Source organism: Melospiza georgiana, chromosome 4, assembly GCF_028018845.1.
Source record: "Melospiza georgiana isolate bMelGeo1 chromosome 4, bMelGeo1.pri, whole genome shotgun sequence".
Lineage (NCBI taxonomy): Eukaryota > Metazoa > Chordata > Aves > Passeriformes > Passerellidae > Melospiza > Melospiza georgiana.
In genome coordinates this window covers 63,127,675-63,199,763 of record NC_080433.1, presented here as the reverse complement: position 1 = coordinate 63,199,763, position 72,089 = coordinate 63,127,675, and positions in this window count along the sequence as shown.

Here is a 72,089-nt window from a genome sequence, read left to right as displayed (position 1 = left end):
GAATCATATATAAACCTATTAAATACACTGTCTAGTGAGTATGCTGCCCTGTCTTAGATAAAATGGGCTGATTCAAGAAAGGTAAGAAAAGTATAATGATTTTCTCAAATGTTTTTTTTTCCTCAAATTACAATGGAAAATAAAATTAAAATTATTAAAGGTAATTTCTGATTGCTGTAACTGCATTACAGCATCTGATTGACCTTAGGGAAACCACAGGGTTGAGATTGTACTCCTTGAGCATAAAAATTGCTGTTCATCTTAAAGAACTGGAAAAAATTGATTACAAACTCTATATTCATATCTCTTCATAGTTATTTTCTTTAATGTGAGAAGCCAAATATCAAATTTGATAGGTTGTTCAGTAGTTTCTGGACAAAAGGGTTAAAAAGCCTCTAGGATCCATCTTCTCCTAAAATATGTCTTCCCTTCTAGCCAAATATTTTATATTTATATGTGCCTTTGGTAATTTTTCTCTTGTATTGTTTTATTTCTTCTGGCAAAAACCAAAAAATATAAAAAAAACAAAAACCCAAACAAAATCAACCAACCAACCCACCAAACAAACAAAAAACATAGAGGGAAGTTTTCAAATTTTCATGTTGCTTCCTGACATTAGAAAATCCATGAAACCATATATTGAACAGTAATTTCTGTGTAAATAATGCACCTACTGAAGGAAAGCTCACACTAAAATAGTTTGCCTCTGAGGTTTTATCATTAGTTTTTGTTGCACTGAACTAAGTTTAAGAAGCTTCTCAACAATATAAAATCAGAATTTCCTTGTAGTAGATGTATGAATTCAGTTACAATTTACATACTTCTCTCCTGCACATGCTCCTCATATCTTCTTTTATATGATGATCTGCTGATGCCCAGTTGATTCATAAGTATCTTGGTCCAAATTCTTTTCCAAGAGGACTCAAAATAGTAATGCAAAAACTGGATCATGGTATTACCAGTTAATTAATAAAAGCATTTAAAATAAATTTTCCCCATATCTTTCTATTAAAACTGTGTGATTTAGTTTTACCTTTTTCTGTGCAGATTAAATATTTGGGTTGACATTCACATATTTTGGCTTTGTCAACGGCACGATTTAGCTTTGTAAGATTGAGCAAAAATTATGTTGATCTTTCTATCTATGCACGTAATAGATCTGTGACCTTTTTCGCGTACATTTTGCCCATTAATTTATCATTCTGCAAACAATTTCTAACACTGCAAACCTCTAAGCACCTTCAAAACATCTTATGAAAGAATCAGTTTGCTACAAACCACCTATTTTCTTTATAATAATAGTTTTTCTTACAAGTAGAAAAATAAAACTAAATAACGTACTGTGCCAAGTATAAACCAAGCTGACCAAAAGTTTTCTATTTGCCTTGATTGAACAAAAGTAGGATGACCTGATGCTACATAGGAAATAATCAGGGCAGGCTGCATAGTTTCTGCACAGTCTGAAGAACAAAGTGAGTTGTCATGTCTTCCTGGAACAGAGGATTATGCAGGAAATCTTAGTGAGAATGGCCAGGAGAGTGGAACATATTATTCATTTTGATTTTTAAAATTTTAGAAAACATTTTAAAAAATCTTTTATTTTTAAAATTATTGTTTAGAACTTCCCAATTCCCTTGTTTCTGATTGACATCTACTTCAGAAATGCTATTCAGATAACTTTCATGGAATCCACCTGTAGGGGACTTGGCTTCTCATTCTGTAAATTTGCTTCTCTGTGTTCCTTCTTTGGTTTGGTTTTCCTTCAAGTCCCTAACGCAGCACCTGGATCTGTGTTGGCAAACCCACTCACGAGCAAAGTCCCACAAATGTGCAGAGTTTGTAGGGGTTGGGCAGCACACCTCCACTAACTCCATACAGACCTGAGCACAACTCCTCTGATGGCTGGGGACATACTGAGGTACTACTGGAGTAATGGTCAGAATTCTCGCTAGTTTCAAGGACATAAAATTTCCTTTATGATTTCTCTCAGGGGACCCCTTGGTAGTAAGCCATCCACCCCAATGAGAGTTAGAACAGAATAACGACAGGAAGTTATGACTTAGCAATGATTTTAACACTTCCCTTGATAAAAAACTAAATATTTTCTCAAACTTAAAATGTGCTTCCATGTCGAAGGAAGGAGACCAGGACACCAGATGGTTCATCACAGGTCCAGTTTATTGAAGAAAGCATCAAACACTTATACAGCAAATAATAAGCTTATGAATATTCTGTAAGCCAAGCAATCTATTGGTTAAACTATACCATCGACTATTCCTCATTCCTTTGGGACTACGTTCTTTACTTCTCACGTCTCGCTGTCCATTTCTTTATCCTACTACAGCTAGGCCCAAGGACACGCTATCTTGCAGGTGCAGGACTTGGAATTAGCCACAGCTTTGTACTTTTCCAGTCTCTAGTCAGCTAAATTCCCAACACTTCCAAAATAAAATGCTCCTTTTGCTGGTTTTTGCTTGAGTATGGTAGATAAGGTCTGTACCAACGATCTCTCTTACAAGCGCAAGTAATAACCATAGGTGTCATGGTTCAGAGTATTTAATTCAGAGCATCTCTTCAGAAAATCTTTTTCTTTTCCTTTATCTTTGCCTTTTGCTGATAGAAATATCTTTAGAGTGGACAGGAATGGACAAACAGGAGATAGGAAAGAGAATATCTTTTTCACTATCATCATATTAACCTTGAAAAGCGCTTCCAAATATGTTTTTGTAAACTGTGAATTTTTGCTGCATTGAATGCTATTTTTTCACCTAAGTGCACAGAAAGCAAAGAAGATATTCATGGAACATTTAGCAAAGGCCACAACTGGAATATATTCTGATATGAGCACTCTTTATGGTCTTTATATATACATAACTGACAAACCTGCAAGCCATTTGAAAATAAAACCTTTGTTTTACAGGAAGGAAGTTAACACAGGCCTCTGGCAGACTTAGAAACACCCTCTTGTGCTTGAGATTCCTGCCCTGATGCACAGAAGGTCAGAACACAGGGGTAACTAGTGATGCGGGTCCCTGATGGACAGGCAAAAGGAGCAGTCACTCTCAGTCCCTGTTGTCCCCACTTGTGTCCTCTCCCTGGGTGCTGCTTGCAGGATCATCTCATTGGCAAGGTAATGAAAATAAAATTCCTTTTTGCATTACAGCTGGGGTTTTGGGTTTATTGCTGAGTGCTGCCTGTGCTAGCACACACAAGTACATGCATTTAAAAAAAATCTGCTCTCTTGAAAGTGCTCCTTTAGTAAACTAGTGGTAAAGAAAAACATTTGAGTTGCAGAGAGACAAAAAAACCCTGGGTTTTTTTTCGCCCTAAACCATGACAGTTGTAAAAGTATATTAAATGAAATAACAAAGCAAACAACAACAAAAAAAATGTTGCATGGGGAAAAGAAAAAAAAGATTAGCAGTATTGACTTATTGTGTCATATATCTCAATGTCAGGTAAAATTTCCTGTGTATATACTGTATTCTACAGATATAAGGGAGATCCCAATCAGATCCCAAAGCCTTGCATCCCTGATGCTGTCACTGATCAGTAATGGTAGCTCACCTGCATCTCTTTTCAGGAGAGCTTTTATAACAGTACTGTGAGCATGTTTTGGGCTTTTTAAGGCTTTCCAGCATGAAGATGAAGTCAGCCATCTTTTGCAATTCCAGCTTTCTCCTGGAACACTAGACTAGTAAGGTTTTCAGGGAGACCTATTAATTTCATAGCTTTGACTTTGTCTATAGGTGTTAATTTTAAGAAGACCTGATCTCTTCCCCAGGAAAAGTACCTAAAATAGATTTACAAGCGCCTGTGTTAGGGATCTACATTAGAAACACAAAATAAGGGCCTGGGCCATTACCAAGGATACATTTTTTCCTCCCTGATGATGCTTGTTCAACGGGAATTTTCTCTGCCTACTTATTTTGGCTCTCTTGTGAGATTTAGAAGGATTATGTCTTCCAGTAATTGTGTGTATGAGATTTCTTTTTTTCCTAACTCAGCCAGGAGCTAAGACAGGGGCTCTATGGGCGAATTAAGAGACATTTGAAGCTATGACACCTATGAGTACTAGTTTGGGGGAGAATGTATTTTAAATAATGAAACATGGTCCTTAAAAATAATTATTGTTTAGGAAATGCAACTAATAATAATCTTTACAATTTATAGAAGGACTTCCTCCAGGAGCATTAATGTTCAGCTGAGGTCTGTCTTTTATGTCATCTACAGCATTTTCCTACTCATCATCAAATTGTAGAATTTGTTTAGTACAGTATTTCTCTTCTTCTTTGTTAGTAATTAGAATTAAAATTTCTAAGAGATACAAGTCTTCTTGTCCACTTCATTTATTAATGGACAGTTGTCCAAATGAACAGTAAACTATTATAAGAAATTTAATACACCTTAATTTTGGTATTAAGTGTTAGTTTGTGACAACAAACTAAAGCATAAATAATATAGCACATGAATTTAAGGATATATTCACTATCAACTTTGCAAAAGGAATCCCAACCCTGCTTCAAATTTATCGTTCCATGAATATAGAAGTCATTTTGAAATGCTAGCAAATCTGATCAGCGAAGGGGAAATTTAATATATTTAATTATTACATTTATTTCTTAACTATATTTAACAGAAGAAAAGCAAACAAACAGGAAAAAATACCTTTTATTAGATATTTTAGAGCAGTGCACATTGCAACCATGTTTTAAAAAATCAAAAAAATCCCCAGATAGTGTGAAAAGAGAAAAAAAAAGACTGCAAAGGAAGGACATAAACAGCAATAGACAAATATAGCCAGTTTTCTGTAGTTAATGTCATGGTTTGAGTTTGGTTTTTTTAGAGCGTATATAGTGACTGTTTTAGTGGGACTTTTACCACAAGGTTTGCATATGTGAAACCCACATACAGATTTCAATAACCATTCACAACTTCAGCTGTGACTTGAAAAATAACATTATAACAACAACTGCAGTAAATTGGAACCATGCTAATGAGGGAAGTGCATATAAATAGCAAGGTAATGTGCCAGGAATGGGTGACAACATATGAACATATGAAAATTATTTAAATAAAATGAATTCTGTAATAAACTGTGTTTTGATTTATTTTTTAAAATAAAGAGCCAACAGTCAGTAAAGAATTGCGATATTGTGTCTCAGTCTGGAATTCACCTTTACTAACTTTTGCAGCACCAAGGGCTGTAGGTAGTGCTAAATTCCAGCATGCTGTTCTCCTTTGGAATGCATCCGTATCTGATATCTGCAAGTGAAACTGCTGAATTTCTCGTACTGTCAATTTACATTAGCCACAGATCTGATAGCAGCTCTAGCATGGTCATACTGCACAAGTTTGGAAGGAGACAATTCCACTGCCTTCTTATCTCTGTTTACCCACAGCATCAAGCTGAGTCTGAGCCTGAATACGTTTAAACTGTGAAATTCTGTGGTTTCCATCCTCTGTGTCATCCATAATGAACCATAACCGACTCACCTGATTCCCTTTCCTATTAGAATTCAAAGGAAAGAAAGAGCTGTAGTATTCATGTGATCACACACAGTCTCACAGCAGACTTACACACAACTCTAGCAGGGAAGTGACGAGAAGGTTTCATCATAATAGATCCCAATAAGGTCATTAGCTACCATTATTGGTGAATTTTACAAGTGGAACTGAGCATTAATCACAGCTGTCTTTCTAAGAACCTGTGAGATTTTCTGAAAGATTTTACACAATTCACAGCTGTATTTTAGGCTTTCGTTTTTCCAGTAATCTTTGCAAATTCTTTCTCTTGATCTAACAAATAAAATTAATAAGAACATGACAACTCAGTGCTGCCAAGATTGAGAAAGATCACAGAGATTCCGAAGAGAATGCACCTTGGCTGTCATGTAAAATAAAGTTCTGAATTGAGTTTATAATTAAAATTAAATGTAAATGTAAGCATGATGCAAAGTCTCACTTTGGAAATCTGTGATTTATGGTGAAATCTGGGCTTTTGATTGAAATTTGTTTGCAGATAATTTTCATGATTTTGCTTCTACAATAATTGATTCTGATTAATATTTTTGAGGGGAAAAGCAAAAGGAAAACCAATGAAGTGTTAAGTCATATTTTCTTCTATTCTCTTTGGTTTAAAATCTACTTAAATGCATTAATATGATTACAGAATTGTGTATGTTGGAAGGGACCTCTCAAGGTCATCAGCAGCAGCCCTCCTGCTCGGGACAGGGTTAGCTAGCACAAGTTGTGTAGGATTGCATCCAGATGGGTTTTGAATATCTTCAGAGAGATATATTCAGACACCTATCTATATATAAGCAATTATAGTATATATTTTATATCTATAATAGATATATAATATATGCAATGATAAAAATCTCTATATTGGTAAGTATGTAGGAAATACTCTCTTCTGTTCTTACGTTTGTGCAAAGAATTTGAACTATTTTGAATTAACAAGATTCACTCAAAAGGCAGAATTGTGTAAGAATGAACTTTGCATGGTGTCTAAATTTCTCACACATATTTCACCTTGAGGAGATTTATATAATTGGACTGCTAGATCTTCCAGTCTGCAAATTTTGGTTTCTTAACACATGCATTTATGCTAGAAATAAAGTATCATGAAACCACTTTTATAGAGTTTTACATAAATCAGGGATTTTTAACATTTGTGTCTGGCAATGTTTAGCACTTCGGCCTCCCTCACCAGTTGCAGTCCACCTTGTAGCACTGCAGAGGGATGGAACATCGCAGCCATTTTTTGCTACTTTATTATTAAATTCATAGAGTTTGGAGATGCCTGCCCTAACCACACTGGGATAGGCATGTGCCTGGAGTGCAGTGGCAAGTGCTGGCTCAAGTTGCTGTAGCCAGAGCTGAGTGAACAAGCCAATGCCTGCTGTGGCACGTGCTGCCTGTCACCTGGCTGGCACTGAGCACGGTGGTCCCAGGAGAGTCTGGACCGTGCTGCCCTGCACTCTGCAGCAAGACACGCTCCCACTCCGCTCTAGTGCATGAGCTGTGTGATGCACACTGGACTGGCATCCCGCACAGATCCCCCTTCCCTTCCTTCTGAAGCCATCTCATTTCTGCAGCTGTGAGAACTCCGGTAAGGGTGGGGCACAAAAAAAATCCTCTCAGACACCTGCCATTGATTGCATTGTTGTTTTGTGTAGGACCAATTGCATGCTTAATATTATACCAGCATTTCTTCCAATTTAGTGTTACACTGCTTTTCTTCCATTATATTTAACATTGCAAAAAGATTCAATCTGGATTACCATAAGCATTTTGCTCTGAGTGAGCACAGTTTTATTAGAATAAAATAAATTTCTCATTCTTTTCATTCACTACAGGCAATCAGTAGGATTCATCTGACAAAACACAAGCATTTATAATACAGATTTATGCTTTTAAAATAAGTGTCTAGCTTTCTTTCACAGCTGGTAGGGAGACACAGGCCCTTTTGAGGATCAATCTATTTTATCCTAAAATAGCTATCTATAACTAAGTCAGATGAGCTAAATCATGAGTGTACCTCTTTTTCTCCACTAAAAGCTCAAAAGCAGATAACCACATTGCAGATGCCTAGTCAGAAGAGCATAATCACATCATTTCTCTCCATACCTTTCCCATGTCTCTTTTGCAAGTTCTCCTTCCTCAAAGGAGCACTACTCTCCCTTACGTGTGCAGTACGACAAGTAAAGAAACAGACACAACATGCACAACAAATAAAACTATTTATAGCAAATCTCAGTGGTTAAAACTTAGGAAAATGTTCTAAACAGATATTTGAAATTCCTTCTTTAATACTGCAGTCTTCACAGTGGCTCCCTGTTCCACACACATTGAACACTTGAACACTTAACATTGAACACACATGAGATCAGATGTCAGACCCACAAATTCCACTTCTATTTCTGACTGCCACAGTAACTGCAGCTGTTATACTCCTTAACAAGGAATCTTTTTAATGATGCCCTTGACTGAAACAATTTTGTCTATTTCAATAAAGAGAAGTAAATGTTGTTTTTTTTTCTTTTACACATACTAATTCACTTCATCAGATGAACCAGTTCTCAAGAAAATTGTACACATAAATGTCCCTCATTATACAGACAGATTTGTGAAAAAAACAACAATAAACAAGTAATGAACTTTCAGTAGAGGCATGTTAACACAACATTCTTTTTCTCATTGTAATGACTGTACTCAAACCTTCTAATTTCTTCAATATTAAGGGACAATTTCAATTCTTAAACACTTGAAAAATCAATATATGGCTTTCAATATAAGTACCTGAATTTTAGTACAAGGTGTGTATTTGAACTGGAAGGACTTTTCCTCTACGGACAGTGTCATGATATTTTTAATATAATGTCTATAAAACCTGAAGTATGTATCTGGCTCACCAAACAAATGAAATAATAGACTCATCAGAAACAACATCCTCGTTCAGGAACTAATGTATTTTTATTTTATGAGTTTTATAATGATGTAAGTAACAGACCAACATCAAAGACTATTTCTTAAAGCATAATCACTGTGTTTGATAACCAAAAAATCATCCACGAGAAATCATTGCAGCTAGAACTTTCACAGAGATAGAAAGAAAAAAAACAAGATATAGATCCTTCTGACATTTTCAAAGCATGGTTGCCTCATGTTTGGAATGATAAACATTAAGACATATGATTTGTGTTGTAAAGTTTTTGAAGTAAAGCTTTTGAATCTGTGTGCCAAAGATACTGCATTGACCTATGTCATGTCTAGTATTGATTAAAGGTTGTACAAATAGACTCTGAATCTAACAGCAAGGTATGTATTGACATTTTCTAATAAGGATAGCAGCGCTGCCAGCTCTGGCTGTTACATCTCACAAGCTGATGAAAGGTCAGTGCTGGAGGAGTGTTCCACCTTTGCATGCAGCGGCACAAATGATGCAGCAGCTGACACCTCAGGAAGACTCAGCCCTGAATCAGACCCCTGCACACCCCTAAACTGAACTTGCCAATGTGGAACACCAATTACAGATGTAAAGCTGGGGTCGTTTTAGTCAGCTGAAAATCACACAGAACTTTCCACAAGTTTTTTAGGGACTGGTGTGAATAACAGAACCATAAAGAAGCATGTGCACGCTCCTCTCTAGGGGAATATCCAGGACAGTGAAATATATTCCCTTAGAGCTACCACAGGATCTCTTTTTACCTATGTGCTAATCCTAAAGGATTTGATATGCTTACTGACTTGTGACATAGCTTCCTTTTAGGTTAGATGCTGTTCTGACAAGAGAAGGAGATTGTGTGCAGTCCCCATTCATAGACATGAGAAGACAGACGTTGTGATATTCCATTGGGGAATCTTCTTACCACCTTTACTCACATGCAATGAAGCATATGAAACACTAATTTACAGCTACATCATAAATCCCTTGTTGGCATCACTGATGATTGTTCACACATGTTCACTTCTGACAGTAATCCTTTGCTTGGATTACCCATATGGTTGCTACAACAAAACAAGAACTTTCGAAGCACAGTAATTTTCATATCTTCAAATTTTTTAAACTCTTTATTAGTAGGATTTAAATTAATTGTATTTAGCCTCAGCCTCAGCATAATCCTACATTTTTGGATGCAGAAAAAACTATTGTTGTACTTTGAATTTAGGAAAGAGTGAAAAAAATGTTTAGTAATTTCCAACATGATAGATTCACCTGGATATGTTTGGATCAAAGAAATTTTTACATGAAGTAGACTTTTTATTTATTAATAATGGCCACAGAACCTGTTGTGTTGTTCAAGTTCTCTGTTGACTGTTGTTGAAATGTTTTCAGGTCTAACTTTCAGAGAACTATTAGAACTTCCCAGTAACTTCTACTTTATAAACTGTAGATATTGATATATTCCTTGTCCTATCCTCTGCTAATATCTTCAAATTTGTATATTGGCATTTAGCCTAGTGGGAACCTGATCTTAATTGAGGTGTCTAGGTTCTAATGTAGCACAGTAACATCTTCAGTATTAATAATAATCAGAACTATAAAATATTTTATAATATTTTATAATCAGAATTATAAAATAAACACAGAAATTGCAATACAATCATAAGTTTCTGGAAATGGGTAAAATCTGTATTTTCCACTTCTCCTTTGTTAAATACCCTTTCTCACACTTCTGCTGATATCCTCAAACACCTATGGAGGCTAAAGGATTCTCTGCAAAGTTACAATGCTGTACAGATCAATGGATCTTGTGCTTTTCCCTCTTTTTGCTCCTATACTGCTAGTCTTCTCCTATAATAATCAATAAAATTATGCCAAAAGAAGAAAAGAAAAAATAGAAATGATATCATAATAATTTCTCCCCTGTATTAAGTCTTTTTGTGTACACACCTAAGCCTTCTTTTTTTGCTATTGTGGGAAGAGTAAATCTGTATTTGACTTCAGACCTTTCTGAAAATTGAGCTGACCTGGAATCATAGGTAGGTAAAGCACAGTAATAATAGAAGTTGAAAATCAATACACTCCTTTACAGGGTCATGCTGAAGTCATTTTTGTTTCAATGATAAAATGATATTTGGATTTTGTAAGATTTCTTTCTATTGCCAATTAACTTCATAGTATCCTTGTGTCACAGTAGAAAAAGATCCTGAGAGTGACTTTTAAAATCTGAGACAACATAGCAGTTATCAAAAAACTTTCTAATATCAACTTATGCTGCATAACTGTGCATATTTTATGCATTTATACCCAGTTGTAGCAGACTGAGAATGAAAAAAACAACTTAGAAGAAGAATATATGCACTACAATACATGTTGTTTACTTTTAAAACCTTTTGCTGTCTTCTGCATGTGAATATTTTGGAATAGCTTGCTGAAGAGAATATCTGGAAAATAAAACAATTTCTCGACTAAAACCACAGCAAGTTGAAAATACCCCCAAAAACAGGGAATACTATCCCTACTGTGTGTCACATGTGAGTAAACTTGGAAGAGGAGAAGTGTGGTAATGTCTTGCCCTTAAATATCTATCTAACAGGACTCTATCAAACACATTCACAGGCACACTGAAGTGTTCTAGCATGATACAAACTCCAAGGATTTCCACTCAGTCAATCTGGGTAACTTCTGGGCTTTACAAAGGCTTCCAGCCTCCCCATTTTCAGTGTTACAGACAGAATTACTGAAGTGGTAGGGGCCCGTAAAGACATCTTCCATTCTAGTTATAATAGCCCAAAATTTTTGAAATATTTCTTCCTACTGCACGTAAAGCAGGTCTCTTCTTGCCTTTGTCCCCTTCTAAATATGCAAAGATCATAATGAGGTAAATTTTCCCACTTATTCAGTATATCTAAATTTATATTTAATAGAGTTATAAATACAAGCAAGATAAGGCACATGGGCCAGTGTTCTACCAAGAGTGAAAGGGATTTGGGTTTTTTATTGGTGTTCGACATTATTTTTTTGGTGTTTCTTGCTAAGGGCAGAAGTTAAGAATTAAATTAAAACCACAGTATATCACATCATTGAAAAAATTCAGGCTATGATTAAGATCCAGCACTACCAGGACTAAAATCTGTTTATTAGGATGATTAATTAATAAAGACATTCAGCCAAGAAAAGCGGCCAATAAAAATTATTTTCATTGTCATACTTGGATTTTCCTTTCAAGCCAAAGAGAAGTCAGTTAAAAATATCCACAAAGAAACATGTCTTTTCTCTATTTCAGTTTTCAGCAATTCACCTGTGAAATTGCAAGATAATAATCAAAATACTTCAGCCTGGTCTCAGCAACCAGATAAGCATTACTCACAGGTGTTTTATACACAATTTTAATGTTGGTATCATTTTTGCCTTCATTAACCATCCCGCTTCATTAAGCATAAACAGTCAATTCTAAACCAACAACTTATGGCCTTTTTTCTATCACCATTAATTTCCTTCGGTTTGAACTGACAGCAGAATTTGTAACTGATGATGAAAGGAAATATCTTGCATTTTTTCTGTCATAAACTCTAGTTTTCCATAGTAGTAGCACTTTAAAATATGCACTTTTTAAGCTTTAATTTGTAGGAAAATGTGCTGCGACCTTCAAATTTATTTTGTCTGTGCTAATAACTGGTTCAGGACTGGGCTTGCTGAAACGTGAAAAAATAGACCCAAATCCCACATACTACTGTCATTTTATCCCAATCACATTCATCATCTCTGTAGGCAGTAAGGACTTAAGGAACTCTAAAGAAATATCAGCAATGGAAAGAAATAAATGAGAAACAAGTAGAAATGGTTTTGAAAGAGTCTGTACTACAGTGTAGTGCAATGGCTTTGGTAAAAGTTTTATGGTTTAGGTTTTTTGGGGGTTTGTGTGGGTTTTGGGGGGTTTTGATGTCTTTTGTTTGATTTAGTGTGTTTTGGTTCAGTTTGGTTTGTTTGGTTTTTTTTTGTTCTTAGTTTGGAACAGTCAAAACTGCTTCCATTCCTCCCTGGGACTGTGTAATTTTGACATACACCATTACCACGGGTTGAATAAGCTGCAATTCTGAGCACTCAGTGTACCTACTTTAAAAAGAACTGGGTTTTTATATGTTGGGGTCGATAATTCTTCATTGTCTCCAAACATTGAGCTTCAATCAAATTGATGTGCTTTGCTTCACCTCTGAACAGCTCTCAACATTTTCTACCAATATTATAAGTGTTACTCTAATATCTGAGGTAAATCAGTTTCACAAAAAGCCGTACAAAAGCCAATGTGGGTTTTAAATCCCCTTTTGACCTTCCTCAGTATTTTCTTTCATAGCTTCCAGCAACCATATTTTTCTTTTCATTCTTTTTCTTTTAGAATGTGATAGAAATTTTGTTTCCTACATTATGATCCTAAAAGTTTGTCAAGCTGGCTGCATGCAGTGCATGTTTAGTGGTACCTATAATCACAAATAAGAAATCTGTTAGTAAATCAGTCAGTCTTGTATTATATAAAACTTTTCCATATTAGCTGTTATAAGCTGAATCTTCAGTCTAGTGGTACATAGATTTCTATTTCATAAAAGAGAAATAAATAAATCAATTATTTGAACATTAAAATTTTCAGACAAATATTGAGTCTGCCATCTATGTCTTGAAAATACAGGTTAATATGTTCTGTGTTTACTTGCTTTCACAGAATTGTTTTATTGAATCAAAATCTCATATGCCATTTGGTATGTATTGCAGCGTATAATGGTTTTATTGTTCTGTAACTTATTGTCCATATGAAATTCAAATGTCAGGTCTATGAATTTGGAGATGCAGTCAGCTGTAAAAGCCATTACTCCTGATCTTATCTGAACAGGGGGAAAATACAGTTTACTTTCTCATCTTGACTTACAAGGAAACTATGAATCTGTTTCGCCCACACACTGGTCCACAACACTAGAGTAAAAAAATGTATTGGTCTCCTTATATTCCATTTCATAAAAAACAGTACTTCATCATTCATAACTTGCATTCAGCCTCTTAACTACTTATTTTAATAGTAAAAGTGATTTTGACATTTTTTAAATCAGGTGAATCCATTATGTCTCTCTCATTCAGATTATAAAATATGAGTTGCATTTTTTTGACTAGGGCTTATCTTGAGGCATCATAAGACATTAATATTTCTGTCATTGCTTCAGGACAAGCTGTTAAGAGCAAGTGATCTTATTTCCTATTTTGAAAGGATTGTTTATTTAGTACAGGGGAAAAGGCGCATTAGAAATCTCACTAAAGGCAAAATATGAAAATTGTGAAGTTGCATAGGTAATGCCATGGGCATAAACTCAGATTTGTTGACAATGGTTGTATAAACAAGAAGCATCTTGGGTTCACTGTCAAACCATACACAAATAAATAGAACAGGCAATTAGTGAACTATGCACTTTACTTTTAAAGAGAGTCTTTTTGATGTGGATGATATCAAGCTTCAGTAAACATGGAAGAAGCTCTGATGTTTGCATAAACTAAATCCTCAAAGCAAAACTGCAGTCTGAGAGCTGATCTTGAGGTAATTTTCCTGATTTCTCTTCACCATTTGTGAAGGATTTCTATAAATATGGTTATGTAAGGGGAAAAAACCCACAGATTCTGAACTAATCATTGCCACTTACAAAGATGAATGCAACTGTCTAAAACTTAAAAAAAGTCAAAATATTTAAACTCCCTCTTTCAAATGTGTGTGTTCAAAATGACATTGATTCCCCTGCAAGAACTGGGCACACTTTTCTGCCTCTTAGCACTTCTTCCACATGAATTCATGGGATTTTCACAAGCAGTAAAGACCCTGAGAGAACCTCTTCAAAATCCATGAATAAGATAGCAAAGCAACTAAATTTTAATATTAAATGAACTATTGGTATAGACTGGCCAGGTCAGTAAGTTCCAAATAATTAGATCTATTGCCCTAACTACAAAATAGTGTTCCATATTGTCCTTGCCACATGACATAAATCAATAACCTGTGGCAAATGTAGCTACAGTGTATTTCATCCCTGAAAATACGAGATTCTCTGTGAAAGTTTAGTCCATCAAATAAAGGGTGTTTAAGAGAAATTAGGACAAGGTGACATCTTTAATGAATTACACTTGCTAGCAGATAAAAGATCATAGAAATCTGTTTTGTCTGAAGCAAAATGGTGAATCATTTTTTCAAGTGAGTGGCAGCCCAATTATATATTGCTACAAAATATTGAAATAATCAAACAACTTACCTTTTTGCTTCACATACCATAAATGCACATCAATTTTCATCTAACATGTGAACAAGAAATTATTATGTTTACAAGAAAATGACAGTTTGTGGGACATGTAGAGATATATAGGAAAATATCATTGGGTTTTAAGGAATTTCTGGATTGAGCAGCAATTTTGCTTTTCCATCATGGCTGGCTAAAGCAGGAAGTACATTTTCTACCCTATTTTCAGGAAACTTGAAAATGACATTTGAAAATGTCCTTTTTTCTATCTTATGGAAAACCCAAAAAATTAATGTAAAATATCCATGTAACATCGTACAGTTCACACAATTACAATAGGAATATGTCACACTCTAAATTACTTTATATCACCAAAGAGCAATAGCTCTGAAATAAAAAATTCTAGAATCCTGCTTGTTTGTTCCCAATAAAACTTGACTTTTCATTTACATTTAAAAAGATCATAATCTTCTACAATTGTTAAACTTTTTCATCTGGTTGAAACTATCCAATAAATTTTAGTCACTTGATTTCCCCCTGAGTTTACTACTGGTGAAAGACATTCCATTCTTCTATGCTTTTCATGTCGAGTACTATTAAAACAAAGAGGGAAGAGTATTTTATGAATCAGGATGAGCAGTATTCATCTTTCAGACTGTCAACTTGAACAATGGAAAATCAGTGCTTTTCCATTTCGACAGCTGCAAAGAAAGCTGTGGAGATTATGCACATTAGCTAAATAACTAAGATTACCATGGAAAGCTCAGTTGTGGGGTTTTTTTACCTTAACAAGGATTAGGTGGAAATAATGAAGAAAAATATGACTTCTGGTCATTTGCTCAAAGCCTGAAAGCCAGACCAAAGCTGTATAATGACTGGCATTATATCCAAAACTGATACGTAATGTTTTGGTTATATTTGACAACTCCCCACAGAACTTTTGACAACATAATGAAGCTGAGTGGGAAATAATCATGGAATTTGTACTCTTTATCAGCTGATAAAACAGAGTTTAAGATAATGAAAAACTTGAATTCAGATATAAACTGGGAACACAGAATCATAGACTCATAGAATGGTTTGTGGAACACTTTTAACTAGACAAGGTTCCTGAGAATTCCATCTAACCTGGCTTTGAACTGTTCCATGGATGGGGTATCAAGATCTCTGAGCAATCTGTTTCACTCTCACCACCCTCACAGTCAGCAATATCTACCTAATATCCAATCTAAATCTTCTCTCAGTTTATAATCTAAAATTCATAGACTGAAATTTTTTATGTAAATAAAAATGCGTCTTAATCATATGTCTATTTTGCGCTAATTGCATATCTAGAGTAACACTACTGCCTGTGTCTTTTAAATATCACTTAGTATGCACTGTAAAATGCTTGAATTTTATGCATTGAAGTACTTGTGGAATTTTCTTTCAATAGCTAGTTTCAAAATTCATCTTAAGTGAGAAATGTAAAGTTCTGAATTTCTTCTTTGAAGTAATAATTGAAATAAGGGCAATGTTTCCCTAAAAGTTATTATGCATTGGATTTATTAAATTTAAAAAAAAGTTAAATTATCCAACAGAAACTAATTACACTGTGCTTCACAGAGACCCAAAATATCATGATTTTAGTGAAAGGACAGAGAGGTGAAAATATTATTGGTAATTATTCAGTTCTAAAATTGTATAGATCGCATAGTTTTTCTCTCACTCAAAAGACCCAACCAAGACTAAAGAAATATACTAGAGCTTCCAGTGACGCTCTGATTTCACCCATAGGCATCCCAGTGTTCAACTCTCAGGTAGAACAGCAAAAACACCATCAGGAAAACCACCTGGAAGTGAGCACCATGCTCAAGGCACCTAGAGAGGGCCTCTACACTGCAGTTCCACACCTAGAACAGAAACCTCCCTAAAGTACTAATTTGGAAATGATGTTTCAAGTATGAGACCCATTCCTTAATTTGTTAATGTACATAAGTTTACACTGTGGTCCAGAAAGTTCCACTCTCTCCAGGCAGAATTGAGTCCTGATTCTTCCTTGTTTATTGCCCTAATCTGAGTCAATTATTTCACAAGGTAGATAAAACTTTGAGTTGATACACAAAATTTTGCCTTTGCCTAAATGAAAGGCTTTGATCACAGATCACATTTTTTATGCATTTTTATGGGAGTATGTAGGCACCAGTGTGTACAGTGTTGAAGAGTGGTCCATTCTTAATCTGTTCTATGAAAGATGTTAATTTTGTGATTTAGTAATTCAGAGAAGTCATATAAACACTGGGGTTATTGAGAGACTCATAGCACACATATTTTTAGAGAAGTTTCTTAAAAACTGTATAAAATATTGAAATATTTCATCTCCTTAAATAACTGTACAGAATATGTAAAAAGTAAATTATTGTGTCATAATGTTTTAAATACAGCATAATTCTTTTTATAGTTGTGTTAAGCTTTTATATCATACAACATTAATTACTTGACGTATTTTTCATACTCCTGTGGGAAGAAATTGCTTTCAAACTTCAAAGATAGCTACTGCTTTTGAACCTGCTGTATTTTCTTTCAAAACTTTGAATTGCATAAACTATGTCAGTGACCCAAAGGCTGTTGATGTCCTAGATCCATTTACACCTTCTTCATACAGAACAAAATTCCCTCTCTAACCCTCACGTGCAGCAAATTAGGACCAGATTAACAACTGGGATTCCTGTCAATTGTCCCTTAACATAGGCTCCACTATTACTCTGACAGCTCCAAAATAATTCTCACTGTAGAAATGACTTTAAAACACCAACAAATTTTTTTTTTAAAGAAAATGTTGTTGGTCCTTTTTCTTCTAGAGAAACCTTTTCATCATATATCTGTAGCCATTTTAGGAGCATAACAAAGATTGCTGTTAATAGTTTCTATCTTCCATCTTTGTCATTCCTGGAGAACAATCCTTTAATTTTTATACAATCCATATATAACAATCCATATACTGTAAACTGTCATTTGAGGATTGGAATACATATGGCTTATGAAGCTGTCATTGAATTTCAACTTTATTTTGTTGCATTTAAATATTTCTTTAAATCAGAACCCAAGCAGCATTAAAATGTATATTTGATCAAAGAATTCTTTTTCATAAGATCTTGGGCTCAATTTACTACTTTAAGGTATTTCAATTTGATGAAATAGGATTTCTGGGGTTTTTTTAAAAGCTAAAAGGGGAAAAAAGGCAGAGATATTTTAAAATCTTAAATAATCAGCAAGAAAGAAAAAACCCTGTTAATGTGATGCTCTGCAATGGATTCAAGTACAAAAGAAAGTGGTAAGTATGGACGTGAAATTTCATTGTGAATAAAGAAAAAGAATAACTAGTTTCTGAGTCTTTGAGAAAAAAATATTTTGAAAATCTGGATTTCCTGTAAAGAAAATCCAGAAAGTGAAACAGAGTGATTTTTTTAAACTGATGATCTTGCTTGTATTAATTTGTGCATCTGAATACACAAATAGTTTTATCTTAACATTTAAACTATAGGATAAGCATTTTGCTTCCTATTTTGTATTCTTGCAATGGAAATAGCACATCACATGAATTGTATTGTCCCAAATTCACAATTTTGTGTTCAGACTCCAAATATATAAATAGATCACTAAAAGCCCATGAATGATCCATGCTCTTAAAGGCAAATGTCTGAGCAATGCAGTTATTATCTTTCAGTTTGAAAACACAGAAGAATTTCTTGTAGAGTCATGTCTCTAAGTGTCATTTAATTAACAGAAAAACAACATGAAGTATATATCTTGTTCCACAAAAAATTTATCTTGTGTGGCATCATAAAGAAACACTACTTACACAAAATGAAAAAAACCTCATATTTCATTAGAAGATACTAAATAGCAAAGTATAATAAATAAAAATATATCTTAAAACTAAAGCCCCAGACCACAGAAGTACCTCATCATGAATATAAGTTTTATTAATCTAAATGTTTAACTAACTGCATCATTTCATATAATATTGGATTGGTCTAAAGACTTCAGTAAACAAGTTAAATACATAATTGCATCTTCTACAATAGTATATTAAATATTTGTTTATCTACTTTATGAAGAGATAATTGTTTTGATTTAAATTTTAATAACTTTTGCCCAATGCTCTCTCCAGAAATGCTCTATTACATGCATCTCTTCAGTAGAATGTTTCTTCTTCGATATACATGAAGACAATCTTCCTGATCCCTAAGACAAATAAACTTGGCCTCTGACTCTGTGGCAAAGTCCTTTGAATCAAGAATTTCATTGAATTCATCATTGAATGATGGCAGGGAAATGCCATCTGCTGTCTGCTCCACTGAATTTCTCATGTGAAGAATCAAACCCATCACACCTTTCCACTGAATAACAATTTACTGAATTGTTTTGAAGAGAATTGCATTTCATATTACATCGATGAGGACTCTCCTTTGGACAAAATACACAAAAATCTTCATGGTATTATGAGACAGCTGCATTTAATAGATGAGAGCCCTTATGAATCTTATCAGTTTATGTTTTAACACTAATGAATTTGAGCTATCTCCCTGTTGATGTTACTAAGGGACACTGTGAAAGAGCTGAAAGGAATCTTATTTTAAAAAGTAATTTAATAAGGAACTTGAGAAACTGGGGAAGGTGTATTAGACTGACAAAGGGAAACTGTTCCAATCCTAAACCACCATGCAGAAAAGTTTAAATGAAACTAGATGGTGTGGTAAGGAAAGAGAGGAAGAAGAGGGAGGGGAGGACAGACAAGTATGGTCATGACTAGGACCATAAAATGAGGACTAAATAACAAAATGAAAGAAGTTAACAATCCTAAGTATAATCTGAAGCATATTTGCTATTTCTTTGCAATGTATTGCAATTTCCAACCCACTTCTTTTACCTAAGATGAAACAATATGACTCAAATAATACAAAAAACAAACAAAAACCCCTGAATATTGAGTTACTGTTGCTCTGTGTAACTTTGACACTCATTTCCTTTCACATAAAGATATCAGAAACATTTGACTTTGTGATAAATTTTACTGAGATTGGAAACTGAGAGTAAACACTTTGTCAGAACAGACCTCTCTCTGGTTATTATAGTCATGATTTAAACATAGTTTTGTTTATGTAATAAATAGTGTCAATCTTGTAAAAATATTCATGTTCCAACTACATCATAGAAAACCACTATGACTTGTATAAACTAATTCATATCAAGTACTTATTGTTTATAAGTGTCGAACAAATGCTTGTTCTTTACTGTGAACCTCTCCTCTCTTTTCAAGAATTGATGTATACATTTTTATCAATGACAGCAACCACTCATTGCTGTGGATCATGCCACACTGACACAGCTAAATACAGATAAAACACAGTCAATGAAAGATGAGAGGAATTGAGTTATTTGAGTGTACAACAAACTAATCAAATCTAGCAGCAGTTTATTTGGAGATTCACAATTTTCAGAAATTGTGAAGGTGCCTCAGTTTGGCTTTGCAACATTGCTTTGCTAATTTTCACTATTTCTTCCAATATACAGAAATGAAAAGAAAACAGTAAGGTTATAAGAATACAATTTGTCCTTATGCTGCACAGTCAACTCATAGACCCCCATTGCTCATCATGTCATAGACATATAAATATGAATTATAAAAACCCCAAATTAATGTTGAAAACCACCACACCTTCTCAAGTCACCATTATGCATGATGGAGCCCTGCCTTCCTGGGGATGGCTGAACACTTGTCTGCCCATGGGAGGCAGTGACATCATTCCTTATTTTCCTTTACTCATTTGCACCGCCTTTGCTTTGCCTATTAAACTGTCTTGATCCAAAACTTCAAGTTTTTGCATTTTTCCTCTTCTTTCCCTGATCCTGCTGGTTGAGAGAGAGGTTGAAGAGGCTTTGTTCCTGGCTGGGGTTAAACCATGACATTTGGTTAAGTTCACATTTGTTAACAAGGATTTTATGTATTCTGGAGCATCACTGGATTTTTCCTAAGAACAGTAGCATTTTTTTTAACCAATATGTTCCTATTAAGAGACATAGCTCTATTTGTTAAAATTTGTCAAGATTTACTGTGGTAGTAATTTATGACAGAACATAACAGGAAACATGACATGATGATAGATGTGGAAGCAATGGTGAAAAAGGCATCCATTCAAATCCTTTGTCAGACAATTTATAGGTGGTTTCTTTTGTTTGCAAAGTAACAGAATAATAAATGGTGAACAGCAAAAGTTATTCCACCTTCCTTAAACCCTGCTCACTATTCCATAGTTCTTTCCCACTCTATTTCAAAATAATACTGTACCAGGCAACAAGAGATTGCTTGATCTACCATGGTGTGTCTTTAACATAGATAGGAAGGTACATGGACAGCCCTTGCCGTGAGATCAGGTTTTAAAATTTTTACTCTATTTTCAGAAATCTTTCAAATTCAGAGCAAATAAATTCATTATAAATAGTTTTCTAGCTCAAAAATCTACTTAAGTATTTCATTATTTTAAAAAAACCTTGGTAAAAACCTGAAAGTAGTAAGGAGTATAGTCAATAAAATCGCTGTTATACTGAGATATAGGGATATTTTTCTTGAAGTTCTATAAAATGTTTCTGCAGAGAATATAATAGCTAGCTTTCATATGTCTCATTCAAAATTTGCCCATTAACAAGGACTGACTGCAAAGAGTTAAATGGAAGCTATAAGCTGCCAGGGAAAAACTATACAGAAAAAAATCCTATTAAATTAGACGTTGAATAATACTGTCCATGTAAGAATTAGAATGGTTTCCTAGTTTGTGGACTTGGGTAAAAATACATTGAACTACCAACACAAATTTCATTTAGACTAAATCTTGCAAGAATAAAAATGTCGTTTAAAATGTTATATGGTTCAGAAAATATTTTGAATTTTCATTTACTAATAGATATATAATAGATTTCAATTTTAACATCATACACAAGGGGAAGTCCCTTTATAATCAACAGGATTTCTATACTACAATCTTACTATACCACTTAAATCAAATTAATTGATTAAGTGCATCAGGAAGATGATGCATAAAATTGCTAAATGAGTGCAGTCTTGTCTGTTCACTAACTGCCCCCACAAGTGGCAGGGATTTTTAAAGATTACTTGCACTGAACTTAATCAACTTCAGCTTTGTTAAAACAGGACAAAAGTCAAAAAAGTCAAGGCTGTAATTAATTAGGAAGAATTTTATTAGATTCCATGATATACATTGTGAGGACGTTTATATTTTGGGGGTTATTGGTTCTAGGAACTACCAGGTCCCACAGAATTGTCAATACTCAAAACTGTCAAAACAAATGACATCATTATTAACAAATAAATATCATTAATGATTCTAAATGCAAAGTTGCTGCCTCATTTTCACCTCACGTTTTCAAAGCCAGTAATAACTAACTGCTTTTTTGGTAGCAGTTTTTATGTGACTATTTTATATTAAACAGCAAAAAACCAAATGCACACTCACATACACAAGAATTGTGACTATACACAGGAATATACTGTACTACTTACTTTCCATAGTGCATCTTAAAAATTTGCCTACAGCAGAGCATGACATAAAGCAGGTTTCTTGCTTTTTCAAGAAAACAGCAATTTGGCAACTCAATTTTGTCTGTTATGTTTTAAAATGTAATTAGTTTTTTGGAAGGAATTAATTTTACCAATATTTTCCTCCTCCAAAACTCAAAAGTGTTTGTGCTCTTTTGTTGTGGTTTTATCACATCCAGCAAACAAGCCCCACACAGCTGCTCACTCACTCCCCCACGAGTGGGATCAGGGAGAGAATTGGAAGGGTAAAAGCCAGAATAGTTTGAGAGTAGGGATAAAAAAAAGTTTAGTAGAAAAAGCAAAAGCCACCCACATGCAAAGTGAAACAAAGAATTCATTCACCACTTCCTATGAGCAGACAGGTGCTCAGCCATCTCCAGAGAGCAGGGCTCCAGCACACACGACAGCGACTTGGGAAGAGAAACGCCATCACTCCAAGTGTCCCTTTCTCTTTCCTCTCATTTTATGTACCAAGTATGATATCATGTGGTATGGAATATCCCTCTGGTCAGTTTGGGTTAACTGTCCCTCTGTGTTTCCTCCCACACACCCCCAAGGTCTTCACCAGTTATTCTTGCACCAGTGGCAGTGCAAAAAGTAGAAAAGGCCTTAGGTCTGTGCAAGCCCTGCTCAGCAATAACAAAAATGTCTCTATGTTATCAACTCTGTGTTCAGCACAAATTCAAAATACAGCCCCCCAAACCCCCTCACAGCCATTGGGAAGAAGATTAATTCTAACCCAGCCAAAACCAGCACATCTTTCCAGTCCTGGCTCTATAATATTATATCTTAATCGTAGTTGTTCTTGATTAACAATTCCACAATTCTTTAATAATCTGAGTGCTCAGTGCCCCTTCTCCCTTACAGTTATCTGCTGTACTCCGAAACTGACCTGAGATTTCTTGACATGTTGTTTTTAAAAGTGTATTTTTAGTGCAGTGAATTGTTTAGCACTTACATTGGACATTTTGGAAGATACCTACACGTAATAACTATTGTTTCACCATCTTATTTCCACATAAATTTATATTGTGTAGAAAAAAAATAGCACGATTTATTCTCACATCAAAGATAACACTGCCAACAAAAGAAGTTTAGGAAAAAATAGAATGTTGTTGGGGTTTAGGCAAGATAAAATAGATATTTTCTAGCTCAAAACGAGCTCATATCAGCTATTCTCTCATCCACATGGGGTTTTTAGAAATATATATTGCCAAATCTTACTTAACTACTTAACTTTATGATAAAAAGCTTGGTAGTTAAAATCCAGTGTAATCTCCCACATGGGGAATTTTTTGCTAGACTTATTCTTTATAACTCCCTGATAAGAGTGTATGTTACAAAGGTGTTTATAATCTACTTGCCCTAATCCTTTCAGAGAGTTATTGAGAGCAGGAGCCTAATAATCACAAAGAGTCACCCTTTGAATGAGTCTCTCTTTTTTTTACCCTCATAAAGTCTAAAGCTAGCCTTGTTGCTTGCCTTCTACTGTTACAGAAAATGCAGTGAGGGTTTGGAAACATACTTTAATATCAAAATATTACTGTGGAATCTGAAGGGGAATAAAAAACCCCAAACCTCTGGGTTTTGTATATGAAAGAGTTTGAGAAAGCTATTGAAGATAAAATAATTGTCAAAGAATTTTTTCAGAATTTTACCCTTCTCTTCACTACCTACCAAAAAAAAGCTTTCTGAAGTGTCTAGTGCCAATGGTTTAGCAAATGAACTCCAAGTAGGCCTGGAGAGGGGACGATATCTGGGACAGAGCTTTTCAATGTCTGGGCAGTGAAATCATTTGTAATGCAATCTGGTGATTCTCCCTTCACTATGCCTAAATTCTGCCAGACCCTGATATAATCCATATAACACAAAATAGGTTTACAGTTTCCTTACCATATCCTTTTGTCTGATGCCACTGTTTGTGGGTAACAGTGATTAAAAAACAGAAAAAAAAAAAAAAAAAAAAAAAAAGAAAACTGAGTTTGATTTCTATGCTCTGGTTTATAAGACTTGAGTTCTGCAGTGCACAAGGAAATGCGAAAAGGACTTAGTAAACAAATCAGCACCGGTTAATAGAGAATAATGAGCTGAAGTTTTCTTTGAAACAAACATTTTAGAAATCATAACTAGTGAAGCAATTTAAAAAATTCTCAATTTTGTGGCTGAACAGCTTGTATTAGTTCATTCATCACTATATCAGTCTTGGCTACAGGGGGAACCTATGCTTAGTGAAAAATTATAGCAGAAATTTATTCTCACAAAATATTCCTTTGTCTCTAAAGGCATTTTTTGTTTTATTATAATAGATGCACAACAATTCACTGTCATCTGAGATTCCTTTAGGCTATGTTGAAGATAGTATACCTGCTCAAAATCATCATAAACCTACATCAAGCCAGGAGGGCTTTGATTGTATTAGACAAGTTGCAGTGATTAGCAATCCAGTCCTATCCTGATGGACAGGGATTTTGTATTAATAACTCATTTTTTCATCACATTCTCTCTACAGCAATCCAATAGAACTCTCATGGAGATGGTAACGTCTAGAAACTTCTTCAATCTGTTGTCTCCACGACAAGAGAGATGACAACAAATCCAGCAAACTGTCCCATCTCAGTCTATTGTCCCATATTCAATAAGGACATTGAGTCCATTTAAAAATTTCTGCTCGTATCTTTAATGGCATAGGCTCATACATTAAAAAACCCTCAAACACCTCCACATCTGCCTGATAAATTTTCAGTTTTATTCAAAGGATCTTTCTTCTGAAAATACACTATTAATTCTTCCAGAGATGGAAGTCTTCACTATGAAATACAATCAGAGAAAAGTTAATTATATCTTTGCTTATTTTAAATAGAATAAACTATTTCAATAAGCAATCTTTAAAGCAAAATAAAAATATATGTGGAAGTCTCGTGAATTTGAGCAGGAAGACACTGTACTCAAACAATGGGTTTACTGCCACGTGAGTCCCAATTTTACATATATTGGGAAATACTGTGTGCCTTATCACCTTCCTTTCTTTATCTAACTGTTTTTAATCTAGACTGCAATATATGCACTTTAGAAAGACATAGATAAAACTCTGGATTAATAAGATACCTCACAGAACATTTATCTAGATTTTAAACTTTGATATATATTCAGATATATTAATCATTCAAATATCTGAAACGTTCACAGAACGTTTCAGATATTATCCAGACACTCTGAAGCAGAAAACAAAGAAGTAAAATAATCACTTGATGATCTCAATCACAATAAAAGTGGTTATATAACAAAATATGAGAATTTAACTGCCTGATAAGCCTAACTTTTGGATTGTTCAATCTTGTTCATGGCAATCATTCATATTTTTACAAAGTCTTCACACTGTTTAGATTTTTTTAAGATGAGCTAGTTGAGCAATTAGCTTTAAAACTCCTTAGAATACAAGTAATGAATTCAACAGCTGTCAGAAAAAAAAACCCACACACACTTATTTTAAAACATGAAGGATCATTGCTCTCAGTAATTAAGAGGAGATTCCTCCAGGATAAAATTCTATGCTGTTGTTTTTGCTAATCAGAATTTTAAGAGAGTATGAGTCTCTAATTTACCACTGATACTTTATTCAGTTTGAGCATAAACAAACATTTTATCTTATGGATTGTAATCACCCTTTTCCTCACACATCTTGTATTTCTTTTGAGTGACGTTTCTCCACTGTTAAGATTTATCTGTTCCAGATCTACTGTTTTGGCTGGGATTAAAACCTCTCAAAGAGTAGTTTCTGATGTGTTCTACATCAACACTACAGGGTACAAACAAATATGCCTGTTTCCCTGAGGTCAGAACCAATGGTTGCTCTCAGCAGCTTCATGACTTTTCTGTTAGGATAAAAAAGAGCTGTCTTAGTCTCTAATGGGCAAAAGCTTCAATTCTCTCAGTCTTTGATTCTGAAAATATCTCTACCATTGCTTAGACTTCTTACAGTAAGTAATCCTAGTGAAGCAAATGGAGAGACAACATTAAATACAGGTATTGGAGGGAGCAAGTGTCAGGCCAGGAAATTCAGTAAAGGAGACCAAACATCATTGTCTTATGCCTAGAACTGAAAGATATACCATATTAATCAGAAATCCTGAAATAATATAGTTCAGCTATCAGAAATTAATTAATGACTTTACTGAAAAATCACCAAAATCATTAAAATTAATAGTCCACACACTGGATCCGTGGTCAGTATCCATTACATTTGCACTGGATCTAGAAAAAGTTCTGATTTTTCCTGTAATATTAGCAATCAAAGTCTTGCATGTATCATATAACTTAAGTATAATATCAATCAGAACTTTGTCCAAGACAGAGATATTTATTTTCTAGATATTTAGACTTTTCTAAGGAAGCTATTAAAATATACAAACTGTCTCCAAAAAAATAGACTATGCAATTTTCAGCAACCTATTTAGAATTGTTTTCTAAGTTTACTTAAAATAATTATAAAATTAAGAAAAGCACACACAAAAGCTGAAAATAAATGTTAGGAAAGTACTTTTTAATGCTAGTTTGAAAGTCTCATATGTGTCCTTATAATCATAATAAAAGATGAAACATATTTCACTGAAACTCGAAAGACACCATGGTTGGCAGGGAAAGGAATCCTAAACAGTAGAAGATGAAGTGATCAATAGTGTCTGAAGAAGAGAGCACAATTTTAAATGTTCATACTTATTGTCTGTTAATTGTTTTCTGCCCTTTTATATATTGGGGAAAATTTATTTTCACTTCAAAATATGGCATTCATTAAATTTATTAAATTGAACCTCACTATTTTATTTTAAAATGTATGAAATAGCTCTTCTATCATAACATTTCTCTCAGCATAAAATTGTCATAGGTTGCTAAAGAGCTGAAAGGATATAGTGGTGAATGGAAGGGAATTCAAAACTGGGTTACTGGCTGCCAAAAACTTCATGTATGTGATTAAAAAGCAGTGGAACTTTCAAAAGCCTAGTTGACTGCTGAAGGTCACTGAACATTGAACACTGAAAAAAAGAAGAAGATATGCCAAGTGAAAAAAAGAAAATGAGCCTCAAGTTACCTGCCTCCAGGAGAGTTTTCTGCAATCCCAATATAATCAGGAGTTCCCCTGAAGATTTAGCATTTCTTTTGACTGAAGACAATATAATTTTACAAAACGGATCAAACTATTCAACCCAAAGATTTCTACAAGTTTCACCAGTGTGATAATTTAATAACTCCTCTGAGACTGCTGTTCTAACTTGCTTTACTTGTTAACTTTTTACCCTTTGGTAGTGATAGAGAATTTGAAAAAATGTCTTCCTTAAACCAGGAGGATAAAGCACTCCCTTCTCCTCCATTGCTCTATTATTGCCCTTTCTACTTTCCCCAAATTATACAATTCAAAAAGTCTCTCATAGACAAATCAATTTATTTGACGCTGTGATCCTCTCTAGTGCATTTCTTCAGATCATCCAAATAATGGAAAAGATGTCTCATCCCTACACTATCTCACCAAAACTCGGTACTAGAACAATATAAATGGTATGAGATTAAACTAGGCTGAAGAAAGAGAGGCTTCTTCTACCGCTATCCAGCTCATAAAATCCTATGACAAATTGACCACTGATGGCCTTCACATTAACTCTTTGAACTCTCACCCTTCTAGGAAGGTGGAAATCAGATTTTGACATCCTTACCAACCAAATGAAATGTAGAGCATATAGCAGCACTCACATAAGTCATTCACAAGGTTACACCTTTCCATCAAAGTAATCCCCATCCTTCTGCATCATAGTCCCTGAGCTACCATCTCTGAGCCTGTAGTGAAATGTGCAGAAAGCTGGGAGATTGAAACTCCTTTTTCTCTTGAGAGTCTCTGCTGAGCTTAAGTAGCTCCAATACTCATAACTTGTACTTTCTGTCAAAAGAAGAAATTATGCTTTTGCTTCTTTCTGCTGATGACTTTTTTTTTTTCCCAAAGAGGATTGAACCAGGGAAGCCTATTAAAATTGTAAAAAATAGATCTTTTAAATAAGCCCATGGGAAGAGAATAGAACTAAGTGGAGTTTGCACCTTTATTGTTCCTATTTAGTTTAAAGATAAATGAGTAGCTAAAGCCCCACCATAATATTCAAATATAGTTTTAAAAAAATTATTCCTATTATGACAATAAAGCATGTGAAGATACTGTTTAAATATTTTCCAGCTTATAGATGCCCATTTTGATAGTCAAACATGTAAACTTAGCTGAGAGGGTTAGTTTATAGCCACAAAAAATACCTGGATTTTCTGAACCTATCAATTTTGCGGAAATAGAAACCACATAATCTTTTTTGAAAATGTTGTCTGTTATGTGCATTTATTTGAAAAGTTCTTATTGGGTTTCTTGTAGGAGTTTTATTGCTTTGGCTTTCTTTCTTCACAGTGTCTGTGTTATTTCTCTGGCTTATTATGAAATTAGATTTTTTGCACTTTTCCATCTGTTCATTTGAAATTTCTCATTCCTTCTCACCCATTAGATCAAATTTCAGGCTTTCAAAATTTAAAGGGCCCCAGGACTGCTTTTGACTAGCTGTAAAACCTTCTACTTAACTTCAAAGATCTGCCACTGTAAAATAGATATAGCTATAGCTATATAGATAGATATATAAGTATTTTAGGTGCATATTGAATTTTGTAATAATGTAATATTTTCACTGTCCATTGAACACCATAACTATTCTTAAAAAATACTTCTTCAAAGATATGTAATTTGAACATGAATGGGCAAACACTACTTGAAAATCTTGTAAAAGAGAGGTGGAACCAACTTTTGGTTAATGCTTCCCTACTGGAAAGATTGTGGGGTGTCTGGTGTTCTAAAATCAGCTTGCTTTTCTGAAACTTTTGGGTGCATCACTTCTCTGATATCATCCATTCCTGTGAACTATTCATACAAGAAAAAATTCATCACTATGATACTCAAAGGATATGACTGAAGCTGAACACACTAATAAGTTTGTAATTGAATCACCGTCATTTGTGTTGAATGAAGTTCAGCAAAATTTTAAAAAAATTTGCAATGCAACTAATATGGGGAAAATAAGAGGATTTTAATAAACAGTTTAATCCAGTAGACTTTGGCATGCAGATTTCCAAAACTGTGGAGTAATATCACAATAAAAGTCGTTTGCAGACAGAGCTCTAGTCCTTGTGATCTGATAGATGGATGGAGCCAGAATTCTCCTGACCTCTTCTTAGGCAATTTAAGATATTACCTTAACCATGGAAAGAGAAAACACTAGATCATCAAACTAAAATACAGCTTTTTGTCTCAGGTAAAAACCCACTTGTTGACAGAAATAAGTCTTGATTATGGACAGATTGAAGCGAGGGAGAGCAAATTCACAAAGTAGCATAACACGAGAGACATTAAAACATATACCGTGAGAGTTTATTTTTTTAAATTAAAGGGAAGAAACAAATTTTGAAAATTCCATACTGAAATGTATGAGTTATTAAATTAACAGAATTTAAAACTTCTTTCTCTTGCTTCTTTCTTTTTACACACAAGCTTTGATATCATGTGGGAGTTAGTGCAACTCTAACCCTGTAGACCAAATTATTTCTCTTTTTTAATCTTGCTAAATCTGTGCATTCAGGGAGGGGCAGGACAGCTCTAATGAGTTATCCACAACAAAGTTGTATCTTTACTGTATACCTGATGGTTTTTGCCAAGTCCCAGATGCTGTGGCAGCAGTGATTTATTCAATACAGTCAAACACATAGGACAAAGAAGCGGTTCTTCGGCCAAAAACTCTGGAACTAATAAATTATTGAAGCGAAGACCAGGGACAGCCCACTGGGAGATAGAGACATTGATTTGATTCAAAATTCTCATAATTCAAATTCCCCCAATAATGTAAGATTGCAAGATCTTTGATTTCTCTGTGTCAGTCATTTACCTACACACTAAATTGACACAAGTTGCGACTAAATTGACAAAGTATGACAAAAAACTTCTGAGCCAGTAGCATTTTTCATGTACCTCACCTATGGAGCTAGAATGTGTCTCCCAGAAGAATGAATAATCAGATGAAAAAACATAACTTGTGTCAAGAGGAATAAAAAAATCCCAGAGCTGTCCTTCTGGTCTGCTTCCTGGTGACCTCAAGCATCCCCAGACCATTATTCTCTGTCTTAGCACAGCTAAAAGCTCTTGAAGAGAAGCACATGCTACACATGAAGGTGGAAAGTAAAGAATAAAATGCGCAAGAAGAGTCTTAGCCCATATGCCAGTCTTCTAGTTATCCTAACAAAAAAATTTGGTAGTGGCCACCAACAGACCCTTGGGCATGGAATTGCTGCTTATGTAGCCAAATCCCAGACACAGCCTACCAGCTGTTCTAGCTGGTTAAAAATTTCTGCAATTGCCCCTCCCCATCAAGCACACCCTTCAATCTGACAGAGCCATGGGTGGTTGTTCCCAGATTCTTTGAATTCAGAGGAAAACAGATTTTAGTGATCTCCACTGACTTATCCTGTAAATAGTCTGAAATTCCCAGATCTTGTAGACCATGCATATGCAACACTGATTTTTTACCCAGACTCCATGTCTCCATACTTTTTCGGAGACGACTTTCTTTTTTATTACTCAGTTTTTTCAATTCTACACATGTAAACTGCATTTAACTGTCTTCAAAATTCTTTTAAATATGAGAGCTTCTGTATCATCGAGACATACTCAAAAGTTCCAACTGTGTTAAACTTTCCTTTAGTAAAAAGAACATGACATATACTAGCTTTGATTCTGCCTACCACATTTCCTATTTGTGTTGGGGAGAACCAGTATAAAATCTACAACAGCAGAAGGTGACGGGGAAACAGCTGAAATCATATTTGTCTGATGAAGTAAAATCCATTTTATGTGTATTTCTCAGGACAAGAAAATCTAATGTCACTGAAAGAAGATTATTTGATCAGTAATATAAATTAAGAAATAGATACAATATTGATATCAACAGTAGTTGGGGAAGTTTCATCATTTGATAATCTGATGTATTCTCTGCACCACAGAGCAGCTGCTATCGCTGTGTAAAGGTGACATGAATAAAAACTTTACAGTATGTTTATAATCCATCCTGTTTAAGCGTATTGGTTTGTGGAAATCAAACAAAGATTAAGAACAAGGGATTGAAAATAGTCTTTCTAGGATTTTGGTAATGAGAAGAGTAATGCCTGCTAAAAATCTCCTGCAAGAAAAAAACACAATGAAAACTGTGCAGCCTATAGTTGAGGCTGTCAAAAGACTGTAAGAAAGGATTACAAACTGAAGTTACAGTCCAGTGCATTTAGTTGTCATCAGGTATAGCCCTTTGTAACCAAGCATACCACTCTGATCATCATCACTCAGTTGTCTCTGGATTACACATTATATTTTTCATGCCTTTAGCTATTCTCATTGAATATCTGTAAAATGAACCTGCAGGAATTGTACAGAATATTGTAGTGATTGGTACATTAGGTTGCTCTGGAGATATGAACTGTGGCAGACAGATAGAATTTGTTCTAATGTACTCTTATGAAGGGATTGCTCATTATATTAGTAATCTGGAAGATTTTGCTGTTTTTCTTACTTGTAGGAGACAAAATCCACTTTATAATTCAGAGGCAAGATTCTGCATATTTGTAGAATATATTCAAACAATGCTAATGTTTCAATATAACATTAGCATGATATTGTTCTCCACCTCCCTCCCACCCCTCACCCACAGCCCCCACCTTATTTCAGGAATAGATATCTTTAAGAGACAAAATATAAATACCAACTGCATATATTTTTCCTAAGGATAACTGATTTAGCTTTCAGGAAAACAAAATATGAGAGTCTAGATGTCTTTAAAATGTCAAGAGCATTTTCCTTTCAATGTTTGTATAGATGCCATTGCCAGCACGCTTCAAATTCTGGGTATTTCCTTACTCAAACACTGTCAGGCCAATGAAAAATGATTGTAAATGTGTCTGTGAAACCATCAAACAATGTTATTTTTCTATGTTGATGGCTAAGAAAACTAGAGAGTACAATAGAATTCAATAAAACAACCATGATCATTATGTCAGAAAGAAGTTTGCTCTGACTGGTACTGAGCTCCTGAAGTGATGGATGCATGAGAAGCATGAGATAATTGATAACCAGAGGTGTGGGATGCTGCTTTTCAAACTGAGCAGAAAACTCTATTTAATATCTATTCAATCATAAAAAATTGTAGAGCCCCTGAGGTGTCAAAAATATGCTAATACACACATTGTAGTTTGTGCTTGCATCATGGTTCTGCAAGCAGAGAGGCTCCTGTGCTGTGATCTGCTTCCTACTGCCAAAACAGCATTTCAATGAACGAGAGAAGGAATAGCACATCCTCTTTTGTGGGATAAGGCTTTCTCTTCTGTCTCTTCAGCAGTAAATGTGTTTTGTTTTGATTGTCCATTTTTATATTGTTGTGATATGTGTGGATTTAGGCAATTAGTTGTGTTCATAGCTATGGAAACAGGAGCTTTATTAACTTCAGTTTCACTTTGTGAATTGTAGTGAGTACAAAATGCTGAACATAAGTACCTAGCCACTCTCATTCTCTCCACATCTGGCACTCTAGCCATACTTCTAAAATATGAACTAAGACTTTATTCTTGGAATGTTCACTATGAAGAATTATTATTCTCCACTGTCTTGAAGCGAAAATATTCCCTTATATTTCTGTAAATAAATGTGAAGTGTAACCATTTAGTGGTTCAAGAACATACCACAATAAAATAAATACAATAATCTAAGTAGTAAAATAGCTTCACTTTCATCTGAAGTTTAAGGGTCATTAAACTAAAGTACATCAGCACCTAAAGTGTATTTTTTTTAAATCAAAATCCAGTATACTATGTAAGACAGCATTCTAAGACTGGTGATTCTTTTCACTTGTTCTAGTGGGTTTTAGACAACATTCACAATAATTAAACGTGATGAAAGTTCTACAATGGAGATGCGTAGTTAAGTAAGTTATAGATGAATTGAACATGCTTTTTGCTTTCCCATTTTTCTTTTTGAGTTTTCCAGTTTCAGAATTCTCAAGGTGTGAGTTTAAAAAATGAACTAAAAATAAAAAGATATTGTGGTAAGACTGTGCTGTCTGATCAATTACATTCCTGGTATCTTAAAGGCCATAGCATGACAATACACAGCATTGCAATTAAACTTGTATTGCAAAACATGCAATGTGTTCATGTTTTAAGTGCTTTGGTTACAGTGATTATGAAGAAATTATTTTTTTGACTGCCATAAGGTAAAGATTTTTGATTTAAATGTAACAAAGTGAAACATCAGGAGCTTTCAATATGTTTTTGAAATGGCAATAAGAATTTTATTTTTCATTAGGATATGATTCAGTATTTGCATGCTGAGCCTGATTATTTTGGAGAAAAAGCAAAAAAATTGCTTTTAAAAAGCTTCATATACTCTGATACACTGCTAAATTAAATATAATAAAATAACAGTAAATACCTATTAAATATATAATTTCCAATTTCAGCCTATCTGAACAAGATTTTATAGTCTTTTTCAAGTCACTATGAAGAAATTTTATAGTGTATTTTAAGCTAGTAATACTGGTAGTAGTAGTAGTTGCATTTGTGTTTATCAGGATCATAGTTCAAAAATTATGAAAGTCTTATTAAAATTTATACCTTAAAAATAATATAATGTCAATCATAAATCCTTTCAGTGGATAAATATTCTTATACTCATATGACACTGTACATAATCATAATTATTTTATATGAACTCACAGGATGGCAAACAATTGTGTGAAGCTAGGTTTTAAAAGATGAGTTAAGACTCAAGGATCCAGGATGGACTGAATTTGCCTCAGAGCCTTGTAAAATGTTCATTTCTAAGCCAGAAGGCAATTCTTGTGGGCAGCTCAGAAATGGCTGCACTCTCTCAGAGCAGGCACGTTTAGCACTTGTGACTGACCAGGCAGCCTCAGGACCAGGCACTGCACTCTGACCAATATTAATGACCTGTAAATCAGTTTTTTCAGCGGGGGGATATAGGAATTAAGTTTCTCTTAAAGAAATTTTAACTGGGATTTTTACGGAGGCTTTCAAATGTTTAAAAGGATACTATGAAAACTTCTAGACAATTGGCTTACAATGTTCATCTTCACTATATAACATTAAAATCGAGAGTATATATCAAAACAATGTGATTTAGAAAACAATCAGTGTATACTCAAGGTTAATTGCTGAAGGAATAAATTTACATATAGAATTTGAGAGAAAAAAAGGAGCACTACTGAACATATTTGAATTCAGATTTTTTTTTTCCTTGTTAAAAATCTCACAATTTTGTAACTTATTTTCAAGAATAAAACTTTAGATGCCTTTTTCTTTTTTTTTTCCATTTGTTGTAGTATCAGATTTTTTTTCTTTTACTTTTCGCCACATGATAATTGAAAAGTATTTCAATTCTAGCATAACTTGATTTTTAAAATTATTAAAATGAAATATAATTCTGAAGAGTATTACTGCGCCCTGTGTGGGTCGCTGCTGGTGAGAGAAAGACGGTGAATCTTGTTTCTAGATCAGAAGGCTGGATTTATTGATATATCATATATAATACATTATGACTATACTAAATAGAATAAAGAGAGAGGTTTGCAGAGCTGCTCAAGCTAGGCTAAGAATAGCAAGAAAAAATCTCTAACAAAGTTGTGTCCAAGGACTCTGTCCCTAGCTTGCACTTTGTGATTGGCCCTTAATTGTAAACACAGGAACATGAGCCAATCAAGATGCCCCTGTTGCATTCCACAGCAGCTGATAATAATTGTTTATGTTCTCTTCTGAGGCCTCTGCCTTCCAGAAGACACAGAAATCTGAAAGAAAGGATTCCTGTGAAGAAATGTCTGCGACAGAAGAGCATATTAAAAGCAAACACACAAATTGTATTCCCTTACTATTTCCATAGTTATTATACTTTTTGAAGCAATAAAGGTTAAAATATAATTGTTTAAGTAAACGTTCTTTGTTATCCTCTTCCAGTAAACTTCTCATTTTTCGATACATTGCTTTGATGTCTTAAAGATGTCATCACTTAATATTTACCACCTGAAAGCTGCGCAATTTTGTTAATTTCAGTGCAACGGAAAAACAGCAGATTCTCATTCAAAATCTCTGATGTTTGCAATATTAATCTGAACATAGAATAACCTCCTAGACCCACTTTGTGCTTTGATGTTTCTTTAGTGTTGGAACACTATTAGTCTACACAGCAGCTTTTGAAAAAACTTTTTCATGTATATGTCTTTTTAAAGCAGGATAATATCCATGACCTTGCAGTCCTGTAACTAGGTAGTGATTTGCAGACCAAAGGCATTGCCACTTAGCCTTTCAGATCACAAAGCCTCTGGGAAAAATTGGTTTTGATTTCTTTATATATTGTCATGGAAATACACCACAAGACAGAGCACATCTTGTGAGTAGGTTTCATCAAGAACTGTTTTCAAAGCAACTAGGACTGAAAACATTATGCCCTGAGCTGATTATTAAATCTAATGTTCATATATTTGCTCTCAAGTGTAATGATTCTTTGGTAACTCTCATGATGTCTGATACTATTTTCCTGAAAGCCAAACAGTGGTGTAATCATACCTCATCTTTCCTCAGAAACCTGAGTTCTGAGCATCCATACTTTCCAAAGAAAGATAGAAGACCTGGTTCTAATAAAATGCTTTAAATATTTGAAGGCTGGTTTTCGTAGAGCTAATGTTAAAGTATGTTCTTTTTGAAGCCAATGTATTTTGAGCAGTAGGCACAGTATCACAAGCCAGAAAAACTTTGAGTTGCTATGGATAATGAAATCACTCTCTCATCGAACCATAAGCTGACTGAATGCAAACTCTTGGCTCTCTCCCCATAGTAAATTAAAACATGGTGATTTAAAACATTGGTGATTTTAAGCCATGCTTACGGTTATCTTGTTTGATAACAAGGATTCAGTCTAGAGGAGACTGAGAGGGGATATTAATGCACGTAAATCTCACAAAGGCAGGTGCCAAGAGGATGGTGCCAGACTCTTTGATGCTACCCAGTCACAGGATGAGTAACAAGTCCATAAACTGAAACAAAATAAGATCTTTCTCAACACAGGGAAGAACTTTTTGCAATGAGGGTGGCAGAGCACTGGAAAAGGCTGACCAGGGATGTCACGAAGTCTCCCTCTCTGGACACATTCCAAACCCACCTGGATGTGTTCCTGTGTAACCTGCTCCAGGTGACCCTGCCTTGGCAGGGGCTTGGGCTGGATGATCTGTAGAAGGCCTTTCCAATCCTAAAAATTCTGTGATTTGGGGTTATTTATATTATGCTTACTATATTATATTTATATTTGTTTCATCATTAGGAAAAAGGGGTGGAAAGCTAAAAACTATTACTTGTGGAAACGTATTGATATGCTGCAATTGGACCACCTTGGATTTCTATCCTTGTTCCTGTTTGTTACTGAATTAATTTTCTTCACAGCAAGCCAAAATTATTAGACTATTTCAGGGGTATTTTTAAGTCTGAGACTTAATAGATGTTAAATTTTAGAAATATTTCCTGGATAGACAAATTACTGATGTCTTGGTGGACATAAAAGGACACTGTAGGGGGAGAATGATAGACCTCTGCATCTATAGCCCTAAGATAAACACACCATGGCTGGACTTCAAGTATAAAGGGAAATGAAAAACTGATGAACTGTGAAGGAAATTGTGTGAATAAAAAATTGATTTAATTATTGATAGAGAAATGAGCTGATGCTCAAGAATGGATTTGGAAGGAAAATCTCAAGTGAAGACGAGAGCAGTAGCATGGATTTAAAATAATAGGCATCAATTCACTGAAGAACCTGGTTATGAAGCAACAGATAATAGAATATTTCAAAGTAATGATGGTGGATTATAAATCTCATTCAAATTTATATATAGTAAAACAGAATGCCAGCTGTTATAGAGCGAAAGAAAACATGGGATCCGATACCTGATTATCAGAATCTTGCCTGGTCTTTGCTCCGTTTATTTTTAAGGCTGCAAAATAAAATCAGATACATTCTACAGAGATGTTACCCATAACCATAATCTCTCTTTAGTAATACATCTTGGCTATTAGGCTATAAAGTATAAATCACAAGTTCTGCATTATTAAGTTCTTCTCATTAATTGTTTGTAAAGTAACATCTTTTTCGGGAAGGATGCACAAATTGCACAAACCCTGAGTGCAGTATTACCAGTTATTGTCTGAGATTCTGCAGGAGGGGTGAAAGAAGCAAATACAGGTTTCCCTCCATAGCCATGAAGTTTTATATGAAAGCTTATATCTTCTTTTCCCACAAACTTTCTGAATTAAAGCATGAAACTTTTTTAAAGCATAGCTTAAGTTTGTAGATGTTAGAAAAAGCTTTGCTCTTTGAATCCCAAACTTCAGTTTGAAGCCACATGTGAGTCCAAAAACAGGGAAATGAGATTTTAGCCATACTTGTATACTTGTACCAGGATGATTTTAGGCATTTCTATCTGCTGGATTCAGGATGCTGTGAACTGAGTTTGTATATCTTCCTCTTCCCATCCACTATAAATAAACATAAATAGGAAACTGAATATTTTTTATACCTTTTCTTCACACAGTATGTTTTGGGTTTTTTTATGTAGACTATACATTGCCCTTTAGGCTCAGTCCTGAGCCATTTGTCGTTTTAATTCATCAGGTAAATAATTCAATTTTTTAAAAATTATTCTTGAAATACATTAACATTGTCAGCAGGTGACCTTTCAGGTTTCAATAACACTTGATGCCATAATTAAAAAAACACCTTTAACTGTTAACAAAGTTTGTGCACTCTTTCCTGTAAATTAAACACAGTACTCTACTCTTTTCTGTCAGAAAACACTATAGAATTTTTTTTCATTCAAGACTTCTAATATGTTCAATTTGAATGCATTTACTGTCATATTATATACATTATGGAGATTTGTTAAAAGACTTTAAATTTCTCTCTATATTAATATTTTATACGTGTATATTTGTTGTGAGTCAAATATATTCATCTAAAATAAATAAAATATATACATCTACAATAAATAAAAAATAACTCTAAACTTGCTTTTAATCACTCACTGTGTGTTGATCACATGGAAAATATATTGGAAAAGAAAGAATGAAAAAGAATGAACATGACTATCTCAGTTTGTTTGCACTACCATAAATTCTATAAAAATTCTATTTTAAATTTCTAGTGTGTATACTTTCATTTTCTGTAGCTTCATTTTTGGTAGGTACGTAATAAATTACAAATCATTCTGCTTTCCAATTTTTCTTCATCACAGTTTCATTTATCTTCTTGGAAACTTCCTAGATTCCTAGCATATAGACTTCCCTCCTTTCTCTGGTAGTCCTTAACTATTCTGGTATCAGCTTGTGAGGAAAGGCTATGCTATACAAGCTCCTGTGTTCATTTTTCTCATTGCTGTACCTGAGCCCCCTCAAGAAGATGAAGCAATGCATCTGTGTACCTGTCATATATAATCCCTGCTCTCATTCTCTGCCCAAGGAGAATTCTGTATGTAGCAAAGGGGGTCTTTCTGAACTCCAACCTCACTGCTGGAAACCTGCTAGAGAATTTTTTGGCAGAATGCTATATTTTCATTCCACTAGGACAACCATCAGACGCATTCCCTCAAAATAATGAACACTACAGCCACTCCCCCACCTTCTCAGGCTATTCTCTTTGTCTTTTGTTGCTTTCATGCTATGACAACAATGAATTCAAGTTAAATAGCCTAATGTACAAATGGAACATACTGATTAATTCCTTTTCAGTAAAGGAAATATCCGGTTTCTAGCAAATGCATTAGAATGTTTCATTCTGATCAAAAATTGAAAAAAAAAGGGTAAGACTGCTTGCCTATGTAAATGCTTATATACAGTCACATCACAAAATATTTCCAAACTCCCTTTTTCATACCACTTAAAAAAGCCAAAACCATAATTTCATATAAAGCCAGTATTTTGACTATATGTTAAAAACAAAGCATAAACAAAATAACATATTAATTAGAAATCCAATTCTATTGTAAATCTGCCTCGAATTGCAACATTTCTCTGAGAAGAGAAAGCACAGCTGAGAAGGTAAATCAACTTCTCTTGATTTCTTTTCAGTGTAATCTACATTTCATTGCATTTTATATTTATTTCATAGAAGAAAGCTAAGGTTTATACCACAAAAGAGATACAACTGTTTGACAGGATTTTCTGGGCTCTGATTTGAGATTTTCGTTACCCTTCAGATTTTACTGAAGATTCTTGAGAGGTTCCCAGGGATCCTCTGATGAATCTGAAGGTACCACTGCTCCCAGATAAGGATAGCCACAGCTGCCTTAGCATCTGTCAACCTTTGTAGCAGGCTCTAGAGGTATTTAAGATCCCAGCTGTCCTTGATTACAAAGTGCTTGAAGCTTTTGCTTCTTCTAACCATTGATCAGGGAAAATCAGGCACCTTTAGCATAGCTAACAGGTCGTGATCCATTTGTGCTTCAATTTGGGAAAAGAAGAGAATTTAAAATGTGAGGGATTAGCAAGTCTGCTCAGACTTGGTTTTACATCCACTCATGAACGGCAGAGATGTACCACATCCCTGCCTCTGGTATTGATAGAATTGTCCCTGCAGTTTTGATGCCCTTGACCCAGGGGCGGTTCAGGAAGAGGGAGCAGCTCTGCAACAAGACTGAAGTTGTGAGTGAATGCTGTCAAATGAAGCAGCTGAGCTGTGCTGATTGAGTGTGAAACTCAGAAGTGAATAAAAAGCAGTTATGGCAGTGGGAGCCTTCTTGCTGCAGAGGATGAAGGTCCCTGTCTGTTTTCCTGACCTGTCATCTAGGGAAGATGACAAGCTTAGCAAAGAGAATTCTGAAGTAAGAAAGGGGTGAACAGGGGCTATGTGAACAGAAAAATTCTAAAAATTAACAAGGCAGGGCTCAAGTGGGATTGCCCCAATCATATACATATCAGTCTTAGATCAAGAACATCCTTGTTGATCAGTAACTCTTGTACTCTTCTTCAGACTCTTCTTCAGTCTTAATTACCTGAACATAATTGTTTCAAACACTTACTGAGTGTACCTTTGTCACTTCAAGAGCCTGTACAAAACTTAGCCTTTTTTCTCATGATGACAAATTGTCAGTATTTTCTCCATTTTTCTTAAGCTTAGCTCATGATTCATGTCATGGGAGTAATTTATTGTGATTTTTAAGTGATCAATTCTTTGCAAAAAATCCCTCTTACTTCAATTGATAACTTTAAATAATTAGCTAGAAAAGTTATTTTTCAGAGAGAAATTTGCACTCATTGCTAATGTGAGGGAGTTATAAGCTGCCTAAGAGTTTGATCTGCTGACTTTCTTGGTACATCCAAAAGTAAACCCATTTTCCCCAGAATTTTGAATACACCAGGATTAAATGTGTTCATGTAAAGTGTTGATCCTTTTGATTAAGATTCATTCTTGATTTCATTGGACTAGTTGGACAGTACAATGATATTAGCTGGAACCGCAGTTTTGACTTTTTCTTAGTGATTACAGCAGATGTCTATAAAAACAATATTAGTAATAACAATAATCCAGTGCTAAAAGTTTCATTTCTCCCCTTCATGAAAGCCTAGTGAAAACATTCATAGAGGCTGTGCAGTCACAGTAGAAAGTAAAATACAATGCCAGATCTTTAGTCACCTACTAAAATCCCACCAGACTTGAATTGTTTGCTCGTGTGCATTTTCCGTCTTCACTTGTTATTGAGAACAGATAACAGCATTTGATATCAAGCCAAGGGATAAAATTTCACCTTATAAAATATGCATTTATTCAATATATACAGTACAACAGATATTCAGTTTTTATTTAGCCAAGTTTCAGAATATACTCATATTCCAGAAAAAATGTTTAAAGGAGAAAATTCAAAAGCATAGTCAGCCATCCTCAGTATCTTCAAATTACTTCTCTGCTAATTTAAACACTAATTGCTATGGGGCTAATGCTGATTACTGATGATTAAAATATTTCACATAAAAACCTTTTTCAACCTTTCACTTACTGGGAAAGAGCTTGGGAACTGTTCGGGATTTTTGTCTGGAGCTAAACTGACAAAGAAGTACAGTTCCTATTTAAGAAACTAAATTAGTTTCTGAAGCATAATTTCTTCATAATTATCTATAGTGAAAGATTCGTACTTGAAGTCTGACTGTCTCCTTTTTCTAGTATACAGTATGTCAAAGTGACGGATCTGTCACAGTATGAATCCTGGGACAACAGGGACAGCATTGCCTCCAAGTGGAAGAAAGAAGGAAATGTGTTAAAGGAGTGTGTTCTAGTTTAGCAAACCCAGTGACCAAAATGTCTAATCCTGAATACAATCACGTTGAAAACTACTCTTTCTCTTCTTTTATGTGGCCTTAATAACCATACATGTTCTGTTTAAGCATCGTCCTGTTTCATCCCATTGTTTCGCTTTAAGCAAATGGTGGAGTTCATTGGCCAAGCTCCCCTACGGTGACAGTAACTTTTTACTAAGATATATTTTCAGTTTAGGAATCACTTTGAAGAAATTGGGGTTTTTTCTAAAACAAAAGCTTTAGAAACTCTTCTGAGTTCTTTTATTCTTTTTGGAAAAATATGGGTGTAGCCTCAGGTAATTGTAGGTTTTCCTTATTAAAACTTTATCTAATGTTGAATCTTTATTTTTCCACTTGTGTCTCAAGTAGGAAAATTTCAAGGTGGAAAATTTTTGGAAAAGTCCATTAGTAACATGAACAGTAGAGGTTCACTACACATCAGCATGAGAATGTGTTCTATTGCAAGTCCACTGAATGCTCTCTTTTATGAATTTTCAGGTACTATGACAACACCATTTTCATCTATCAGGGACGAACTGCCTTGGAATGATGAAAAAAATCATAGTTTCATACACAGTTAAACCGCAGTGAATTACTTCACTGTGAGGTGGTGAGACACTCAGACTGGTTGCCCTGTGAATACTCCATCCCAGAAAGTGTTTGAGGTGAAGGTAGATGGGACATGTGTCCCAAAACTTGATGATAAAATATCTAAGTATCATTAAATCTAACAAATTTTTTTTCACATAATCTTCTGTGTTAGTTTTCATGTACCAGAGTTTATGTTTTGGTCTCAATAAAAAAAATCCTGAGGCAGTCAAGTGTTAACTTTAATCACTATTGAAGATTTTACTTCAGGAATCTGAAAATGGATTGTTTGTAGAGTATGTGTTAATATTTCAGGAGTCTTGCCTAAATAAGAAATTTATTAATCAATTAATCATAACCTAAGGATTAATTAAAGGCAGTAAAATCAAACCACAGTCTATAATAAATTAATCTTTCATTTTTTCCTTGAAGAGAAGGAGAAAAATGCACTTGAGATAAACCGATATGATATATGTTAAGAGAAGTTTTGTACCTTTTTTCCTGTCCAAAAAATTTTCTCAGAACCCCTAAAAAAACCTCCATGAAATTAGTGTAGGAGGACAAAGATGAGAAAATCCACACCAATTTAGGAGCATGGTGCTTGGCCATCAGCTTTTTGTACTTTATCTGGCTTGAAAATTGAAAATACAGTTAGTGTCTGTTCTCTTAATACAGTCATAATATAAATTTTCATAAAATTATTAATATTTGATGTAGGGGGTGTAAGTCATAGTTGAGGGAGCTGTCTATATGTACATTTAACAGTAAGCTTATGCTAAACTCTGTGCTTTTCACTTCATTTCTATATTAACAATACAAACACAAAATTCATGGAAAGAACATGGAAACTCCAAGGCATATCATTGAATTTTCTGGATTTTACACTATCTAATTCACATGTGTGAACTCATCTCAGTTGAACTTATGTAATTTAGGATCACATCAGAGATGAGAAGGAGCTTAAGACAATATTTTGTGGCTGGCTGGGATGTGAGGGTGGAATTGGGAGGGAGCAATTTATGGATGTCAAGCAAAGGCAAACGTTATAGTTTCCACCATAGCTAAATAGAAAATAACTATTATGACTTTGGAATACTTTTTGTCAATGTGTTTCCACTCTCCGTTACTCAAACTAATTAGACTAAGATAGTTAAAAATCTACTAATGATTTTGACAACCCTGGCTTTGGAAGGTCCCATTCAAGACTAGATTTAATTGATCCTTCACCAAGACAACTGTGGTTTTTTTCAAATCAGACCACTCAGGTGCTTCCAGATGGGCCCCAGCATGTTGCACAATCAAAATCACTTCTCACATTCTCAAAATCATGGTCAGAGGTGCCTAGACCTCATTAAGATCGTGTTCATTATTCGGAAGCAGACACCTCATTGTGATAGGCAATGTGAGTCCGACAGGTTTTTTCAGTAGTGCAGACTACTCTCAGAACAGCAGCAGCAGCAGCAGCAAAGCACTCTGCCCTTGGTGGCTGCATCTTACAAAGTCATGGCAGATGAGAACTAGCAAAATGAATTCGTGTCTGATGGGTTGTTTTTGCCACGACAGCTGTGCTTTGAAGGTGGGCAAGCCAAGGAAGTTAAGTTTGGCTCATGCAGAGTGTTTGGCTCTGAATCAGCTCTGTGCCCATACATGTGAATGAGCCAAGCTAGTAGGAATATTTTGGCATTACCTTCTGGCTGTCACAGTGACCTTATATATCACTTCACGCATTCTCCCTTTTGTATGTGTATAATCAGTTCCAATGGATCGACTAATGTTTTGGCATGAGTTTGCTTGGCTCTAGCTTCAGATTTCCTGGCCTGTTTTTACAAGTTCCATCCAGCATGCCTATAAAATTCATTAACATATATTTAAGAATGACTAATATACATTTTTATGTTCTAGAAAATGGGAAAAAAGATAAGGGATAAATCTGAAGAAAAGATGTTGAAAATAAAATAAGCAATGAAATTTACAAAAGAACTTCTACTTTTTTCAATGTATCAAAAATGTTGACATAACACTTAAAATTTTTCTAGTTGCTTAGCTTAGCTATTATGTATATGAAATGTATAGGGATCTATGTGTATTCATAAACATTCACATATTTATATGTAGTGTGTGTGTATGACTGTTTGTCAAATTACTATGAAAGAATGAGGGCGAAAAGTCATTGCCAGCAAGTTGTAATCAAGGAAAGAATGGAGAATCACAGTTTTCTTTGCCAGCCCTGGAGGAAGTTGTTTCTGTGTGATATCATTGGTCTTTACTCAGAAATTGTAGGCTATACTTTTAGAACATGTTCAGACACATAAATTATATATTTTCACAGAGTAGTGTCATCAATAACATTTCCTAACATTAAATTTGTCTGGTGATTAACTTTTTGAATTTAGACATATATACATGCTGTGGTTTAACTGCAGCTGGCAACTAAGTACAACACAGCTGCTTGCTCACCACCACCCCCTCCACAGTGAGATGGCAAGGAGAATGAGAAAGGTGAAACCTATATGTTGAGATAAGAACAGTTTAATAATTGAAATAAAATAGAAGAAGAAGAAGAAGAAGAAGAAGAAGAAGAAGAAGAAGAAGAAGAAGAAGAAGAAGAGGAGGAGGAGGAGGAGGAGGAGGAGGAGGAGAAGGAGGAGGAGAAGGAGTAATAAGGGAGATAATAAAAAGAGAATGAGAAATAACACCCAAGAGAAACAAATTTTGCACAACACAAGAGTTCACCACCCAATGACAATGGCCAGTCCATACCCCAGCAATGACTGACTCCCCCCCAGACACGTACAGATACTGGGCATGGTGTTCTGTGGCATGGTGGAATATTCCTCTGCACATCTTGAATCAGCTCTCCTGGCCCTGCGGCCTCCCAGCTTTTTGTGCATCTGATCGCTGACTGATGGTCAGCACTACTTACTAACAACTAAACCATCAAAGTGTTATCAACACTATTCTCATGCTAAATCCAAAATACAGCACTGTACCTGCTACTGGGAGTAAAATTAACTGTATCCCAGATGAAACTAGGAAAACACAGTATTGACTACCATAGAGTAATAAATGAATCCCCAGGTTTATCACTGTGCTTTATATGTACTGGTATAAACTGGTAAATATTCCTAATTATTTTTAAATCTCTGCAGAACTAGTTATCTGAGATTGATTTTTTGGACACAAGGTTCGAATTGGCAAACAAAGCAAGGACAAAAATTCTTACAAACTGATGTGTCTGAAATTACTTCACCTTTTTTATTGTAGTAGCAGTTATTAACCACAGCAATGATCAAACACAGCACATAAATATTTTAAAACCTTGATTTTAAATAATACCATCTGAATAAGGACAAGTAACCTATTATGCCTCAGAAAGTTATATATTCACAACATTTAATATTTCACCTGAAGGATTTAAAGAAGAATATGATTAATTGAAAACTAAATAGGTAAACTCATGAAGAGATATTATTCTAAAAATTTATTTTTCTATTAAATGAGAGAAATAATTTTTCATGTTGATAATGGGAAAATAATAGCAATAAAATAGTCATAAACTTATTTGTGTTACTGTGCACTATGTCTTAACTGAGGCTTGGAGGAAACATCTCTTGAGTTCATATTCTGGGTCCATTTAGTGTCTCTTCACTCTGCTGAATTGTGATGAGGATATACACAGCAGGGGTTATATTGAGGTCACCAATGATTTCATTTAGGATAATTCACTGTCAAATAATGGCAACCTATACTGTGACCTTGAGATGGACTGAAACCAGCAAGCCAATGGCTAAGGAGAAAAATAAAATAAAGAATCTGTCCTTTCGAACTCTCTTGAGTGAAAAAGAATGGAAATAATTTAAGTGAAAGTAAAAAATCTCACTTTTTGAATAACTTAGAATCCTGAGAATGAGCTTTCATTGTTTCAGCTGGGATAGTTTATCAGCCAGTTCGACTCAGGTTCATCTGGCTAGCGTAGAGTTCAAGCAGAGAAAAGGACATCTCCATAGTGGAATTAAGACCTTAGATACCAAAGCCAGTTGCTGAAATTTAGAAAAGATGATTCAAAATCCAAATTAATGTTCTATGTATTGCTACAAAAAAGATTTTAAAAACTAAACTTTACAGAACTTATTTGAGATTTATGACTTTCATCTGAAATAACTTCAGTGTTTCATAATTTGAATTAAATGAATAATCTATTAATTCTGTTCACTGAACATTTTTCCATTTGATGCACTGAATATAGTTTGCTGCAAAAATGCATCAATATTTTTTATGTTTAAAGGGAAAAACAGAAAATGGTTTCTTAGTTTTAAAATCTCCATTCACTGAATTTTCAATTTCTTGTGGAAAAAAAATTCATTTAGAAGCAGTGGAAGTGGAAAACTGGCTTTTCTTTTTCTGCAATTTCTATACCAATGTGTTATAAACTGGTGGACTTCTGGATCCAGGCAGGATTTTCCAGCCTGGATGGCCCCAGTTACAGCCTGGTAGATGTGGCTGATATGATTCCCTGTGTATTTATGAAAGGACAGGGAGCTGCTTGCTACTTAACAAGGATATATTGGATGGCAAAAGCCTGAGCATGATGAAAATTATATGGCATAAGTGATGGAAACTACAGGAGCTGGCTGGAAGATAATTTTCTCCATAATCCCTGTATGGTACTGTGTTTATTACTTGTGACTCAATACAGTTGCTAATACACCAGTGTGCTTGGTGTGATACCTGTTTCTCACCAGATGCCTTCAGCTGGGAGAGGGGCAACAGGCTGGTAGAGGGCTTAGCTGGGACAGCTGATCCCAGATGAACAAAGGGACATTCTGGATCCTATGGTGTTGTGCTCAACAGAAAAACCTCAGGGAAAGGAGGGCAAAGGAGGCACAAGCAATTCTTGGTTTTGGGGTTTGTCTTCCCAAGTAACCATTACACATACTTCCCTTACTTATTCTGCTTTGCTTGCACACAGAGCTTTCTTTCACTTGTTACATTGCCTTTATCTTGATCCCTGATTTTTTTCTCACTTTTGCCCTCCCTGGTCCTTGTGGGAGGGGAATGAATGCCTTGTAGCCTTGCAGGTCTTAGCTACTGGCCATTTTTCTCCAGCACCTTTCTGCCCTAATGATTTTGGTTCTGTAGGCTAGTGATTTAGGCTACAGGCTGGGACTGGGCTCAGAAAGTTTTCATAACATGAAGATTTTACATCTCTTCTAGCCTAATCACATGGGTGATTCTTTGTGGTCAAGAGAGACAAGCACTTTGAAAAACTGATTTATCCTCCATTAAATAGGTACATAACACGTAGGCAGAAAGAAATGTACTTTGAAGGTGTCTCTTTTCATTGATCATGGAGAGAATGTAATTGAGACCTAAATTGGAGTGTGCTTGTAACATGTAACCTAGAGGACATGAACCCAAGAGTGAATGTGTACTAAGGCTCAGTTCCTTCAGAAGATTTAGACCGCAGTTATCGTCATACCAGTGAAGTCAGAAAAGTACCTCGATATTTCCAAGGATTCAGGTTGAAGCCATTTTTGTCTGTTTCCTTGGTTAATAGACAGCTCTTTCACCAGGGCTTCAGCAAGGTTTTCTGACACAATACAAATACATTCACATGGTTTCATAAGACTGAACACTTAAGTTCTAAAAAAAAAACCAAAAAATACCCCACCAAGAATGGATATGTGGAATTTATGTGAAATTTTTCTGTAATATGCTTATCCTTTCATGCACAGCATCTTACACTACTTAGGATTGTACTGTGGCATACACTGCAAAGTGAAATACCTAATGCAAAAAAAGTTTAATGGATTGGGCAGAAAGAGATTAAACTATACAGATTAACAACTCAAGATGGAAAAAAAGGATGTTGGAAATTCTGTCAAAATGAATGACTGCCCAAACAGATTAGTAGAGAGCATTAAGAAAAATTTTCATCCTAAAAATATTAAGGATGGGGAGAGAATTCCAAGCCTCAATCTCCCTGAACTCACCAGGAAAGCTTACTATTTCTTTCACGGATGAGACAGAATTTTGTCAGCACATCAAAATCAAGTGTGACTTCTGTAATGGTGTAAATTTTACATTGGTAAATTGATTTTGCTGCATGCGATTTTGTGATGATTAGAAACTAATGGGTAAAAGAAATAGGATTTAGCAAGCAGAAGAAAATTAGGAAAGGATGTTTAAAGGATACAACAAGCTTTTGAGATGTTATAAATAAATTTGTACTAGTGTACACAAAGAACTTTCCAAGTGCTTCCATGGAGGACTTATGAAATTTCAAAACACTGGGTAAAGGACAAATGCCTATTTTTGAGGTAAAAGAATAAATAGAAAATTATCATCCTTTCAGTTCTATTTCAATTTTTTCATGTTAACAAAACTAATTCTAAGGTTAGAATCTTAAGAAAACTTGTAGAAAATAATGGCATTCATTTTTTGTGAATATTTATGTCATAACAATTTAATTTGTCTTCAAGATAAACAACAGTGAGGAAGAATAATGAAGATGCAGAAATCACACATATAACTTGACCTAGAAGGAATTTTTTTACTCTGGTGATGAATTGTTCATTATATTCTCAGAATGTAAACATGGATATCTTCAATATTTGTAAACAAATATCTTCAAATACATCTTGTGGCCGAAAGACAGAATTACTGCATTCTTCATGCCCAACCACTAACCTTAGAATGAAGTGGGGGTGATGGAACAGATACTAAGGGAAGTCTTCTGATGGCAAAAGGAGTTGAACATTGAAATAGGATTGCAGCAGCTGCAGAACATCTACTGCCTGTTTTTAGCATTTTTGTTAGGAAGGAAATAAACAAAACAAGGCCAGAGATGGGTAAGACCACAAAATTATGGTCTTATGAGCTGCACTTTTCTGTGGGTTACAAACAGAACATCCCAATCTTATTTATATGTATGAACAAATCTATTGTGTAGGATTTTATTGCCTTGTGATAATAAGAGATAAAAAGATTGTTACACATGCACCTTTATTAACTGTGTCAGGAATGTCTGTCTATCCATTTAATGCCATTAAAAATTAATTCATAAATCATGTAAAGGAAAATTAAAAGGATGGAAATACTCTGCAGAATTTTTAAGGACAGAAAGCTTACAAACTACCCTTCTACGGGAGATATTAGTTGAACTAGCATACACATTTTTCAAAGTGAAAAGGTAACAAACAATAATTTCAGTGGTGGCATAAAGGGATTCTTCAGCAATTCATCAGTCAAACCTCAAATCAATAATAAGTTATTCTATAAGCCTGCTGCAAATCTGAGCATTTTTATTCTAGTGTAATAATAAATTAATAATATGTCTAGAAATTTAAGGCTACAGAAAGAAGTATTATCATTAAATATCTATGAATGATCGATCCATCACTACTTGTTTTTTTCTTCTTCTATTACCAAATTACTTCTTTCTTCTTCTATTACCAAATATGTCCATATTCCACATTTGTGGAATTTAGAAAAGTAGATAAAAACTGCCTCAGAAGTGAAAGGCAACAGGTAATAGGAAAATAATTCAGAGGCATAGGAGATGAATAAGTGAAAGCAATGATTTTTCTATATCTACACTAAACTATTTCCATAGTGGAAAAAATATGTACTTATTTAGTGATGTGGGGGTTTTTATTGAATACACAAAAGTACTTAATATTTTACCATATTTTAAAAATTATGTGCTCCACAGTGCACTCTTGAATTCAGATTAGCACAACTGCCTGCTGGAGCTTTGTCTAAATTTTGCTTATGTCAGTGAAAAAACTGCCTTTGGTATGAGTGAAGATATCTTTACTAAATATCTTTACTAAAAGTTGGTTAGATTTATGATTGACTTTAATAATTTTTAAGAAGTGATAAAATTGTTAGATGTCACATCTCATATTACACTGGAATCATATGAAAGGCATTTCAAGTTCCCTTCAAATTGAAAGGGTTTTGTTTGAGATAGTGACCAAAAATGCCCACCATCATCAGGATCTTCAAGTCCTTCCCTACCATAATTACACTATAATAAACTAGATCTAAAGGAAAATTTAGTCAATATAGAAAAAAATTACATCTACTTGATTCCTTGTGCACATAAGTAATTTTTCCTATAAGCTTTCTTGGTTTTATGCAAAACCAGAGTTATGCAAATTGCATATATGTTAAACCCTGAAAAATGAATTTTTTCTGTGAATAGTCTCTGATTTGATACATGAGATTCCTTATTTCCATCTGAATTTGTTTTGCACCTCTATTGTAAAAATAAAAGTTATATTTGCACATTATCTCTATACCAGCTAAGCAATTCAGCTCTTATTATGAAACATGGTATATGTTTCTTGGAGTCTTAAACATGAATTACCTGTCTTGCAAATTTCCTAATTAGTTCAACCAATTTTCTTTCTGTCTCCAGGTAATATGAACCAGTGATCTGAATCTGATGTTGTTAACAAAATAGAGCGCTGAACAAATGTTTTAGGTCACAGTCTGTTTATGGCATTAGAAAGAGTGCCTTATTTGTTCCTTAATTTATATGTTCTGATTAATTTATTAATTTATCAGAACACAAAAAAAAAAAAGAAAAAGAAAAAGAAAGGATTCTTAGACCTTTATAACAATTCACATCTGTTTCAAAGTACCCACTGATGCAGCTGTCAGTTTTCAAGGGATTGTTAATTTTAAATGCAAGATTTCAGCACCAGAAAAAAAGGCATTTACAAAATATGATTCACAATTCTGTCTGACTTCCTACATGCCTGTATAATACCACAATTTTGAATTCCACAATTTTAGTTCACCTGTAGTGATTTCTATTATTTTAAGTCTGAAAATATTTAATTTTTAAAAAACACCAGATTAATAGAACTTGAATTAATTAATCCGTCCAGCCACATTTTGAAATACAGTGCATGGCTTTGCATCAGTGTTGTCGCTCATATTCGGTAATTGAAAACTACTGTAATAGAATCACTGAATGTAATCCAGAAGTTATTGTGGAAGATCTTATTGTGAGCATTTTTGTGGTATGGAGAAACTAACGCAAAATAGTAGTCAGGATGAAATTCATTCCCACCTTTAATTTTGGCATTGAAAAAATTATTCACTGAGATACCTTCAACAATCAATGTATTCAAACAGACTATTCAAAATTTAACCCCCCAGCTGAAACTCCAGACTCTGTCTTAAGTGATGTTTCAAGTAGCAAAATTTTAGGGAAATTCCACCAGCTGACTCCATTCCTTGGAGCAGTGGGTTTAGGGGAGGGTAAAAGTTCAGGCAGGGGCACAGGCAGGGTAATTAACATGAAACATTTCTGCGCCATAATAGCCATGGTTGGTTAGAAAGGGAGGGATGTTCCAATGTAGGCATTGCTCAGAGATTGGGCACAGGTCTGCCTGTGGGAGTGGTGAGTGGTTTTAAGATTTTTTCCCCAAGTATTAAGCTGTCATTTTCTTGATCGATGAGTCTTTCTCCTTTATTTTCTGATTCTCTCTGTCAACCCTCTAGGGAAGTGAGTGAGCAAGTGGGCTGGGGTCTACCCACCCCAGAGGGAAAAAGCAACTTTGCATCAAAATGTAAACTCCAATGGAATCATGGTTGTGAGATTAAGTTCCACTTCTCAATTTTATATTTAAATAATTCATAGAAGTTTGATATTGGTTATTCTCAGTTTAACTATTATGTTAGTTATCTTTTTATATGCTTAAATAATATGATGTTATATGCATAAATCACGATGTTTTATGCATGTGCGTTCAGTCATTAATCCCACAGATTATTATATATGAAGAGAAACTATGTCCAACTAATATATTCCTGAAGCATTGTATGTTGTCATAGCATATGTAAGATCTTCTAATATTAGCCATGTGAAGATTTACTTAAGGATTTGGAATTGATTTGCACATTTTTAGAGTCTGACTCAATTTTTTTTCACTTGCTGAAGGGTCCATCTTTGAGTAAATAATCATTTCCATTGTGACAGTATCTGCTATAAAGAAAATAAACGTAATGTTATTTGGATTTATTTATAAATGGAAGTATTAATATTTAAAATGAATCTTCATATACATGCATATGTTTCTATAACTTCATGGAAGATTATTATAAGCAACTTAAAGCAGAAACTTTGATGCCGCCATAAGCGTGTTCAGGGTACAGTCTTACCCCATGAAAGCAATTTACAGTGTAGTCAAGAGGTGGCCTTGATTAGTGTATATTAAAGCTTTGCATTTTCACCTCCCTAGGAAGAGAGGATAGTACCATGGCTGTGAAGCAGATGGTTGCTGCTGACAGAGACAGGATTAGGAATCACAGAAAGATCCAGAAATAATGCCTTTTTCAAACATTGCCTACAAAGAAATTCTAATACTATTCCTAGTGCACTATGTGTTCTGAAAGTGCAACATGCAAAACATTTGCACCTTAGCTTCTCATGAAAAATAGGTCTGCACATCTCTCAGCCAATTTCAGTGAAATTGTACAGAGGAGTCTCAATTCCAGTGCAATGCATGGATAGAGATGACAAGATCTGTAAGTACTCCCGTATTTTTGATTAAAAAATACAGAATGAGTTAATGACAAAAAATGTTACAGAAACTTGCTTGTTAGGAAATAATGTTTCCTTCTTTGTGAAGCATTGTTAGACATAGGATAGCAGAAAAGAAAGATATCATCCTCTGATTCCTTCCTTTTCTGATTCATATGCAGAGGAAAAAAAAATGAGAAGGTAAATTCTGAAGCATTTAAATTCCCATATCTCCCTCTTGGCTTTCTCCATGAGAAAAGAAATAGGATAAGAAGGATATTTATGAAGATAAACAAGCAAACAAAAATTAGTTTTCCTTATTAAAAGGATGTTTAATTACCCCAAAGTGAAACACCTATAACATTTAATCTGATAATAGAAATAGGGGACAAAAAAGCTTAATTAATCACAGTAATTGAACACAAAATTGAAAGCAGTATCCATTAACTGAGAAAGAAAAATGACAACATAGGAAAGTACTATATGCATTATTAATTGTTTTATCAGATTCTATTAGAACAACTGGATTAAAAGGTCCTTATAAGATGTCTTCATAAGCTCCTTTTTCAGTAATCATAAATCAATTATAAAATATTATTATATAAAACACTTGGCATACTTAATTTCAACTGTAAAAATTATTTTACTTTGTTCAAATCCCTCCTTCCAAGATTCCACTGAACTGTTTCTAGAGTTTCCTTTTTCATACTGATTCTTGAAAAAAAATTACCATCTTCAGATAATTGTTTTCCAACACTTATACTTTCAAATAAAGAACAGATTGTGCAGAACATTTCATTCTTGCTACAACTGTCACCAAAAAAAAGTCTTCAGGGTGGTTATTTGACATTTTAAAAAGTTATAGATATCAAAAACTAACCTTTTTGAAATTGAGTATGCAACATACTATGATGTTTGAACATATGCATGTGATTGAAAACTTTCATAACACATAATAAACAATAGTATTATTTGAGTATCAAACTAGTCATGTATTATGATTTTATCAGAGAAAACTGGGGACATTTGTTCTAACCTAGATGGATAAAATGGCAAAAAATGGAAATTATTTGATCAAAGCTAGACAACAGTACCATAGCACCAGGACTAGAATCTGTCTGTGAATTTTTCAGATTTCTCTCTGTTGCTAACAGAAGATTGTTTCATTTTTAACTCTGCCCTTTTTTGTGCCATTGAAACATTTCATCCCACAGTCCTTCTTATTGTGTCAAGCTCCCATGGAGGGCATAAAGGGCAGCACTTTTGCTTTAAAGAAAAATAAACCAACAAAATTTAATAGAGGATTCTTAAAAGAAATAACAAAATTCTGAGGAATTTGGAACTACAAATATAAAACTTCCATTTCGAAACGTTCCACCAACTGGTATTTTCTTCAAAGCTGAAATGAGAAAGATACAAGATTGTTGGTAAATCTTGTTCACTCCACAAGCCGCAGATATTATTTCTTTTAGTTGGGATCTCTTCATAATTTCATCACTTCTTTTTCTCATGGAGATATTAGGATTTTGTAAATAAAATGCCTTCTCCTGTGAGAGCAATTCTCAATGTGGCTCTTTGTGTTAGACATTTGTCTGTTTGTAGCCTGGAGTTTCTAGGCCAGGAGATGCAGTTTCCCCTAATGGTTAAGTAGCAGCTCATCTGTGATTACATGACACACATTTAATGCTCCCCAAAGCACAGAGACAGAATAGATTTGATTTCACAAAATACATGAAAAGCTGAAAATTTCATCAGCAACTGCTAATTCAACCTGTTTGCATAAGCTTGCTGAAAGTGTGAAAGCCTATTGTGCAGCAGAGTTAAACAGAATGAAAACAATCATTTCACTAATACTGAACTTCATTTGAGAGAGGATGTGTTTCTCACTCTGTGTGTGGCAGTGATTTTTATTTTCAACAGCACATGACACTTGACAAAGGCAGGGAAGTGGCAACAGACAACACAGCAACATGCTGCCTGCCAGGATCTAATGGAGAGGCCTCTGGAAAAGCCCAGTGACACATCTATCCATGCCTTCTGATTCACTGGTTATGATTTGACTCCACAAATCTGGAAAGCCAGTAGAGCTTTGAGAACCTCTTCACAAAAATTATTACTTTTAATTTTTCATTCATATTTCAAGTTCTTTGGAAGGACACACTAACACACATGTACATATGAAGATTAATTGCTTATAAAGGAATTTATGGGTGAATGTATGGGTAACTGGAAGGACAACAGCGATGTACCTGAGGATACACTTGCAACTGCTGACATTAAATCACAACTGAGCAGCAGATGTTAGAATAGTATAATAGATTTCAGAATAGCAGTTTCATTTAGCATGTAAGCACCATTTTGGAGCAAAGAAATTTGATATAAGAGATGTCAATATAGCCATTAGATATTAATAACATGCAGTAACTACATTATCATTTCTGTACGTGTAATGTCTATGGATAGATATATATCTGAAATGGATCAGTAGATCATTTTTTTGCAGACTGACCTATTCAGTGTCACTCCAGAAAGGATGTTTCTCAGATAAGTTTGTGGTAACAAAATATTATTTGTTATCAGGAAACCAGAGTTTGAAGGCTATTGAAGAAAACCAAGAGCTTGAGGTGCTGACAGTGTGAGCAAAGATTGTGATTTAGGCCTTGTAAATATGATACTGGTCAGCCCAGGACCACAAAAATGTGCCACAAATATTCAGTTGCTATTCATTGAAAGTATGAAGCCTTATTGACTGGGAATGACAAAATGGTTTTGAGGAAAACACAGAAGCAAAGAATGAATAAGCAGAATAGACAAAATATCGCATATATAATAAAACTCAACAGTACGGGAAAATGGGGATCTGCAAGTAAAGATGAAGTAAGTAGATGGTCAGCAAACATATAAACAGAGTTTTAAGTCCACTGAAGAGCAAGAAGGAAGAAATCCTCCATCAATGTTTATTGCCAAATGAGCCAGGATGTTGACAACTTGCTGTACTTGCGTATCTTCTTCCTGGGGAAAACCAGTGCCTTTGAGCTTAGCATGCTGGGCAGGCTTGAGGGGTGAGCCTAATACCAGTGAAGAGAGTTGATACTAAAGTGTTTGTCTTTATCAATTTCAATTCTGTCATTATAAGCTGTTTTAGTAATTAATTGTGACTGAGTTAATAATATCTCCTTCACTTTAATTAATCTAACAATAAATCCTTAGTTCTGTATATAAGGTGTATTCCTTAACCCACATAAATTACATGCAGTCTTTGCTCTTGTACCCTGCCCTTGAGCTCATTTGTAATTTAGATGCAGCACTGCAATGCCAAAATAGCAGAACGTCTGAAAGTACACACAATTTTATTCACATTTTAGCATTTATTCTGAGTATTCTTGCTTTAACTCATTTAAATCTATCCTTGAAAAATAATTTTCAATTCCCAAACTGAATTATTCTATAGTAGTCTCATTAACTATAAATGTAATTTCCATGCCTACCACACATTTATTTCCCAATATTGAAGGCTTTTTTAAAAGCTTCATGTGGCATTCTTTGGTTCACATTATCATGCAGACATTTTTAACAACCTGACATATATGCTGTCAGGTTGGGAAGCTTAGCTGTGGCTTGTGATCATTTCATCCATACAAATAAAGCATTGGTTTTACAGTATGTATTTTAGCCTTATGAATTTCAGAAACTCAGTCAGGGACTAGCTCAGGAGATAACCAGACTCATTTAAGGCTATTAAACATTTATAGGAAGAAGTAAAGATTCCATTTAAAAATCACTCATCACAAAATACCTAATACACTATTTTGATAGTAAAATTTTAAAAACTGTAAAATTTGACCAAAAATAGAAGTTTTAGATATTTATAATATTATTTTTGCATTCCCAAATCACCCTACATATTTATGTGTGTGATGTCAATGACTATCTCCTGTTCCAAAAGTGAAGGGTACATTTTGGGTTCAGGAAGAGCAGTCAAATAGCTGTAAAAATAACTGATGAGGGTAGTCTCATAGGGCTTAATAAAAAATAAAATACAAACAAGTAGATAAAGATATAAAATCATACCATGAAAGTGAAAGAAAATGAAACCTGGGAGAAGAGAACAACACCCACCTGGCTACAACCTCCTTTCAGGGAGTTGCAGAATGTGATAAGGTCTCTCCTGAACCTCCTTTTCTCCAGACTGAACAGCCCCAGCTCCTTCAGCTGCTCCTCATCACACTTGTGCTCCAGCCCCTTCACTAGCTTAATTTCCCTTTTCTGGACACAATATGTTTTATTTGGGAATTTTTGCAAGAAAAGAAATACATAAATCCTCAGAATCATTTGCCATCTACCTTGAGATTTGTAATTCTGTTTTCTCCAAATCCTTCTAAAAATTCTGATCATTCACTTTGAATAGATGCCTAAAAATGAGCTGCACCCAGGATTAGGCTTCCAACTAAGATATCTCTCAGCTGAGAGCCTGAATATCAACAGTAGCTTGTAGTTTCACTAATGTTTAGTAGTCTTCTTATTAACTTGCATAAAATGAAACATCTCCAGAGGAGATTTTGAGCATCCCTTTAGTTTGGTTTGAGTCACAATGGATGACAAACATAAGAACAGAATAGTGATCCTTTGCGTCACCATCCCATTCTGGACAGCAATTCTGCCAATGCAACCATAGATTTTGCATAAGCCAAGTTAGCTGTTGCCTTTTCTCTATATCCCTATCTTCATAATTTCTAAGCAGGATGAAATGTGAGCGTTTAGCACTCAATGTCAAAGAGGGACTGAGACAGCTGTTTGCTCAAATCAAAATCACATTATATTTGCAGGAAATTGTGCACATACTGGCTGCACAAACAGATATTCATTTGAGATGAATACAAAGGAAGAAATGAGCAGCACTGTTTTCTATAGCATTCTTTTAAAGACTGCACTGCTAAGATGACGGAAGAGAGAACAACAATGAGAAATTCACAGATTACAGGACACAGGCTGTGCACAGTTCTATAGAAAATCAGAGCTCTAATTTACAGTTTAAGCAGCTAATGCTTTATTTTGCCTATGTCAGCTGAATGACACACACATAAATATGTTCTGGTTCATATTTTTTTCATATAAATGTGGGGTGGTTTTGATCTATATAGTGCTCTACATCACTGCTGAGTGGCTCAGGCCTCTCCTGGTTTCACTATGTAAGAAAGGCAGATTGAATCTCTAGTATGCAAATTACTGATTGAAAAATTAAACTAATAGTCTGATTTCATTATGCAGACTTGACACAAATGAGATCAATGTCATGGATTAAATTAACAAGTGAATAACTTAAAAGGGATAATAGGTGCTTCCATCACCCCCAAAGCACTTGAGATTAAATCAAGCACCAGGATTTACATCTGTTTTTCTCCCTGTTCTTAGATAGTCCAATCTGAAGAAACCAACATGTGCGACTGTTTTTTAATGGTAGGGGGCAGATAGACACCCATCAAGCTTCCAGTTTTACAGAGGTAAATTACAGCTGCAGTCCCTGTCTTAGAATTATATACTGGGACTTACTGTGCCTTCCTGAACAACTTAAAGAAGGAAATAATTCTCCGTTCCTTTGGGACCTACCATCAGATTTGTGTTTGTTCACAGAGGGCTTAATGAAATAAACATAAATGTAGCCATAGAGCACTTATGTGCCACAACCCATTGGGACTGGTGGAGGAATAGGAACTGGGACCATAAACTTGCTTCCCTAAAGAATGTAACACAGAAAACAGCAGGCACTAGGAAAAGCTTCATAAAATTTAAAATTTTCCTCAGTGTAAGAGACACACACGCATTTTATATTTACTACTGGATGGGTATCCAGGCTCTGTCTGCACACCTGACAGACACATCACTAGCTTTTGAGTGAAATGTGCAGAATGAAGTTGGTTGTCTCACTCTGGTTCTAATAATTTTTTTTTCCAAGTTGAGGAGCTAATTTTCTTTAATGAATGTCTATGAACAGATATAGGTTTTCTTACATAAATTTGACTTTAATTCCACAATTAAAATCAAGTGTTCAGTGTGTTAAGGCTAATATTAAGCCTTGGGTATCTATCTAAAAAAGAAATAGCAAATGAATACAGAATTCCAAAGAGGAAATGCAAGGTCTCTTTTGAAGACGTGATTTACAATTCATTTCTGCAGTATCATCCTTTCTATCTCTCCAGATATTTCAGCTTTTAAACAGGTTGTCATACCTTAACAGTAGCTATTCCCTGCTTAAAAAAACACGATGATACCGTTAGATTAAACACCAAATCACGATTTAAAAGTTCTCGCTCGCGTTCGGTTTCGCGCCGTGCCTCAGGAGCGATGCCCGAGCTCTCCCCCGCGCTCGGTGCCGAGCCCAGCCGCGGAGCGCTGCTGCCCCCTGCAGGCAGCGCCGGCCGCTCCGAGCCCCGCTCCCTCCCGAGCCCGAGCATCCTCCCCGTGAGACACCAAAAACCACCCCGGTCCTCACGCCGCTGCCCGATCCGTGCCCACGCTGCGGTGGCGAGCACCGCATTTAGCTCTTGCAGCGTTACTGGGCTGCCTGGATAATCCTCAGAATGATAAATCGCTGTCTGCGCGATTAATTTTCTTTCTGTCAAGTCTAGAAAGATGAGAGATTTTTGGGGACATCGTAGCATGTGTCAAGGAAATGCCAGCTGTCCCCATAGCATCCCAGTGCTAACAATGGAGGGAGATTGATGATTCGTACGTAGTGCTGTTTTCTCATAACTTTAACAAATCTGAATTCCTCAGCAGATAAAGCAATGGAATCTGCCAGTCAGCAGGAAAATACTCAGAGCAGCAACAGATATTTAAATAATCGATATTGTAACACTTGAAGATGGTTGCAGTAAACCAAAGGAACTTAAATTTTCATACAATAAAAGAGTTATTCCTTTTTCTCATGCCTCATGATGGCTGTACTACAGACAATCACAGAGACAAACTCTTAAAGGAATAAAGATGTTTTTCTTTCACAAAGCAAAGTACTTCTTGGCAGGCATTATGATTTGATATATATTAAGATTTGATATATGTGTGCTACATATTTAAAGCAATAAAAAAGTCTCAAAGAATTGAGCAGCACCCTTTAATTAGATATGCTGACATTAATGACTGACACTTACATGAATTGCAAGGATACTCCTTCAACATTTCTAAAGGCTTATATGCATTACAATGCAGACTGAGATGGTTTAGGATTACTTTCTAGACCTGGCAAAGGTCTTCCAGGTCATGAAATAATAACAGCAGTATCTCCCATGCTTCACCTTATAAACGTACCAAGGCGCTGCTTGATAGAAATCTCAGGAGAAATCAATGAGCTCTATCAACAAATATATCTAAAAAGGAGAAGTACTGTATTAAAAAAAGAAAGTGTGGTGCCTCAGAAAGAGCAGACTGTGGTTGTCTTTTCTCTGGGGAACCACTTTCAAACATCACTGTGGTTTCTGGATTATAACATAGTAGGACTGGATGGGACCTTGCAGTACTCTCTTGAACCTTCTGGGCAAAGGATCTTGATTTTTTAATGCATCATATTTATTTTTTCAGGACTTGCAGACTCCTATGAATAGCTTAGAGTTCTCTGAAAATTCATTTGTTTTTACCAAAATTTTCCTACAGAAAGCACATGCTATTTTTCTAAGTGATGTATTTTTTGTAATGTATTGATTCCCCTATATTCTGAAGAAGTTTATACAAAGTGCTCTTTGATGTAATCATCTTGGATTTCAGTAAAGCTTTCAATACTGTCTCTCACAGGATCCTTCTGGACAAAATGTCCAGCCACAGCTGAATAAACACATCATGATACGGGTGAGCAACGGCTCACGGGTGGGGCACAAAGGGTTACAGTGAATGGGGTGCCATCAGGTGGTGACTGTCATTAGTGGGATTCCATAGGGCTCCATCCTTCCCCCTGTGCTCTTCCACATCCACAAAAATTACTTGGATACAGGACTGAAAGGGATACTAAGCAAGTTCACAGCTGATACAAAAGTGGGAGGAGCTGTTGACTCCATCAAAGACAGGGAGACCCTGCAGAGAGACCTTGAGAAATTAGAGGACTGGGCAATCACCTCCAACAAGGGAAAGTGATGGAATCTGCACCTGGGATGGGGCAACCCTGGGTGTATGGACAGACTGGGGAAGGAGAGGATGTAGAGCAGTGCTGCAGAAAAGGACCTGGGGGTCCTGGTTGAGGCAAGTTGCACATGAGCCAGCAGTGCCCAGGCAGAGAGGAGCATCAGTTGTGTTGGGGTACATCAGGCACAGAATCAGCAGCTGGGCAAGGAAGGGGATTGTCCCACTCTGCTCTGCACTGGGGCACCCTCACCTCAAGTGCTGTGGGCAGTTTTGGGCACTGTAACATAAAAAAAAGACATTAAGCTATTACAGAGTGTCCAGAGGAGGGCCATGAGAATGGAGAAAAGCCTTGAGGGGAACCTGAGGGCATTTGGTCTGTTCAACCTGGAGCACAGGAGTCTGAGGGGAAACCTCACTGCTGTTACATCTTCCTCATGAGGGAAAGAGGAGGGGCAGGCATTGATGTCTGCTCTGTCACCAGTGATAGAACCCAAGGGAATGGCCTGAAGTTGTGTCAGGGAGGTTAAGGCAGGATATCAGGAGAATGTTCTTCACTCAGAGGGTGTTTGGGCACTGAACAGGCTCCCCAGGGAAGTGGTCACAGCACCAGCCTGACAGAGCTCAAGGGTTTGGGCAATGTTCTTTGGGCACATGGTGTGACTTGGGGATGGTGCTGTGCAGGCCCAGGAGCTCAACTTGATGATCCAGGTGGGTTCCTTCCAACTCAGCATAATCTGTGATTCTGCAGTTCTCTCATTCTTTCTCTCTCTCACTCTTCTCCTTTATCCTTATTCTTTGCTATAATGAATCTGAATAAGAATTTTATTCAGGGCTCGGTTAGTAAATACAACATAAACTGAGCATTTTTTTTGAGTTATGTGTGTTCTGAAAGTAGTGTATTATGTTTCATCCTCACACAGATGAATTCTGAACATCTTCCATACAGTAAAGGCCAAAAAAATTGCAAACTTTAGTATTGAAAGGAACTAGTCCTATCACAAAAGTTGCTTCCGTCTCCACACCTTTTCACAGGAAGCACATTGCCGTAAAATGATGGAAATTAATAAAGTGAGATGCTGAGCAAACAGACCTTTTCTTTCTGAGCTACACACTGAAGAGTTAAAATGCTCCAGAAAATAAAGTGCCCCAGCTCTCCTTAAGAGAGAATGATAATAGGAACAAAATTCAAGTAGTCCTCTCTTCTGTACAATGGTGAGATATTATTTTGGATTTCAATAAATATTTCCAAATCAAGAGTTTTTATGCTGGTGTTGAATTATCAGCTTCTGGGTGTTACCAACAAGAGGTGTGCTACATGTACCTTTGGTCTAATTATTAGGTGGCTTCTTTGGTTTTATAGAGTCATGAGGAATAACAAAAGAAGGGAAATCTTTGGAAACAGATAAACTTTAAAGACACCAGCTAAAGAAAACATAAGCATATTATTGATGTTTTTCAACACTTCAGCTGGGATTTGCTTTGAGGTTAAGGTATTTGAGGTTAGATATTAGTTTGTAGGTGGTTACATGTGGGCTATATAACTTAACATTGTGGTTACATCTAATACAGGACTGGTTTGCCTTGTTTCATTCTTTTTCAAATATTTTCTTCTTTCTTTTAATTCATATTTATTTTTCTTCTTTTTTCATTTTATATTCTTATTTTTCTTTCTATGATTTGTGAGTGTTTTTTCTTTTCTTCCCTCCTACATTATCAACCAGGTGGTATTTTTTCCATTTCAAATCCCAGCATACCCTGTTATAGTAGGTCCTTCATCACACATCAAACCATGTGTGTAACGAAGACAGGAATACACAAAGAAGAGTGAATTCCCCTTTTCAGGAATTTTAAGCAAGAATTCATGTTAACAGGATATTGATATATTTGTTCATATATTTTGCTTTTATACTCTGTTCATCCTTCTTCTCTACATAGAATTTTCTGTCATCTAATCTTCTTTTTATTTTCATGTCCATCATTGTCACCCAAAAGTTTTTTCCAAAAATGGGGAAAAGGCATTTTGCTAAATTATTTCTGTGGGAATAATATGCAGCCATAAAACCATACAAAAGTAGTGTATTGCCTGGATGTATCAGAAAAACAGAGTTTGAATTCTATCTTCCTGCCTTCTCACCCACAGAGAAAGGTGGAAATCAGTGTTCTCAAACTCAGGAAAGGAAGGCACAACTTCAATCAGGAAAAAAATCAGCTGGAAAACATGCAGTAAAGATTGAAACCACTTGCTGTAGCTGCACCAGGCTGAAATTCCAAAGATAGGAGCATTCCTTAAGTCCATTTTTTCCCTGCTGCATTCGCCCCAGCTACAGACCAGGACCAACTTGTCTGAGCTGATAAGATCTGACAAGATCACAGTTTGCTGTGGAATGGCTTCAGGCTACTATTTTTTGTTGTTGCTGTATTTGCAAAGACTTGGAGAATGGTATAAAACCAAGAGGAAACAAAATCCAGTTCCTCTGCTTAATGATGCAGACATGCAGAGCTGGTTTCAATGGCAGAATTAAATTCCATTTACTATAATATTCAAAAGTTAAATACAAATACATGACATTTTAACTGTGAAGCTGTATATTTGGTATTTGTTTACTAGATTTTCTGATGGAATACAGAGGTGTGTCTTGAGAGAAGAAAAAGAAAAGGACTGATTTACATCATCTGAGAATCTCAATGTCTGTCCCTAACTATGAAATCTTCCCTTAATGCCCTCATGAATCATTCCATGATGTATAAAAAGAGTTCACAACCTGTAATTAACTGGCAACTGTTCCTTTGAAGAGAATGCCCAGCTTACATGCAAATAATTATTTTATTTCATTCATGACTGTCTTTTCATATGATCTTCCACCTGGAAATGAAGATTTGGAATAATTTGATCTAATTTTAGGTATGCTGTTTGGGTATATGATTCCTCTAGTGCTTTAACTCACATACCTTTTTCTCATAATTTTTTATGTAGTGTATGGAATCAGAGTAATGTCTTCTCCTGGCTTTTAGTTTTTAATTTCCATTGTAAGAAAATGAGCAATCAACTGATTATTTCTACACCTTTTTTTTTTCTCCACACCATAAGGATGAACACTGGTAGATTTCATACATTCACTGCCCTTGACACTGTTTTAAAAGTTAAGCCAGAGCAGAAAATTACTTAAAGGATGATCTCCTATGTATCACCAGCCATGAAAAATTATTCAGGAATCTTTTAGCAAACCTGGTGACTTCTGTTGAACATAAAAAAAATTCAGATTTTAGAACAAAATGTATCCCAGATCTAGGGAGGAAATCACACCATTATCAAAAAAATTGGTTGGAAGGAACTTCTGGGGTCATAAGTACCACAACCTGCTCAATGGAGAGCTGGTTTCAAAAATTCAGACAAATTAGGAAAATCTCTCTTAAGATTTCACAGTGTCCCTGTTCTTCTGTTGAAACAGTCTCATGAAAATATTTTTTCTTCCAGACTGTTAGAATTTCTGTTACAGGTTTTGACCATTGTCTTTTTTTTTGAATCATAGAATGGTTTGGTTTGAAGATCATCTAGTTCCATGCCCCTTCAGGGTGACTGTCCCTGAAGGGACACCTTCAACTAGACTGGGTTGTTCTGAGGCACATCTAACGTGACTTTGAACATCTCTAGGGATGGGGCATCCTCAACTATGCTGAACAACCTGTTCAAGTGCTCCACTACTCTCACAGTAAAGAATTTTTCCTAATATCTTATCCAAACTTACTCTTTCAGTTTGAACTAATTCCCCTTTTTCCATGCTCTTGTAAATAGTCTTGCCTCATCTTTCCTGCAAGTTCCCTTCCAGTACCAGAAGGCTGCAATTAGGCCACTTTGAAGGCTTCTGTTTTCCAGACTGAACAAACCCAATTCTCTCAGCCTTTTCTTATAGCAGAGGTGCTCTATCCCTTTGATCAGCTTGGTGGCCTCCTCTGGATTCACTCCAGCAGCTCCATGTCCTTCCTGTTCTGGGACCCCAGATCTGGATGCAGCCCTGCAGGTGGGGCGTCACCAGAGTGAAGCAGAGGGCCGAATCCCCTCCTTCACCCTGCTGCCCACAGGGCTTTGGATGCAGCCCAGGACACGTTTGGCTTTCTGGGCAGCAAGTGCACATTGCTGGTCATGTCCAGTCTCTCATCCATCAGCACCCCAAGTTCTCCTTGGACTTCAAATCTGCTCATCCTCCAGCCTGTATTGGTATGGGAGATTGCCCAACCCAGGTGCAGGACTTTCTACTTGGTCTTGTTAAACCATATGAAATTCCTGTGTATCCACTTTAGTTTGTCTCGTTCCCTCTAGACAGCATCACATCCTTTAGGATGTGTCAACAGCACCACTCAGCTTGTTGTTGTGTACTTTCAAGAATAGTCTGCCAACACCCAATTTTTAACCTCCCACCAATAGACTCTCTGATACATTTCCTCTTGAGCTGAACAAACCATATTCCTTGTATGCCTTCTGTTTCATTTCCCAGACATCTTGGTGGCACTTTGACAGTAATCTCTATTTGCTGATATTCCTGTTTCAAGAGTGAACCATTATTGATGCAGAGTCATACAAGGGACTAATAGTTTCCCTCAACGTGCCAACAATACTTTTGATGCTGTAGCTGGTTAGAATTCACAAAGGAACACACCGTTGATCCGTGTTCAATTTGTAGCTCACACAACACCCAGGTTCTGTCTCTGCAGAGATGTTGCTCAGCCTGGACAATTTCATGGGGACATTCTCCTCCAAGTGCAGGACTTTTCGGAAATCACTAAGCAATTCCTAATGGGAAAATTCCTCCTTCATGTTAACTTTCCTCTATAAGGCAACAATTTGGTGTCACCCACAGATTTGGTAAGGGTGGATTCTTTCCCAAGCTCCAGAGCATAGAAGAAAATATTAAACAATGTTAATGTCAATATTTACCACTGAGGAGAATAAACTCATAGCTTTGATCAGAACATTGCTGCCCAGCTAATATAGAAACATAGATTCATGGAATATGCTGAGTTGAAAGGGATGCACTGCACATCATTCCAGGACTTTTTGAGACAGGTTGTCTTTTTACTATACCATATCTATGGATACGAGCAGATCATAAAAACAGTATAGTAATATAGGTAATTAAAAACAAGCTGTTTATGTTTATTTTCATCAGAGACAGGTTAGGAATATAGGAATTCTACTGGCTTAATTATATAAAACATGACTTTAGGAAGAGTAACTTTTGGAAATATTCTATTTTGTGGTAGCCTATCCATACTATTTTCATCATGTGCCCAAGGTGTATGCTGGGAACTGGGTATCATTCATACCTACAGTACTAAAGAAGAATTACTTAATAAACACTAATCTCTAATCCTTTTCCTGTTAAGTGTCAAGTTCCTCACACGGCCCAGAGTAGATGTCTTTTGGATTTTATTAGCCTTATTTTTTTTTCCCTGGCATGGTGAACAATGCAAAGTTGCATTGGCATTACAGAATGTAAATTGCGCATATTTCATTATCTAACGTGGCATGTCTTTGTGACTGGGCATGGCTTGACAAAAAGGGAGCACTAACTGTAAAGCTTTTTGTTCACACAGCGCTAAAAATATAATTCATAAAGGTAATACTTAGTCAAAAACAGAAGAATTCCTCTGACTTTGAGCTTCATCAAGACCATGACTAACTCAGTCCTGAAATGTCCCTAAAAAGACCCTTTTTTGTTTTACTTTCTTGACACAAAGCATACATACTAAAGCAAAAAAGGCTTGTCTGTCTGTGCTTCATATACATATGCACGTGTATGCATATGTATATGATTGATTTCTTAAGGTCTTACCTTCAAGTTTAGTAGAGAACGCTCTAGCAAGGCCTAAAATTTAGCAACTCTATGCTGTTAGACCTTCAAAGATCAACTCTTTTGCCTACAAATTCCCCTAAATATAGAAATTATTTTACATCCATCTTTGTAACAGCTTACCTCTTATCTGAAACTGTTCTGATTTGTATCCTTTGTCCTTGATATTTAGTGTTTCCTTGACTTCTACATTCAAGAATGGAAAGATGTATTTCAGGTAAAGGAGGTAGCATCCCTTTGAAATGAAATATCTTGTGTTTCTGATCAGATAAAAATGAATGCTCTTTTGAATGTTTGTGAAGGTTAAACAAATATACAATACTGGAACAGATTTCTGCTTGAAAGTCAGAGTCAGGATATAACAGGCCTCTTGCTGATATATCGGCCGCTCTCCTTGCTGGGTTCTGCTCGGAGCCTGATGTGTGCCTTCCCTTCAGAGCACCCGTTCTCAAAACAATAGGGACATGCTGAAGGAAATCATATTGTTACCCCACAGAGTTCTGGAGCAACTGAATGCAGAAAGTAGTCCCTTGGAAGTGATTGAAGGTGGTAAAATAGAAAAGTTGTGAAGCTGCACGCTGTTGCTCTTCAGGACAATCACATGGCCTTCACCATCCTATTTGCAGATTTCTTTCCAAATACTGCCTATGCATTTGTACTTTAAATTTTCTTACACTACAAGGCTGTGGTTTTCAGGAATTGAATTTCTTGTGTGAGTCTAGATCTATTAATCTTGCTGTTTGTGCTCTGTTAACTGTTGCCAAGAGTCTTTGGTGTATTGCAACTAAAAATTATTGAGATTCTAACATGTACAGACACACACACACACAAGCATTAATGATACAGGAAAAAATATCAAAATCTTTAATCACAAGTAACCCTTAGGGGACCTAATGAGAGAATGAGTCTTTAGGCTTTTGTTTATATTTACTATAAATTTCAGATCCTCATAACAGTTATGTCAAAAAAAATTTTCAATTTGGGATTAAGGATCTTGAAACCAGCACAGTTAAACCTGATGAAAATTTCTATGAGAATCTGAGGTTGCTGAAATTCACTATTGTTTATTTCATCTGAAGCAGATTTTATAAGGGACCATTCATCTGTATGGAGACCATGTGAAAACAAGATGTAAAATAGCCTGCATAATAGGAGGTTAATGGGAAAATCATTAATTTCAACAGGACAACAATTGCATTTTATAGGCAGTGTGATACTTAATCAAAGTAAAATATCTGGGCTGCTACACAATCATGTCATTAATACACATCCCTGTTCCTGATAGTCACTTCTGGCAGTTTCCATAGGCAAAATTCTAACTTTTCAAAGAAGAATTAGAGTCATAAAAAGAGGTACATGAACTAAACCTTACCACATAATCTAGGCTAAGTAGTTAGAAAAAGAAGACATAGAAAAATAATGTATTTCCAGGTTGGTTTCTTTTCTCTATTTCAAAGAGAGTACAGTTGTTGTATAGAGACCCATTCCCTCATTCAGATGTTTCTTCTACAAATATTAATATATCTCTACACTGAGTATTCAAACAAGTGGAGAATGTGAAATTTACCTATGTGAAGTAGGTTAAAATACTGACAATGTTAATATAGAGAGTTGTTAAATACATACTGAAATGTGTAATTTCCAAAACAGACTTAATTCCAAGACATAAGGACAGAGACAAATATTTGCAGGTTGAGAATACATATAAAAGAGTAAAACATATGAACAGCTACCACTTGAAGTACATCAGAAGTTCTACACAGCAATTGTTTGTTGATTTATACCATGTGCTTCCATTTTGGCAACAAATGACAAGTTTAATCTGGAAATGTAATAAGCTATTTATAGCTTTTGAAGCAAAATGTAAAACACAGATTTCTTTGGGAGAGATTTACATTCAAGATTCCCTGGAAAAAGTGAGTAAGAAAGATTTTGGGCAAGATTATATAAAAATATGATATTAGTTGAATATCAGTTCCAACTTAATTAATATTATAAAATTAGCAAATGAAAATGAATTCATCTGCAACCAAAATACTAGCAATACCTTTATTTATGGCCAGAAGACAAGACATTTACATTTTCATTAATTCTAAGTTGCATCTATAATTTTAAAATCTCTAAATCAGCTGCTACCATTCAAGAAGAAATTACTTGAGACTCTTTGGATGGCACTATGGAACATCAGTAGGGTTTAAATGGGTGTGAAAAAAAAGGCAAACAAGACCATAAGAACCATTAAAAAAGGAAGTAGAAAGCAAAATGCAACATGTCAATATAATGCTGCTTAAATGCATGGTGAATTTACATCTTGACTACTATGTGAAACTCAAATTTCCTTTTTCTATTTATCTTCTCAATAAATAGTCATCAAAGAGAAGTAGCTTTTCAAAATTAAACCTTTAAAAATATTACCATGAGATAATATATAATCCAAATGTTTATGAATTCTAAAAATAAAGCTAATAAATGAATTGAAAACATGAAAAACATGTTCATCAAGGATTATTAAAGGTGAAAATGTCCTAATGACAAAATCATAGAATAGGAAGAGACTACAGTGACTCATCTGGTCAACTTCATTGTTCACTCAGAATCCCCTGAAGCGCATTGCACAGGATTGTGTCCAGACAGTTCTTGAATATCTCCAGTGAGGGAGACTCCACACCCTGTCTGGGCATCCTGGTCCAGTGCAGAGTTACCCACAATGTAAATTCTTCCTCCTGTTCAGGTGGAGCTTCCTGTGCATCAGTTTCTGCCTGTTTCCTCTTGTCCTATTGTCTGGCAGCACCGAGCAGAGCCTGGATCTGTCCTCCTGACATCCTCCCTTCAGATATTTGTATACATTGACGAAGTCCCCTCCTCTGTCTTCCCTTCTCAAGGCAGAACAGGCCCACATGCTTCAGCCTTTCTTCATAAGAGAGATGCTCCAGCCCTTTAGTCATCAACCTGTTCCAGGAGCTCCATATCTCTGTTGTCCTGAGGAGCCCAGAACTGGACACAGAACTCCAGATTTGCCTCTCCAGGACAGGGTAGAGGGGCAGGATCACTTTCTTCGACCTGCTGGCAATGGTCTTCTTAATACAGCCCAGGACATCATTGGCTTTCTTAGCCACAAGGACACACTGCTGGCTCATGGACAGCTTGTTGTCCACCAAGTCCCTCTCTACAGAGCTGCTTTGCACGAGGTCATGCCCCAGGAAAAAAAAAATACAAAAAATCCCCGATTCAAACTGGAAGCATTTTGAGGGTATGTCTGGGGAAGTAACACTGTAAAGATCCCTATTTCCCCAAATCTTGGCCATTATCAGAGACAGGCTATAGACCAGGACAGTAAGTTTAGGTTTGTATGGGCTTTCCCGTGCTCTAAAGTAACGAGAATAGTGAATAGATCAAAGGAGGTCGGGGATGTAGTCCTCCACACATCCATATGCAGAAATATATGCAGCCATATTTGCCTGGGGTTTAACAACAGGGATCAAAATATAGAAAAGTCACTAAGGTATGGATATGAAAAATAAGAGGCAAAGTCAGATTGTAAAAATGTGAAGATATCTTCTGGAAAGACAACTTGTGTGAAACAATAAAGTGTTAGGATTATAGGAAGTAATGCCTCCATGAGGGGAAATAACTGCACAAATAATCTTTTAATGTGAATGCATTTAAAATCCAGCATTAAACTGATACCAGTAGAAGAGATATGAATTTGTCATGTTTTGCTTCCCACAAATCCATGGGAATTTGCTGCTACCTTGGAGTGAGGGTGCAATAAAGAAACACTCCTGGCTCACTGCTGGGATCTACCTCACAGAACTCAGGCTGTGGAAATGTAAAGCACTCTTCTCTCCAGTTATAAGATGTCACACAATCCTCCCAGTCATGGTGAAAACATAATAATGTTGGTGATACATTTCCTCCCAGATAATTTGTATCTAATGGAAAAGTAACATATATCTAATCAGCTATGCAGTGGGGAATGAAAATGAACCAGAGATTAATCTATTCACAGTTCATTGACTCTCTGAAATTCAGGCCTGTTGCCTCATTTGTGAGACAGAGGAAAAAACCTTGAAAATTTTACTTTAAAAATTATTTTACTTGTTTAAGAAGGCAAATTGTGTATTCAAGACACTAGGTTTTAGCTTTCCTTAAAATAAAACGAAACTGGTATTTTGGTTGAACCACATAACTAATAAACACAATTTTATTACAGTCTACTGAAGAAGCATAGAAGAGGTTGCTATATTTTTACCACACTCGCCTGCGATGAACACAGTGACATATGGACTGGGATGTTTTTCTCTTGAACTGCAGCCAATTTAATTAGAAAAAAAAAAAGGGGGGGGGAAATATTGGCAAATTAAAAGAAAGGGGGAAAAGAGAGAGAAATACATGCTTGCAGAAGTTCAAAGAAATGCTTTGACTTCATTCTTACAAGTCACCCATTTAGAAGCTGGCAGAGCATTCATATCTTGTGCAGTTAGCCCATGCTGTCTCCCATTGAAATGGAGAAGCAGGGGGCGAGCAATTCCCACTGAAATCAACTGTAGCTGGCTTCAAGCTGTGTTTTCCTACTATTAAGACTTGCTCTGCAGATAAGGTGTGGGAAATACTGATAATCTCTGAAACCTCACCCTTCGTAAATCCTACTTGCTGAAACATGCCGCTTGATTAATGCAGAACTGCATAACTTTTCTGAAATATTCACATTTAAATAAAAAGAAAAAAGAAGCAAAGGGAGGTGATGGTATGCATCAGGATTTCAACGTGGATTTACAATCTTTGCTAAGGATTTTCTTTGTGACCTTGGGGCTTGCAGTAATTGCCCATATGCCCTCTATTATCCTGTAGTAAAGTGCAGAATCTTCTCTCCCCAAGTATTTCAGACTCAACTCATACTTGCATGCATCATCTGACTTAACATAAATACATCTTATCCTGTTAATAAATCTATACTCCAATATGGCACCCTAGCTTCTCCAAAGCCCTGCTGAGCTGCCTATTAACTCCACAGGAGTCTACGTTTCCACCAGCTGACGTGTGAAGAGCTGCAAAGGCTACCAAGAAATAGGAAGTGCTAATTTACACCTACTGATCTCCCAGCAAGGCTTTCAGGGGATGTATTCTTTGCAAAAAATGTTCAGGTCTGTAAGTGATCTGAGACCATGCTTACACTACTAAATGAAACACTACCAAATCAAATTCTGTATATTAGACAATCACAGAGAAACCTTTTTGA